The 70388-nt window shown below is 39.8% G+C and overlaps 3 protein-coding genes across 13 annotated transcripts; all 3 read left to right on the top strand.

Moving 5' to 3' along the window:
• The first annotated feature begins 3118 nt into the window (after positions 1-3118).
• Positions 3119-17843, top strand: BIVM (basic, immunoglobulin-like variable motif containing). 5 transcript variants are annotated; one of them, XR_006018471.1, is made up of 12 exons: positions 3119-3220; positions 4305-4907; positions 5838-5964; positions 6852-6947; positions 7040-7144; positions 8912-9006; positions 10187-10319; positions 12581-12652; positions 13520-13603; positions 15283-15379; positions 15837-15994; positions 16339-16466. XR_006018471.1 is itself a non-coding variant. In XM_042042694.1 (11 exons), the coding sequence occupies exons 2-11, from the start codon at positions 4418-4420 to the stop codon at positions 16627-16629; spliced, it is 1590 nt and encodes a 529-aa protein (XP_041898628.1). In that variant the 5' UTR covers positions 3119-3220; positions 4305-4417; the 3' UTR covers positions 16630-17843. The 5 variants fall into 5 exon arrangements, 4 of the variants coding, with proteins under 4 accessions (XP_041898628.1, XP_041898659.1, XP_041898649.1 ...); XM_042042694.1 differs by lacking the exon at positions 15837-15994 and having other exon boundaries at positions 16339-17843; XM_042042725.1 differs by lacking the exon at positions 16339-16466 and having other exon boundaries at positions 15837-15998.
• A 1382-nt stretch (positions 17844-19225) lies between these two features.
• Positions 19226-34329, top strand: LOC121671281 (DNA repair protein complementing XP-G cells-like). 3 transcript variants are annotated; one of them, XM_042042672.1, is made up of 16 exons: positions 19226-19356; positions 19518-19618; positions 20239-20414; positions 20921-21036; positions 21134-21226; positions 22029-22089; positions 23007-23150; positions 24009-24216; positions 24478-25626; positions 26005-26237; positions 26608-26727; positions 28208-28421; positions 30242-30386; positions 31208-31408; positions 32266-32350; positions 33663-34329. In XM_042042672.1, the coding sequence occupies exons 2-16, from the start codon at positions 19531-19533 to the stop codon at positions 34215-34217; spliced, it is 3588 nt and encodes a 1195-aa protein (XP_041898606.1). In that variant the 5' UTR covers positions 19226-19356; positions 19518-19530; the 3' UTR covers positions 34218-34329. The 3 variants fall into 3 exon arrangements, with proteins under 3 accessions (XP_041898606.1, XP_041898596.1, XP_041898617.1); XM_042042662.1 differs by having other exon boundaries at positions 19501-19618; XM_042042683.1 differs by lacking the exons at positions 19226-19356; positions 19518-19618; positions 20921-21036 and having other exon boundaries at positions 20327-20414.
• Positions 34330-34375: 46 nt separating this feature from the next.
• On the top strand, positions 34376-54166 carry LOC121671315 (protein-lysine methyltransferase METTL21E-like). Of its 5 annotated transcripts, none has more exons than XM_042042789.1 (5): positions 36157-36258; positions 37896-38005; positions 46941-47098; positions 49535-49652; positions 50549-54166. In XM_042042789.1, exons 2-5 carry the CDS (start codon positions 37936-37938, stop codon positions 50971-50973), a joined length of 771 nt encoding a protein of 256 aa, XP_041898723.1. In that variant the 5' UTR covers positions 36157-36258; positions 37896-37935; the 3' UTR covers positions 50974-54166. The 5 variants fall into 5 exon arrangements, with proteins under 5 accessions (XP_041898689.1, XP_041898723.1, XP_041898705.1 ...); XM_042042771.1 differs by having other exon boundaries at positions 36171-36258; positions 37921-38005; XM_042042761.1 differs by having other exon boundaries at positions 36171-36258; positions 37900-38005.
• The last annotated feature ends 16222 nt before the right edge of the window (positions 54167-70388 follow it).

Below are 70388 nucleotides of genomic sequence, written 5' to 3'. Positions count from 1 at the left end.
TAGGTTGGAAAAGACCTCTAAGAGTATTGGGTCCAACTGTTAACCTAGCACTGCCGACTCCACCATGTCCGTGAGCACCACATCTACACATCTTTTAAATGCTTCCAGGAATGGTGACTCAACCACTTCCCTGGGCAGCCTGTTCCACTGCTTCACAACTCTTTCAGCGGAGAAAGTTTTCCCAATATCCAATCTAAACCCTTCCCTGGTGCAACTTCAGGCCATTTCCTCTCATCACTTACTACTTGAAAAACCAACACCCACCTCACTACAACCTCCTTTCAGGTAGGTTGTACAAACACATACCCCAATGCTTTTCTTTGTCAACATTTAGCTACAGAAACCTCACAAAAATTAAGGCCTCTTCATGGCAGAACTTATATCCCAAAAGATACTTTCAACTTTGCTCCTTATTGCTTCTCTCTTGTTAAAGCAAACAATATAGAAAATTGAAAATCATCAGCAAGGACTCATGAATTTCAAAGGTATTTTGTATTTTACATTTTGAAATACTGCAAATATGCTTAGAGAAAAGCACACAAAAATCACTTGCTTGGAGAAAATTGCAAGCTGAGAAATGACAACTTGGATCAATGAAGAGAGTCTTTTCTAACCAACAACCTCATTACAAAATGCCTTAAATATTACCCAGCTCCAGCTTTTAAATACATAGTTTTTGCCCTGTTATGTTCTCATGGACATGACTTTTCAGGACATTCAGCAGTTAGAAGACTTATATTTTCTAGTCTAAAAATTCACACAGACTCTATTGTATATCCATGACCCGTTAGCTCCTCTCCTTTCCCCATCTTTACTCTCCTGATGTGTTTTACAGGCAGAAATCACACTCCTCATCTTATACTTTGCTGTATGAGAGAAGCCAGTCTCCTCTAGTGGAAGAGAACTTTAAAGATGTTTTTATTTAAAAAGAAATTTGATAGCTGTAGAATTCACAGATCATCCTTCCTCCTCTCAGCAGGATGGCAATGACATGTTAAAAAAAGCACAGCAGTGATGAAGTAAAGGTGACACACTTCTACCCTCCTGATGTTCTCTCCTCCAGCTTTTTTCCCCCACATAAGTGCAGCTCAGGGAATCTGTGCAGAGATTTGGCACTACTTGTCAGCACCCAAACAAGTTTTAAGATAAATCATGCAACCTAATTTTAGTCTTGGCTGGCAAAGCCAACATCGCTGCTATCCTAATGGCTATAATTTGGCTCAGACAAAAACGCTTTGGAGGCAGAATTATTTAATTACATCAAAGGCTGTTGGCTGACTAAGGCTCAACAGGCTTCCAGCTGGCAAAGGCATAAGGGATGCTCTCCATTACAAGGGGCAGGTTGCCTCAGGATGAAACCACATAAACTACTGAATGTGATCTAGGTTCTCTCATGTCCAGGGGATTGCAAACATGGCTGTATCCACAATTGCTCAAGCACTTTGGCAATGTAGCTCAGCCTAACCACTGAGAACTATCAAATAACACTAACAATTGAGGAGATATTAGATTCTTTTTTTTTTCCCATTAATTGCAGCACTTCTCACAGAAAGTATTGCTGGGAATAGAGGCTCTGTGGACTGAGGGCACAGTGTCATAATTGCCAGGAGTGAATCCTCTATCTTGAGGACATCATATAACTTTTTGATATTTTACTTAAAATTTGATAACGACTTTGTTATAAAACCAATCATTTAATGAAAAAAATCTGAATATTTAAAAATTAATCAATTTTACATATTTGTGGCAGTATCAGAGCAGCTCCAGTTGTATCTTCAGTGTCACTGTGTTTGTTGACTGCAGTGAAGGATGAGATTAGAAATATTGTCAGCAGTTCCAGACACTGTTACCTGAAATTAAAATTTTGTTCCTTCATACAGTTTTACAGAAGCATTGTTGTTACACGTTCTTACTACTGTCAGGGGAACCAAGAGAACCCTGGTGCAAATAAAACGTCCAGACATCGGTCCCTTGTTCCCCAGGAGAACCCAATGCTGACTGTTACGCTCCTACACTTTCCCCAAGCTCAGCGGGAAGACATAGCCAAGTTAGAAGTGCGATTCCAAAGCTGAGCCAAGAGTGGTGTTGAGCCTGGCCTACCCTATCCCGCTTTAACCTAACAGCAGCTCGGGGCAGCAGGGACTGGAGCCGGGGGCATCCCCTGGGCAGCCCTGTGCCACGTTGAGCCCTTTGGGGCAGGCAGATGCCCACACCCCGAGGGGACACGGTGAGGGCACGGGTGACCCCGAGCTGCCCAGGGAGCAGTTCCAGTGGGCAGCAGTGCCGGAGCTGGGAGCTTTCACTCAGCACCTGTAGCGCTCCGGCTGGTGGTGGCGATGGGCCATTTGTATCAAAATTTCATTAGCCAACAATGCTTTTGCTTTTCCACAGAACCACTGAACGCGTCAGGTTGGAAGGGACCACAGTGGGTCAACTGGTCCAAGCTCCCTGGCCAAGCAGGGTCATCCCAGAGCACACTGCACAGGATTGCATCCAGACGGTTCTTCAGTATCTCCAGTGAGGGAGACTCCACAACCTCTCTGGGCAATCTGTTCCAGTGCTCGGTCACCCACACATTAAAGAAATTCATCCTCATATTCAGGTCGAACTTCCTGTGCATCAGTCTCTGCCCGTTGCCTCTCGTCCTATTGCCGGGCACCACCGAGCAGAGCCTGGCTCCATCCTCTTGACTCTCTCCCTTCAATACTTATAGATATTGACGAGGCCCCCTCTCAGACACCTCTTTTCGAGGCTGAGCAGGCCCATCTCCCTCAGCCTATCTGTTTCTCACTTTTCCGCGCCCAGTGCCCGGCACCTCCCGCCGCCACCATCCCCGACCTGCTCCTCCCCTCCCTCCCCCGCTCGCCCGCGGGGCAACAGCGGGCGAGACCATGAGGACGCACGGGGGGGGAGGGCGACTGAAGAGGCGCCACTGACGGCGCTGAGGCGCAGTCACGGCCCAGCTGGGAGGCGCTCGGTACCGGTTCCTCCGAGGCACCGTGAGGACCCTCAGCGGGAGCGCGGCCGCCGCCGCCGAGCAGCCACGCGCCTCCCCCCCGTCCCCGTGCGGCGGCGGGAGTTGGTGCGGGCCGGCGGCGGAGGAGGCGGGGGGCGGCGGGGGCGCGCAGGTGAGCGCGCGGCTGTGTCTGCTTCCGGCGCGCCCGCGTCCCCGCTCCGCCGCGGCCGGGGAGGCGACGCCGGCGGGCCCCGCTCCGCGCAGGTAACACGGGTCGGGGACAGCCCCGCCGCCCTCGCTGCCCCCGCCGCCCTCGCCGCCGCCGCCCCTCGCAGGCGCCCAGGAGGGGAGCGAGCCCACGGTCCCGGGGGGCCCCCTTCCCCCAAGCCGCGGCTGTTCACTCTGGAACCGACTGGCGGCAGCGCGGGGGGAGGGGCGGGTGATTGGATGTGTCCCTGCGCTCCGCCAGCGGAACCCGGCCGGCCGTGGGAGGCCAGAGGCGCTCCCGGGGCGCTGCAGGTGCGGGGCAGCGACCCGAAGCCGGTGTCGCAGGAGGCGGCTGTGGAGCGGAATTCCTGCCTCCCTCGCGCCAGGTTCCCATCTGCGGCGCGTGTCTGTAGACGTGCGAGCTGCTGAGATGACAGATAGCACACACGCTGTCAGCTTGCCCTTTAAAAACGATCGTTCAAAGCAAGCCAGCCAGCCGTCTAAATGTGTTTTTGGTAATTCTTAGCTGCCATAAACAAAACCTGCTTTTCTTTCTCACGTCTTGAAGAATAAGAGGCGCATAAAAATAAAAGGGAACCGTTAACAGCTATAGGAGGAAAACACTGGAACAGATTGAGGGTAGTGTTGTCAATTTACAATCGATAGAGGCTATAGTTACTGTAATATTGTGCTTGAACTTCACTTGCAGCAGAAGTTTGCAGGATTCAGCAGAATTAAGTGACCTTAAAATGCTGTATGATGATTTATTAATTTGTATAAATTATTCTGTACTCCACATTAGCAGTGTATTGTGACTGTAAGGGATAGAAAAGATCAACCACAACCATGTAAATATGGAAAGCTTGTAATTTTTTTATTTTATTTTTTATTCGTGTGCTGGTTTATAAGTGTAATTGCTCATTATGTCATCATGATATCACTGCAGTGTATGCTGTTGGCACCTCAAAAATGATAAAAAGTGCTGATTGTGAGGTTCTAGAGATGCTTAGGGAAAGACACCATGTGTGTTGTGGTATTTTGAACGGTATTTCAGCTTTTATTGGCTATGAGTTCAAAGATAAGCCTTGTGTATATTTTATGTCGAATGAGACACCTATACTAACTTACCATTTTCTTTCAGGTACCTCATTGATACCTTGCAGAGGCAATGGAGGCAATGATGAAAACCCTGTTGTAATTAAAACATAAAGAAAAAGTATTCCTAACTGTGCAATACTCTTTTAGTATCATTCAATGCCTACTATTTCAGAAGATGAAAAAGAAAATGGTTCTGGAAATAATGGAAACACTGAAAACAGACCTGGGAAAGAATCCCCAGAAGCTTCTCTTCATGATCCCGTGAAGCCATACTGCATGTCAGATGCCTCCACTGCATCCCTGGTGTCTAGGGAAGATGGGCATTATCCATGGGGATGTCCTGTGACTCATACAAGAGAGAAGTTTTATACCATCTGCTCAGACTATGCTTTTTTAAACAGAGTAACATCTATTTGTAAAAGTCCAAGTGCTTCAGTTAGTGCCTGCCTATCAAGCAGTGCTGCCTTAAATGTTGGAAATAATACGTCTAACTTGCTCAGCGTTCAAACTGGTGCTTCAGAGATAATCTACAGTGAAGATGCTAACTTGGAAAGCCTGCCTGGCAATCTTGGAAAGCTTCCACTGGCATGGGAAATAGACAAATCAGAGTTCAATGGCGTGAGCTCAAATCTGAAGAACAAAGCAGGTGAGGTGGTGAAGTTTTGATGTGAAAGGAAAAAGCTTCATGTTTACAGCTTGTCTGTGAAGGGGGTTGGCCAGCACATGTCCCGTGAGGATGTGCTATAGAAGAGCCTGTACTTCATTTCAAGGAACCTGCTTATCAGGACAGAAGAGAGTGAGAGAGAAGGAGAGAAAGTCGAGTGTAACTGCCAGGGGAAGTGGATCCAAAACAAGGCTGGCTTCTGCTTAACTGTATAGTATTTGGGATGGTTTCTGCTGTTGCGCCCCCAGCCCTCCCCCTGTGTTATCGGTGTGACTTTTTTCTTTTGTTTTAGTAGAACCTAGTATGTTATACCTCTGGATGTATGGCTTCAAAATGGGACAAAAATACTTCTGCTTGAGCACGTGGCCCAACTCTCCATTTTCTGCTGTCACAGTGGCTTATAAAAAGGAAAAGACCTTGGGTGTATATTATTATTAATGGATTTGCATATAAGTTTTCATCAGAAACTGTAGCTGTTTGCAAGGCTGGCAGTGAAAAACAAGCATTTCATTATGTTCCCTGTGTACTTAATGTTAGGAGATGAGAGGTCCATGTTGGTCTGAGAGTCTATTTCTGGGATGGGTGATTTAACGCATTAGAATAATCAGATTGACTTACCTCTCTAAACAGTTGGGCAGGTCATCATTAATTCCATTTATGATCTAAACACCGTGTTGTTTACAGAGCTAATGGCAGCTTTACAAACCTGTTGACAGTTTAGAGCTTTCTCCTGTATTTGAGCTTTCTCCTTTCAATTCATATTTAGTACCAGTTTACACTGTGTCTCTATTTGAGCTGTGTGCTCAAATAGAGTGTCTCTATTTGAGCTGTATGCTACTACTAAGAGTATTTAGGAAGAAAGCTATGAATGGCAACCTAGGCATCCTTTTGATTCTGAAATTTGTTTTGCAGGCAGCATGAAGAAACAAGGGACAAAGAAAAAATCCGTGGAGAAAAAGAGCAAACAATACAGGGAGTGTCCTCAGCGTTCAGCTCTTGAAGATGTGAAGGAGAGAAAAGTGTTGGACCTTCGGAGATGGTAGTATTTATAAATTGCATTTAAAATTACCCATGTAGTTTCTCAGTAAACACTGTTGCTAGTTACCCGATTTCCAACTTCTTAGTAGTGTCTTTTTAATTTTTTTAGTAGAAAGGGGATATGTTAAGCATACACACTGTCTGATGCATTCTACAAGAAAAATTAGAGCTTCTCTTCCATCTGTTGGAGTTCTTAAAATATTTTTCCTTCTAAATTTTCCTTTTACTTTCAGTAAAGGGAAAAACTTATGTGGAGATTCATTTCAAAAAGAAATACAAGTTCAGTAGCATGGTCAGGGAAAAAGTAACCTTAAATGTACCACTGATACGTTTTACTCCCAATTTTAATTGATCAGAATCTGTCGTTTCTATAGGACCATTATTGTAATAATATAGTTCACTGAATTCACTTAGTTTAATGCATCTGTCCAGTTCTTACTTTATGTCTGTGACATCAGAAAGTTGGAGTTAACCTAGGGAATCTCTGACCCAGAATGATGTTCATTAGTAAATTGGTAGAGATGCAGTTTGCCACAAGTTCACATGTTAGAAGAGACTGGATAAATCCATATGTTATATTAGTACAGAGTCATATTTTCTGACAGTCGTTTGTACAGAACTCCCATGGGGCTGTTAGAAATTTGACTGATTTATATGAAATAGGGTAGTAGCATCTAACAAAGAAATTGGTTAACATAGTTGCTTAATTTTTTTTTTAGGGATAGAGTTGTTTCGGTTTTTTTGTTTGCTTTTTTTTTAATACAGGTGACATAAAAACATTTAATATAATGTGGCACTTTAGTGACATGGCACACAAAAAAGTAGTTGAGGTTTATCATATAAGAGTCAGTAATGTGTTACTAATGTGTTTGGGGTTTTTTGTTTAAGGTATTGTGTTAGCCGACCTCAATACAAGACCTCCTGTGGAATTTCATCCTTAGTGTCTTGCTGGAATTTCTTATATAGTACACTGGGAGCCGGAAGGTAAAGTCACACACAGAGTGCTTTGCTTTGCCTCTAGAGCTTCAAAAATATGTTTCTAATTACGATACTTCTTTGTTGTTTTTTTTTTTAAGTTTACCACCCATCACTCAAGAAGAGGCTTTGCATATACTGGGCTTTCAGCCCCCATTTGAGGAGATTAGGTTTGGTCCCTTCACTGGAAATACAACTCTAATGAGGTATGTTTGGTTCTTTTGATGCAGCTAGGAGATAGAACCTTTAAAAATACAGTAGTAGTTCATTTATTTAAAAACAAAGTGGCCAACATGTTAATCCCCTTAAGTTTTAGAATAATGAAGCATACCTGAGTACTCTGACAATGAAACTTCCCAAAGAGTTGTTTGCACTGGCCATTTTATATGGTGTGATGTTGTTACACAGGTCAGGTCAGTGTGAAAGTCTATTTGAATTTTGGTTCAGTTTGTGTGGTGGTTGTATAATACTCTAATGAGTCCAGCCTTCTGGTTAGCAAACTTTCTCTTTATACTTACGTTCCCGTTTTTGAAAATGCATGTTAAATACTTGCTAGTGTCACTGAAACAGCCTGAAAAGACAATTGATACATTATTAGCTTTAAGTAAAATGTAATTTAAGAATTGAAAATGAGATAGTGCTGCACCTTTGCTCCAATGGAGCTGTTCAGGAACAAAAACATGGGGCTGGAGTCACAGAACGCTTTGAAATTTTTTGTCACTTCTTCTCTGCTGTTTCCTGATATTTATAGGTTGGACCTAAATTCTTAGTACTTTTTTTTTTTTTTTTGGGGTATTAAATTAATAAGACATTCTAGGATTAAACAGAGCCAAGGAGCATATTGTACTAGAGTGCTGAACATTTTGACAGGGCTTTGTTGTGTTACACTTTGGTAAGATTAAAAAATTTTGCATTATTCTTGCTTCATGAGTTGCATTTGATTTAGTTAATTTTTTTTAGGGCAATATATAGTGTTTGGCTGATCAGGATGGTGCTGGATATGAAAATGTGGCAGCAGTCTCTTCTGCATCCAGCATACTGGCTGGATTGTTGGAAAGTGTTGTGAAAATTTCCTTACCTGCTTTAGGAAATTCAGATCCAGGATTTGTACCTCTTCAGGAATATGTCAGGGTGTAGCAACTCTTATAGACCAAGCTGATACAATGTTCTGTCTCTTTATGTCAACAGTGTATACAGACAAAAATTTAACTTGTAATTCTTCTTCAATTTCCCATGTGAGTGTCCTGTGTGTTGCAGAGAAGTTACTCATCTTTTTCTTTTTTTTTTTTCCTGCCTCGTCCAGTAATTTTGAAGTACTTGGCAGATTCGAAACAGGATGGCTGGGAGCCAGCCCTATTGCCCAACATAGCTTTGTGATTGAGGTATTATCTTCAAACATGTGAATTTAAATCTTCTAATGTGGAAAAATTGCAGGCCTGTCCTTGCTTAGTGTTGCGGTGAGGAGATGCAGTCTGAGGCTCCTGTAATGCTCAGGCTTTGTGAAGTTTAGGGGAGAGAAACCCAACAGGATAAGCAGAAAGTCTCACTTGAAGGGTGCCTTCTGGTGTCTTAGATTTCATTTATGTACCTTACAAATCACGATTGAAGTTTGGCACCTCAGAATTTGTGTGTCTTTCTAAAGGCTGAGTAATTGAACATTAGAGGTGACTGGACTCAGTACAATAGGACCAACATTTCACATCCAGATTTTTGGTTATTATGGATCTACATCAAATCTGGAAAAGCAGAATGAAGGAAAAGGCTCTATGTATTTATTTTACTGTCTAGGATATTTAAAGTTTCATTTGTATTGGGTGCCATAGTCATCTACAATCTAAATACTAGTGAGGTAGGTACTTAGTAGCACACCAAGACTTTTTTTCCTAAACTGTCAAGCATAAGGAAAGTGTGAGGAAATAACATTGTATTTAATAACTCTTGAGTTACTACAATCTTTAAGCTTATTGTTTCAGGTGGTTTAGGCAAATAAATGATCACTTCCATATCAAGGGATGCTCATATGTTCTATATAAACCTCATGGGAAGAACAAGACAGCTGGAGAAACTGGTACGTAGCTAATCCTAAAGCATTCATCTTATAGTGTATAAATTGAAAAATCCTGCAGTGTGTAGCATTTGACAGGACAAAGTCTGTAAGTAGTACTTCCATTCTGAGATAAGGTATTGAATAGCTCCAAGTTGGTTGACTTTTTTGCTTTTACTTTTTCTCTTATCTAGCTAAAATTTTCATTTGTACTTTTATTATGATAAAATACATTTTGTGCTATATATTCTGCTGCCACAGAATTGGAATTTTAAGGTATCCATGAAAACACTGCATTTCCAGTTCTGCATTCGTGTGTGGGAAGATTTGTTTGCTGTCATCCACTGGGAGAGCAAAAAGTATTAGTCCTTACTAAGTGTTTTATGCTTTTTAAAAGCCCAGTTTTAAAGGTAATGAACTCATCTGTTGTGCTTGACTTTAGCTAACATCTCTCTCTGAAGTTAGGTGATTATTCTCAATTAGCTTATGAAGTTGCATTTTTGTCTACTTTTTAGGCATGCTATTTAAAAAAATTTTCTTTCATGCACAGTTTACTATCCTTTGGTATAGTCTGGGTAATTACCTTCTAACTGAAGGTTTTTTTAAAAGCACAAAACCATGCTGAAAAGTTTTAGAGATTATGAAAATGGAAATATTTTTTTTCTTGGTATCCCACTTGAAAATTGTCGTGTTTCAGTGCCTCTTCTAGTCTTCTCCTGAAACTGAGCACTGTGGTCACATTATAAACCATTGCATGCCCATATGTGTTCCTGAGACTAGGAAGCTGCAAGAAGCTCATGATACCAAAATGTTTGGGTGTTTTCAGTGGTTTCAGCAGTATCATCAATGTGCGCCCCATCTGACTTGGGGCAGTGGGACTACATTCTGTTGCAGCGTGTATTTCCTTGGTTAAGAGATACTTTTGGTTCTTGTAAATTTGATTTTGATCTAAACACAAAGCATACTTTATATTGTGTTTCCCTGGCACAGACTGTGCAGCAGATAGTATTTAATTTCCTGTCTGGTACAAAAGAGTAATAATAAGTTCAAAATCAAAAGTGTACTTTGTGCATGCCTGTCAGGTCATGTCCTCCCATTCAAAAAGCAGTATAACTACTTTGTTGTGAAATAGGTCTTTTTTTCTGCTGAATATGTTACATAGGATCCAAAGCACCCTGGCCTGTAACCTGACCTTTCTTTGTAGCTGCAGGGGCCCTTTCGAAGCTAACACGTGGACTGAAAGACGAATCAATGGCCTATATCTACCATTGCCAAAACCATTATTTTTGCCCAATTGGATTTGAAGCAACCCCAGTAAAAGCTAGTAAAGCCTATAGGTAAGATACTGTGTTTATGCTTATTTTAGTGGAAGACACATACAGAAAAATTTACTTCAAATTGATACCATTTTTCTCCATAAATAACATTTCAGTTTGTGTCATATAGGCATTTGTCTGAGCTAGAAAAACACTACAGTGTGATTTGAAAGGACTGATTTAAAATGAAACATAACAGACTACACTGAAAGAACTTAAAAGAGAAACTGTAAGTGGTATTAAGAAATTGTTTGTTTAAAGGCCTTCTAGCCAGATGGAGAGAAGGTGGTTATTTTATTGAAGGACAAGTGAAAGTAACTACTCTGAAAAATAAAAACGTGTGGGCTGAAAAAAGGCCAGGTGGGGTTTTTTTAAGGCTAAACAATAAAAAGCTAAGTAATTATGGGGAGAGTCTTTCTAGAGAACTTGGAAGGGAAAACAAAAGAAATGTGTGTATGTTGCAATTTTCCTTTATAAACTAGAAGCAAAAAGTCTACAGTGATATTAATCCCTCATGAGGTGAATGTGATGAAATTTACACTTAGAAACCAGTGCTTGTGTGTGGCAAGAGCAGGGGTTGTGTGGGTATTGCAGGATGGTGATTATGTACTTTTTTTGCATTAATGTTGACTAATAATGGTGATGGTAAACTCCAACTACTGGAGTATAAGGCATAGAAAAGTAAAGATATCTGAATAATTTGTTACCAGGAATTGGCAGGGGATAGGGGAAGAAAAGCTAGGAGAGAACTTTGGACTTTGACAGTAGGTTTGGCTTTTTTAAACAATGCTTGACATGCTGGACTACTTCTATAAGCTTAATATGCCAATTTTAGAATAAAAATACAGTTACCTGTATCATAATTTCAGATTTGTCAGGGTGAGGCTACTAGGATAATATAATGCAATAGTAGATATAGTTTTGAATTAAATACTGGTTTTAAAAAGGATAATAGCATTAATAGTCATACTGAGTTTAGGGGGAGTCTTGCATTAAACGCACAAATTTTAACTTTGAAAATATTAATTCTTGAGATGATATGTGTTAGCTTTTGTAAGGTATTTACGTTGCTGCTCGATGTAGAGTGCTATACGTAGTAGAGTACTCTATGCACTCTCTTGTGGAGAGTAGTTTGTTTTATCTCATTCACTGAATCATATTAAGCTGTTTTTCCTCTCTCGAAGTAGTTGCAAACATGGTATGTATTAAAGGATTCTGTTGGACTTTCTCAAGGTTCAACCATTGGTCTGTATTTATGAGCATTATCATAGAGCATAAGTAGTCAATCCCCGAGGAAATTAGCAGATACCAATAGTGGGGAACGTCAAACAATGAAAAGCATAGGCCACTCGTATAAAGTGAACTGGCTATTTGCTTGCTGAGCAGTCTGAGTTTGGCTGTGTTGAAGAGGTAGGGTCACATCAAGGAATGGAGAATGCTAGCTCTACTTTTGGAGTTCAAAATGGTCATTGATTGGAGGTGATAAAGCATAATCATCTGAATCTAATTTGTCCCCAGTGTGAGGCTTATGATAGGGTTAATGAAAGCTTTTAATATATGAACAAAAGGATATAGTTTCTTATTGAGACGAGTTCACTGACTTGCCAGGTTTGTGAGGAGAGTGTAAGAAATATGCCCCAGATAGAAATCCAACACATTAGCCTACTTGAATTTACCGAAATGTTAATCACGCACTTACTCAATCAATTAGTAAGAATCTGCCCTGGAAGACCAAAATTAAAAAAAAAAAGTTCACTAGGTCAAAAATGCAATCTGAGAAATAGTATGGTCCAGTGTGTGGAAATGTAACATGCCTGATAATTAATTTAAATTTATATTGTTTAGTAATGAGTCAGAACAACACTTTCATTCTTTACCCATGGCTGAAATGGATTCTTAGTCACTAGTGATGTTATTTTTAAGTCAATATTAGCTTTTTTTCTTAACAACAGTTCTCTTCTAACAATGAAACATGAAATAACAACTTCAAGGAGCTTTTATAGCCTTACTTTAGGCTGGAGGTCAGACCAGGTGAGCATCCTGTTTTCTTTGTATTTCTGACTCTGCTGAGGAAAAAAAAAGTTTTGTTGCAGAAGCACTACCCATAGATCCTGGAGCAGTTCCTGTTTACCAGTTTTTGCACTCTAGTTACAAAGGAAAGTTTTTATTTAAAAATCAAGCTAATAAACATTTTAGGTCCCAAAAGGAGTGGGTAGGTAGGTTGCTAGGCTGAGCTTAGAGACAGTTCTTAGGTCACCCACAGACTTCCTGTATGATCTTAGGTTGCTGGATTTGGACTCGGGAGACCTGGGTTCAGTTCCCAGTTCAACCACAGACTTCCAGTGTGACTTTAGGTAAGTCAATTAATCTATCCTGTGTCTTGGTTTCCCATCTTTGCACTGATGGAATACATTGTTATTTTACAGGGAATTTTTTTTTAAGTAAACAAATTGTTCCAGGAAATAAGGCCATATGTTGTCTAATACCATAGGCAGAAAAGTCTCAGGTTTTGTCACAGTTGAAATTGATGCAGTTTTTCATAAGATAATTATACACAGGAAGTCACAGAGCATTTCTGTGTGTCTCATCAGTCTGTCCTAATACCTGTCACAAATTTTCCCTGACAAGGTTACCGCAAGCTTTGAGCTTCTTGGAAGTTGATTGCAAACTAGGATTAGTTCAAAGGTTTGGATCTTTAATATCTGGTATTGGATGCTTAGAAGGAAGCATTTGAAGTTGCCAGTTTTTGTTCTTACAGGTTACCCTACAACTCTTAGTAACAACTGCCAGCCAAGGTATAGGTTAAAAATAGTGGAAAGAACTCTTTCATGACTGCTAGGCATCACAGATGGGGAGGAAGCTGTTTGTACCACATTTGTGTGGCTTTCCACAACTCTTATTTCTGTTGTTTCCTATATATTTATATTTACATTGTGTACCAGACTGTCTTTCATCCAAGTAAAACTGCTTTTAGTGAAAATCTGTTTTCCTTCCAATTAATGTGCAATAGCATCCCCAAGGTTTGCTTTCAGGCCTTGTGGAACAAAAGGTTCCCTGTATGCAATTGTGAGCACTATAGCACAGGAGCTGGTTTTTAGTTTGGCTGAGGAAACAATTTTAAATGTTAAAAAATCCTAAAAAGGACAACAGACTGTTAATATCTCTTTTTCTTTTTAGTATGCACAATAAATCTTACTAGGATTGTATCTTCTGTTGAACAGAGGTCGTGTCTTGCAGCAAGAAGTAGAATATTGGATCTTAATTGGAGAGCCGAGCCGAAAGCATCCAACAATACACTGTAAAAGGTATGTTACTTCGTAAGAATGCAGCAGCTTCCACTGCACCTTTCCCAAAACTTGGCACTTCAAAACAAACCACACTAACAGCACTGAGGGCTGAACTCTGCCTCACCAACACAGGCTCTCTGTGACCCAATGTTTTCTTTCAAATCAGTTTGGAGTTCTCTACTCAGAGTCACCAACGGACTTTTTAGTTCTTTTTAATGACTATGTACATGTGTATATATGTATGTATCTGACATAAACAGATGCTGCTTTAGTGAGAAGCTTTGTGTTTTGACCTCAAGGCTGGCTCTGCAGTTTTGTATCACCTGTCAGAACATATGTGGGCTCCTGAAAGCCAAAGCCCGTATCTTTTGTTTGAGTGTGACAGAGCTCACGTTAGTCAGGAGGAAAAGGCACCTCAGCCATCTACGGTCGTGCCAGTTGTGACTTACAGACTGCATGGCCCTTTGAGGAGTTTACAGTGGAGCTGAGGACATCCACAGGCTGTGTCTGGGCTATGCACAGGATATTCTGTTGCTGCTGACATCTAGCTCAGGTACAGGTACAGCCTGTACTTTGTTGTTTTATTTGCTTATCTGTGCATTTAAACAGTACATTTATGATGAGGTTTGACTCATACAAAGTTGATGTCTAAACTACACATACAGACTAGGAGAGCTAGAGGATGCTATGTAGAAATATCATGGCTTAGTTATATTTAATTTTTTTTTGTCAGTGATGTGACAACTGCAAATACCTGGGTATTTGAGACTACAAGATTAAGTGCAACAAAATTAAAAGCACATTATGCATGTGGTTACTGAGAAATGGCATACTGTAGATCCCAAAGGGAGAACTTTGTCCTGTGGTATATTAGCTACAAATGGCACAGGAAAAGGTTTCTGAATATATAATAAAACCCTTTGTAACACTAATTTTGATTGTGGAGACATTCTTCCTCCTGCTGCACTCCTAATGAGAGCTGGCAGAGAGAGTTCTGTGCATAAGGAAAGAGGGCAAAGGTTGGAGTAGAAATGCATTTTCTGAACTTGGAGGGTGGTGTTAGAGAGAAACAAGTAGTTAGACACTGATAGAAATAAAAAGGTGATGTGCAGGTTTAAAGGGGTCTGGAATATGAAAGTGCTTGTTTCAGTTGGGCTGGAAGGAATTATGAATCTTTGAAAAGCTGAGTGAATGGGGAGTGATTGAATTGATAGTTTAGAATTAAATAAAATGGAGGAGTTAGTTATGATGAGAGCTGTCTGGTAAAAGCACATTTAGTGTGCGAAAAAAACCAAGGAATTGAACAAAATAATACAAAAGGGTAGGTGAGGTTTAAATAAAGAAAAGGCTAATGTTTCTCCTTGCCTAAACCACACTTTATTTCTTTCTTTCCCAAACTGATGAATTGGTAAGCGTAAGGAATGTAACTAATGACTCATGGTGCTCTTACTCACTTTGGAAGGCGTTTCCCAAGAGCAGGAATAATTACTGTGAATGCTTTGATTAAAAGTGACACTTTTATATCTAGCTTGATGTCTCTTAATATTGAGGCTTTCATAACTTCACACATTCATTTATCTTTAAATCACTGGTAAGACTATTTAAAGCTACAGATCTGTATTTGCGTGTATGTGTATGTGAGTCTTTCTGCTGCTGAGGTTTTATGTCAGCTGAGTAGTAATGATTTTATTCTGTAGGTGGACAGATATTGTCACTGACCTAAACACTCAAAATCCAGAATATCTAGATATTCGACATCTAGAGAGAGGATTGCAACATCGAAAAACAAAGAAGGTAAGGTAAACTCACTGAGATGGGAGGAAACTCATGGTAGGTTTTTGCAAACTTACTCATACTTTAGCAGTGTAAGATAACTTCACTGAAGAAATTTGTTCTGTTATGAAGTGTTGCTGAAGACAAAAGTATAATGTGAGTTCTTGCATAACAAAGTCATTTAGATTTACTTGCTGGACAAGATATAAAACATCAGTAGCTTGGTATATGCTAGGATGAACCACAATATCTGTGTATACAGAATGTATTTGGTCACAGTATTTAACTTTGTTGCTTTAAAATGTAGCTGCAGCAAGTATAGAAGTGTTCTGTGGACAAATTACAGACCATTTGGGGTGTGACCTTCTAATGACATTTTAGTGGGAAAGAAGTACAATCAAGTAGGATTGGGCATAAAAGAATGCGTGTCTCCCTTGTGTGGAGTTACTGTCAATGCATGTGGCTTTCTTTCCTATAGATAGGGCTGTATCTCATGGGTGGAGGATGTATTTGTGATTTGAAGATGGAAAGTCTGTGAGAAATAATAGACTGAAGAGATGATTTCAGGTGTGAAGACCCTGTGGAAGACTGTGTCAGCAAGATCAGGATGGACCAGAACAGATTATTTCTGAGAAGGTAGCTAGAAAGTAAAAAAAGACTAGCAGAAGATAAGAAGATACTGGCCCATGAAAGATAAAATAGGTAGCTTAAAAAGATCAAAAAGGTGAAAAAGAAAGCAGTAATTGAATCTGGGAAACAATCAGAACTGATTGATGCAAGTTGTATATTTGTGTATATGGGATTGTGTTGTTTTGTTGTTTGTTGTTTTTTTTCCTGGTTTGTGTATTGTGGCACTTTTTGTTTGTTTTCTTTTTGAAAGTATTGTGTTACTTGCCAAAATGTTGATATCAAATATCTATGTACGTTAGAAATGTGCCTGTAGTATGCATTTAACAAAGAACCTTTTTTACTTCGATTAGGTTGGAGGAAATCTTCATTGCATCATTGCCTTTCAGAGACTTAACTGGCAAAGATTTGGTCCTTGGAATTTTCCATTTGGCAATGTTAGACAGAATAAACAATCCCAAACACAAGGACAAGGAATTTCCAAATCTGAGAGTGAAGACAATATATCTAAGAAACAGCATGGACGACTGGGTCGATCTTTCAGTGCTAGCTTTCATCAAGAATCCATGTGGAAGAAATCTAATCTTCGGGAGAGGAGGAACAGTGGGTATCAGAGTTATAATGATTATGATGGAAATGATTAAAATTAACTTTAGATGATAGAGTTGATATATTAAAGTTAGTTTTAATCAAAACTTATTAGGGATTTATTAGTCCTAGAACACATAAGAATAGAAATTATGGTATAAGATACAGCTTCATAATTATTAAATAAATACGTTGATGTGGTTGCAATGGACGAGATCTGATGTATAAAGTGACAAATAAGCACAGATTGTTGTAATTTTGCAAAGGTGAATATGATAGCAAAATCTATCATTTCTTTTGAAATAATTGTACTATGGCCTGATCTGTGAAAACAAAAGAACAGATTGAAATCAGTCAATGTAATAAACAGACTTCATTGAAAATATTTATTGTCCAAAAGCATGAAAAATTATGGTATGACTTTATAAAAAAGGGTTATTCTGCAAATGGTGTAAGGATAAAAGTAAACATTGCCTTTGTTTCTAGCACTTCATTTTAGTAAGGCTGCCCATATCCAGTGCAAATGAAAAAAAAAATCACATTTGTTAGAAAACTTGTTGGATTTACAAAGAGAACGTACATTCTCTGTTTAATTCCCACTAGACTTCTGTCAGTTGGATAATCATATCTTGTCAAGAAGGTCTCCGTTTCTTTTCCCTTATCTGGTTGCCTGTTTTTGACTCTGAGGAGTCACCTGTTCGATGATGGAACTTCTCTATTACTTTTGCTCTGTGGGTAGAGTGGCTGAATTCTTACCCTGGAGCCTCCTGAGAGCATGGACTGACTTAACACAAGCTTATGAAATTCGGTATTAAAAAGCTGCATTTACCATTAGCCAAGTGAGCTAGCTGAACACTGTGTTCTGTTGGCAGTTCTTTTCCTTGTTCAGTCTTAAAACCTCTGTCCTTTCTCTGCTGCTCTTTTCATATTGTGTGAAGGGGATGCAAGTGCTGAAAGCTGCTGGCAGCCCCGATGATATACCTCTCAGCCAGAACAATTCAAGCTTTTTCAGGTGTCCCAGGTGAAGTCTTCTTTTTTTTTTTTTTTTTTTTTTTTTCTTTCCCTGGTTAATCTAGTTGTTTGCCCAAACACATCTCAACAGTTGTATTGTTCTGTGTACAAATGTTCATACCTGCTCAAGGATTAATTTTTTCTGACATAAAAAGATTTGTCATGGAATGCAGGGGTTTTGTAGGTTGCTGCTTTTGTTAACCAAAAATGGGAGACTTTTAGACTTTTGTTCGTTCAATAAAATTTGTTTTCTATCTTGTTTGCTTTTCATTTTTCATGGAAATGATGGCCCTGCATTTAGTGAAGGTCTTCAGCAAAGTAGGTAAGTGACTGATCAGAGTTGCACTGCTACTTAGCAAAGTAGGTAGGATCTCTTGGGTCATGAAAAGTGGTGCTCTGTGCAGCCCCTGGGACTATTAATGTTTAATTTATCGAAGTCTGCCAGCCTCATGACTGAACAAAACCCATAGGTTTTGAAACTTTATTTTCCAGATCAACTGTTTTCAGACCCTGTTTTTGCAGGCTGAGGTTGGGCTGAGGACTCAGCTTTATTTAGAGTACTTAAGCTGTGTTCTTCAGGGGATTTAGGACTTAACGTAGCCAGAGTTACATGTGTGTCTCATAACTTTTGCTTAATAGTGATAGTTGCACTGAGGAACAGGGTCTCTCCTCTGATGGTAGCTGGCTGCTCTGCTTAAGTAGGTTGTGATGAAATTCTGGCTGTACAGTTATTTTGCTCTTGGGTTGGAGACTATCACACTTCATCCACGGAGTACGTAGTACGTATTCTTCAGCACTAGCAGGAGCCAGGTGCGTGTCCTTGGGGTTGTGCTGCAGGGAGCTTTCCCTAGGGATTCCCAGGTCGTGGGGTGCATGCAGTGAGGGGCACTGGGGCTATGGTTGGGCCAGAACAAAGAGAGCACAGGCTGCAGGGGCAGTCATGTTCGGGGGTGGAAAACATAGGACTGCTTTTGTTCTGCATTGTGGGCTTTTGTCCTGGGACAGGAGACTTTTTTCATTCTCCAGCCAGAGAATGGTGATAGAGCCGGTACAGGGTCTAGAGCACACATCCTATGAGGAGCGGCTGAGGGAGCTGGGGTTCTTTAGCCTGGAGAAGAGGAGGCTCAGGAGTGACCTTATCGCTCTCTACAACCGCCTGACAGGAGGGTGTAGCCAGGTGGGGGTCGGCCTCTTCTCCCAGGTAAAAAGTGACAGGATGAGAGGAGCTCAAGCTCCACCAGGCGAGGTGTAGGCTGGACATAAGGGAATTTCTTCACAGAAAGGGTGATTAGATATTGGAAGGGACTGCCCAGGGACGGGGTGCAGTCACCGTCCCTGGAGTGTTTAAGGAAAAACTGGACGTGGGACTTAGATCATGGTCTAGTTGACAAAGCGACGTTCAGTCACAGGTTGGACTCGATGATCTCAGAGAGAGCTTTTCCAACATAATTGATTATGTTATTCTCTGCTGTTTGGCGCTAGGCTCTCCTTCGGGCAGCCGAGGAGCCCACCGGCCTCAGGAAGCGCGGTGCTCCCGAAGCTGGAGAACGGGCGCTGGGAGCCGGCCGGCCCCGGTGTGCGGGGCGGGCTGTGGGCGGCCGCTCCCGGGCCGGGCCCCGCGTCGGCTCCGCCCCGCGCACGGCGGCTCCCGGCGGCCCGCGGGGCTGCGCCGGATGGGGCCTGCGCTCGGGGCGCGGAGAGGCCGCGGATGGTGGGGTCTCCTTTCCGCGTCCCTTCCGCGTCCCTGCGCCAGGATCTGCTCCCCGCCGCAGGTCCGGGACCGCGACCCCCGCCTGTTCTTGCCCCTGGCCCTGCCCCTGGCTATCCCAGCCCGAGCAGCTGCCTCGTTATTTCTGTTTGAATTAATGAAGCGGGCCGTGTAGTCTTTGGGCTATTCCTTCTTTTGTGCCTCATAGGTTTTCTCTCAAAGCAGCTAAGAAAGGACAATGGGAGTTCAAGGACTTTGGAAGCTGCTCGAATGCACCGGGAGACCCATAAACCCAGAAACACTGGAAGGGAAAATTCTTGCTGTTGGTATCCTTTAAAAGTAAAGCTGGGGAACCGAAGTTGCAAGGGAGATTATTTTAACTATTTCCCTTATTTAAAAGTGATTATCTTTTTATTATTTTTATTACCTTTAAATTGCCAACGTTCTGGTAAGTGGGCGTTTTACTTCATAATATGTGAAATACTAAGCTCTTTTATTTTAATCTTTTAAAAAATAAGACTTTTTTTAACAGGTTCATTATACAAGCGTTGGACTATAGAATTTTGCACTTTATAAATAAATGTGCTGCTCTCAGTAGGACTACAAGATGAAAAAGTTTTATACTTAACACATCAGCTTTCCTATCCTGTATTCTTGGTTAAATTCTGGAAAGACGTGTAAGGAAGTTACCCTTCATTTACCTGTAAAAACAACTGGGGAGGTATTTGCTGCACTTTTGCTTCCACTGTGCTTTTTGTGCAGGGAAATAGGGGCAATGATTTGTTCTTTTTCTAAGTTCATAGCTATTTCGATAATCTCGGTTTTGATAAGACAAGCCCGGAGCCGTGGGCAAAAGCCACTCAGTCAAATCTGTGCACTTTATAGGAAATCCCAATGTGGTATATGTGTAAGAGAACACATTTTTTCCTCTCAGTGGTTCTTTAAGATATCAGTATTTGGTTGAACCAAGCAATAAAGGGAGCCAGAGATCGTAGCGGTATTTCTGTACGGAATGCTCACCTCCTCACTCTGTTCCATCGACTCTGCAAGTTGCTGTTTTTCCGGATTCGACCTGTCTTTGTTTTTGATGGAGAAGCACCTCTTCTGAAGAGACAAACCTTGGTAAGTACCTTTTTGAGTCACTGCAATACAAAAGAGGATGTAGGTCTGCTGATAGTAAGTAGCCATTTTCAATGTCCTCTTCCTGTTGTTCTGCTTATGCTTCTGAGCTGTGGGGATGGAGGATTGAAGTCCACTGCTGCGGAGGTGTCCTTTGCAGTTCCAGCCTGGGTTAGCTCTTGGAAGATGCAGCAGCTCTCTTTTGATACAGGCAGGTTTGATTTGCACAGGAGCCAAGTTGCAGAGAAATAGATGATGATGCAAGCCTGGCTTGTGCTCCGGAATGGACCTGAACTCAGCTCTGCAGACGCTTGTACCCAGAAGCTGAAAGCTATTCCTGAGTCCCACAGAGGAAACAGACATAGAAGTTCTGAAGGCTCTGTCCCCCTTGGTGTAGGATGAGTTAGGAGTAGCTCCTAGGCTCAGCACACAGAATTTTAACAGGGATTCACTGGATGTGCATCTTCAGCATCCAGCAAAATATTGTTGGTGTAATCTTATTTTCATAGGCTAAGCGAAGACAAAGAAAGGAAATTGCCATCAATGATTCCAGGAAAACTACAGAGAAACTCTTGAAAACACTTTTGAAGAGACACGTTATCAAAACTGCTCTTACAGGCAAAAGGCAAGAATAAAAATTATTTTTCCCTTGTTTATAAGTGATAGTAAGTCTTTTTGATGTTGTTAACTGCTGTTTTGTTTTTTTCTTTTTTTTCCCTAAGCAATGAAGCTTTTCCCAGTATTACACAAGTTCGAAGAGAAGGAATTGATGATATGTATGTATTGCCTGCTTTAGAGAATGAAGAGAAGAACAGGTAGGTAGAATTAAGAAAAATAGATTAAATGGCTTTTAATAAACTTGGATAAAAGTATAAACCATATTTTTTGATGCAGATGAAAGGCCTTTGACCTATGAGACACTGTAATATATATATAAAGTATATTTCTTTAATTTATATTTTATTTCAGTTTCTTTTTGGATACAGAAGCCTTCTAGTTATTTATGGGAAAGTAACAGAAGAGGCTTTCAGCCCACAGATTAAATTTCTACACTGGATTCATGTATAAGGATGAAAGTTCTACCTCAGTCTCTGTGGCCATGTCCATACAACTAAATGGGACTGACTGATTGTTCAAGCTTGGGTGGCTGCTGCCTGTGTGGCAGCTTGGTTCTGTTTTGTGTTGACATGTTCAGCAGAGGCAGGCTTTGTCTGTACTTGTCACACCTGTGACATCTTCTTAAATAACACCCAGTGAGAACGTGAAGCTGCCCTGTGGGTCACTCTGCGCATCTGTGCTTTTATAAACTTCAAATGCTGACCAATTAAGAATTGTGTCATAATCTAAACAGCAGCAGTTGTCCCAATCGAGTTTTAAGTGACATAAGTTTGCCTTCTTACTCTCTGTTCAGATCTTTTTGACCTGTGCATGTATTTGTATGTGTGTTTGTGTGTGTGTATATATATATATATGTATATATGTATATATATATGTTTGATGATGTGAATTTTTGTACTTAACCAGCAAAGGGATGACTAATGTCTTTTTGCTTAAAATAGAAACTCTATTTCCCTGGGTGAATATCTACACCTTTTGTTTTCTCTTTGTGTTTTTTAGCTCAGAGGAGGAGGAAGAAAAAGAATGGCAAATGAGAATGAGCCAAAAAATGATGTTGCAAGTATGTGCAACCTAGTTGCCTTGTTACTGTGAGCTATCTTCTCATTCATATGCTATGCTTAAAAGACAAACAAAGCGCTTAAAAAATCCAGTTGTTTGGAGATATAGGTCTTACTATAGCATTACTTACAAGCAAACAAGTACTCTAAGAATTCCTATTAATGAGGAAATATAAATGTAATTTCTCCACTGGAATACAGCAGAATAGAAAATTCTTCTGGTACTCTTTTTTTTTTTTTCTTTTTACTACTTCCTCTGAACATGTGGAGAAGACATTGGTTTTTTGTAACAATGCAGGTGAAATGCATGCATTTGTGCACATGTGTATGCAAGTAAAAGACAGCATATTAAACAAAATTCCTGTGCTTCTCCAGGTACGAACTGATGTTGAAGAACGTCAGTACTTTAGTTTTCACAGATAAATTCTGTATTTGCTTCTGATGTGCTGATCTGATAGGAAGAGGAGAAGAGAAATATATAACCTAAGAAGACATAATAAGTAATAAAATTATCTCTGCTTTCATCAATAGAAAAAAAAAAAAACCCAGAAAAAATTCTTGGAAAGACTGTTTGTCTTTGAAGTCGTTCTCATTCAGGAGAACCTCTTAGAAGGATAAAATCAGAGTAGCTGAGGCTATATGACCTGCTTCTGTGATTTATGCTAAGTATCTTTTTGTAAAAAGGATAAAACCAAGTTTCTCTGTATATTGTACATCAGTAATGAGCTACTTAACATTATTTTATTACATAGTAGTTACTTTTTTTTTTCTTGTTTTCCTCACTATATGGGAAGCAGCAACAAAGTTCTTTTGGTTTTTTTTTTTGTCTTGTTTGGAATGATGCTCTAAATATTGTAGTATTTTTGTTGTGCTGTGCAACAATACATAAAATATGTATTGTTGTTTTCTATTTTTATAGGAACAGTTATGTGAAAATCCTTATTCTATAGATATTGAATCAGAAGATTTCCACAAACTGCCTCCAGAAATAAAACATGAGATCTTGACTGACATTAAAGAACTTACGAAGCGAAGAAGAACATTGTTTGAAGCAATGCCAGAGGTAATACTTAAAACAGCTTTCAAGACATCAGAATGGAGCTGTTGCCATTAATGCAGATGAAGAAAGAGTACTACATCTGGAAAGCTTTACGCCCTGGACTGTTTAATAAAAGATGTTACCTTCAGGAGAAAAAAACCCCAATGAGATAATGACTCTTAACAGCCTTATCTCTTGATTTGCACTAAAATTAGCAGAGCTAATTCCATTTGGCAAAAATGTTAAAAATCATGCTGTGTTTCATGCCTCATCAGCATGATGCCCAAGGTTGCAGAACATGCTACTGGTGTGGATGAACCAGACAGAATGAACACGGCTTCGATTCCAAACCCTGAGGTTGTTAGAGGAGCTGGGAGCTGGGAAAAGGCTTTTGTAACTTAGGCAGATGTGTTAAGCTGTTCAGAGAGAAGTGGGGAATCCTATAGTGCCACTTCTACAATGAGATCTTGAAAGTCCAATATATATCAGATCAAATGATGGCTTGTGTCCAAGTGTAAGCTAAGAATCATCATTTTAAAGTGATCCACGTAAGGATTCTCTTTTAATTGCCTTTTTTTTAAGGTGGGGGTGAGGTCTGATAACCAGCTAAGTTTTATTGGTCACAAAATCGAGGTCTCCTGTTTAGCCAGCACTCAGAGCTACGGGTACCTTTTAGAATTGTTGTGTGTTGCCAGTGTAGTATTGCTGTTACTTTGGAGTGCAGCAGCCAGTGAAAGACAAATGTTAGCTGTTTAAAGGAGCTCTTCAAACAATTCCCACACTCTTCCAGAGCGTGGGAATTCAACTTGCTTAAAAGGGGTGTTTTATTTCAATTGACTTGTTTGTTTTGTTTTGTTTTTTGTTTTGTTTTGTTTTTTTGAGGACTCCAATGACTTTTCCCAGTACCAGCTTAGGGGTTTGCTTAAAAAAAGCAACCTCAATCGGTGCATAGAAAATGTACAAAAAGAAATGAATCAACAGCACTCGGGTGAAATCCAAACACAATATGAAAATGAAGGTGGTTTTGTGAAAGAAGTGGAATCAAGAAGGGTGGTCTCTGAAGAGACTTCTCACTATATTCTGATAAAGGGTATGTCAGGTCTTAATTTTGTAAAACCTGTTGTTTGGAGTGTACACTCAGCAACTGGTAGTTTTAAGAAAAACCTCAATATTGTTTGTTGGTGCATGTAGCCAGTACTTTGTATGAAATGTGCATTACTGTTATACATCATTAACTGTGATCTGTAAATCTACAGAAAAGTGGTTTATTAATCTTTATATAGTGATGTTCATTATGTAAAATGGAATGTTATTTTAAAGGAGTATTTTTCAACACAAAACTTTCTTTCAGGTATTCAAGCAAAAGAAGCTATGAGTAGAGACTTGGAAACTACTGCAGGACCCTCATCAAAAATGCATGAATTGACTAAATTAAATAAAATCAATGAATCTCCTGCTAATGCAAAGCTGGCTGCATCTGACAAGATGCAGACAGAGAAAGATGACAGTGTGGTGGCAGCACCCCCCTCTCCTCGGACTTTGCTTGCTATCCAGGCAGCTATGGTAGAAAGCAGCTCAGAAGAAGAACTGGATGCAGGGCAATTGAACATGGACCAATTTGTATCAGAGGAAGGCAGTGTGTCCCCAAGAACACTGCGGGCAATTCAGCAAGCTCTGAGTGAAGATGATAAAAGGGAGGAAGTTTTTACTGCTACAACTGATGGAGTGCTGTCAGAAAGACCAGAAGTGAAGGATTTTCTGCTTAGTAGCTCAGATGAGGAAGAGCAGACTGCTGAAGTTAAAGAGGGAAAAAACATTCCTACAGCTACAATTCATTCATCAATCCAAGTGACTATGCAAGATGCTGAATTTAAACAGAAGGGTCAGGAGTTGGAAAAACGTCATGTTACACCCAAAGACACTGGTATATCCAGAGATGAAAATTATTCTGCTATTGAAAATACTAGAAAAGGCAAAGAACTTATAGACAAAGAAGAAAATGATTCAGAAAATCATATTGCACCCAAGGACACCAGTATGTCTATAGCTGAAACTTATATTGACAATACTATAAAAGACACAGAAGATGTAGACAAGGAAGAAAATGGTTCTGAGAATCATATTTCACCAAAGGATACCAGTGTGTCCAGAACTGAAAATTGTTCTTATATTGACAATACTAGAAAAGGCAATGAAGACTTAGACAAATTAAAAAATGGTTCCAAAATGGACTTAAAGTCTCCGGGAGATAAGGATATGAATTTGTGTGTGCAGAAGCCAAGCTGTTCCCCTGTGCAAACTGGTATAGAGGCTTTGATTCATGCTGAAACAACAGAGCTTTCTAAAAATGAGGAAAACTTGAAAATGTCTGAAAATACACAGGAAGTAATTTCCCAAACAGCGGAAAATGTATCTGGGAATATTAGTTTATTTCCAGGAGCAAGGGATCATGAGGAGGAAAGAGAAGGGATGTCACAGTCCGAAGACAGTGATTCTGGTGGTATGTGCTTTTTAATTGTGTAAAAAGATGAGAAAATAGGACCATATTGTATTTGTAGTCATTTGAATGTAACCTTTTCTCCTTGTAAGAAATGCTCTAAAATACATCTACTCCCAGATATGTAGGAGGCAGGAAGAAAAGCTGAGCTATGTTTTTTCCCTTGGTGTCACATGTTATTATTGAAACCTGAGTATAGAATATGGAGAGTCAGGAAAGCATGTTGTGTACATTGACCTTAACAGGTGTATTAACATAAACATTAAGTCAGCCACTTGGTTTATGTAATTTCACAATCCTTATATTTATGTACTGCATATAGAAGAAAAAAGTCACTGCCCAAGTTAAAAATGTGTACAAATCTCTATTTTCCTTTGATAGGAAGCTTTATTGAAGTGGATGCTGAAATCAGTAATGAGGCTGAATTTCCTACTAAATATGGTGAAAAACTGGGTGATGAAACGGCACTTCCAGAAGTGGAGACAGACAGACCTGATGTTGTCACACAGGACTTGCTGAAGGAGTCTGATGAAGTGCAGTTGGGAAACATTCAGAATGTTGAAAGAGAAGCTGATGGTAAAGATGCAGTGGATGAGTGGCAAGACATCAGTTTGGTAACTCCTTGTTTCTTGTATTGAGCTTGTAATGGAGTGCTTTGTCTCCAACTAGTTGTTAAGGAAAACTATTGGGCAGCTGCTTACTGTTTCATTTCTTTCTCACATATGTATCTAATTGTATGGGAACTGATCTTTCTTTAAAGATCTCTCTCGCTAAAATCAAAGGAAAATTTCAAGGTTTTAGCGCATTGATGACTAGAGCCATCTCTAGTCTTAGAATTTGCTCCATTAGAGAAGCTAACAACTTCCTAATATGAATTAATGGAACATATACTACTAGAATAACTGTAGTTGGAGACTTAGTGTTTTACTTTACTAAGTATACCTGAATTATTGAAATAATAAAAATCTTGGTTTATATTTTCAGGAAGAACTAGAAGAATTAGAACAGGACCTTTCTGCTGAGCAGAATACGCTTCAGTCTCAAAAACAGCAGCAGGAACGTGTTGCTGCTTCTGTAACAGGACAGATGTTCTTGGAAAGCCAGGTAGTATTTGTTGAGTCATTTTGATTTGTTTGCTTCCTCCACCCCAGTCATTTACTCAAAAGCTCAGTTATAAGGCACCTTTTCTTCCTCTTAAGAGCTTGTTTTCTTCAGTTTGCTTGATTTAAAATACTGAAAGAGTAGAGGTAATCTTCAAGTCCAATAATTTTAAGTAAGTGTTATAACATTATAAAATAATAATGTAGTTATGGATAAGTCAGTGTATCTTTTAAGCACCAATTTTGAAGCTTGGGCCAATTTGATCTTTGCCTGTTTTTGTGAAAGGTGCAAAATGAACAAAAAATATTAGGAAGCTATATTCAGCAGCAAATAATTGATGCAGTTTGTGTGTTAGGTAAACTGATTTCTCCTAGGGATTAAAAGGTAAAAAATTACAAGAAGTCTGTATAGTTTTATGCCCTGAGTAAGCAATTAGAAGGACTCTTACCAGTAATGCCTGAATAAGCCTCTTAGTTTTGTGTCAGTGTTTCAAGGTTTAATACAATGTGTTTGTGTTAACCTACCCAAAATATAGTAGACTAGTGATAGTGTCTGTGATGTAATAAACTTACACTAACAAATTAATTCTGAGAAATATGTAAATGCTTTTATTTTTTTTTCCTAATGGGACAGTTTTAGTTTTAAAATGATATTTTAATCTTGGTTAAATATTTGCACATGCTTGTTTCTCCAGGTGATTTTTTTAAAGGCCAGTAGATTGCTGTTGCAATATTACATGCCATATAATTGTAGGCACACCATTATAATTGTCTTTTGATCTTGTGCTTTTATTCTTAATTACAGTAAAAATTTAAAGTCTTGAGACTGATTCTGTCAAGCCTCAAAAGCCGTCTGAGTGAAGAATGTAATCCAGGCTTGTGTAACTAGCACAAGTCTGTAAACCTAGTGCGTGTGGGATATTTAACTGGGGTTATGTAATGTATCCCATAAAAGCAAAAATGCATCAAAATAGAGGCATATCAAAACACTATCCAAGGAATGATTAGTCTTCCCAGTTTCCTGCTTGATATGAGTGTTTCTCATATGCTTTTGTACTACTTTCTTAGATAAAGTGATGACCAAATCCTTTTTTAAACATCAATATTTTTATTTTACTTTTTTTATTTAATCTGCATCTTTCTTTCATGGAGCCCACATAATTGTAATGCATGGAGTTTTCTCCTTGCTGTGGAAAACAATACTTAAGTGTGCTTGTGTAATTAAGATGGCAGATTCTCAAACTGTGTGGTAAAAGTGTCCTTAAGTGGTGCTTGACTTATGTGGCACTGTCTGCCTGAGAGGAGTTGAGTGGGGATTCCCCCTTGACTTAACTGAGCTTGGCACTTTTTACCGGAAGTTTAATATTTGTTGTCAAATATTAAATAACTCCCAAGTGTGAGTCTAGCAGTTTTGAGTCAAGCAGAAGTATATTAGAAGTTAATTCTTTAGATGAATTATTAACTGTTTTCCTTCCATCCTACAGGAGCTCCTCCGTCTGTTTGGCATTCCATATATTGAAGCTCCGATGGAGGCAGAGGCACAGTGTGCCATACTGGACCTTACTGATCAGACCTCTGGGACAATCACTGATGACAGTGATGTTTGGTTGTTTGGTGCACGACATGTTTATAAAAATTTCTTCAGTCAGAACAAATATGTAGAATATTATCAATATGTTGACTTTCAGAACCAGCTAGGTAAGCCTGAGGTATTGATTTGTTAAACACATTCTTTAATAAGACAGCTCCATCATCTGTCTCTTTGAAATTGTATTCTCTACAGAATTTTGTGTCTGTTATTACAATGTCTGTTCTTTGGAGAGTCTCTGAAGCCATTCAGTTAGGTTGCTGTTTTATTGCCAGATGGCTCCCCTGAATCTGCAGACACCTGCATTTAATATACTGAGTTAGCGTGATGATCATCAAAGCTGGAGATACGAACTATTATACCAGTTTCTGGGTGTATGTTAGCATGACTTTTCTTATGTGGTGGGAAAATTATATTCTGGTGTCATCAGATTCTTAGTCTTCTGGAGATGGAAGTTAGTTTTGGACGTACTGAGATGTAATATATTAAAAGAGGATTTGGAATGTGTGTAAAACATTTTTCATATAGTTGACACTGACAGATTTTTTTCTTCCTTCAGATTACTCTTGAACTAGTGTAATCAAATTGTTGCCAATTTTGTTGAACTACTAAGCTTCTGTGTCACATAGAGTACTAGGCAAAATATGAGCTAATTTATACTTGTTATTATGTCTTGAGCAGAACTCTCTTAAAATCAGTTTTTACATTTTCAATTTGAGGGGCTGTAGACTTGGAAATAGTATTTTAATGTCTTTAGCATGAAAAATTTCTTAACATTTTTATGTGGCGAAAAATGTAGCTTTGGTTTCTTCCAGAAAATTGAATGAAATATTTTTCCCCTACTTAATTATGCTACTGTAGCTTAATTGGAAAGGATTGCTGTAAAAGCATGTCTGTGATTTTTAACTGGTTTTAATGTGATAAGCCAAATCTTTTATTTGTTTATTGGGAGAAAATAGTCATCGTCAGTCTTTACATCACATTGCTCTGCAGTTTTGTGCTTCTCCTTCTTTCCCATGCACTGCAGAAATTCTTCTATCTGGACAGCTGATGGATATCATGACTAGTGTGATGGTGGTCTTGCTTTGTGTTAGACTCACATCTCTCCTTTGCTGTGTCGAATTTTAAAAAAAAAAAATTTTCAAATTTAAACTCTTGAATCTGACTAAAAATCAATCTGGTTGCCCCAGACCTTATAGCCTATCAAATAGAAGTGGTCTGCTGAGTTCTTCCTTCTTTAGGGCTGTTTCACCGGCTCTTCTCTACTAATAGTACCAGCACAGAGCAAAAGGCTCCCAGTTGGGAAACACTTCTAGGAAGCAGAGGCATTGATATTATGGACTAGAATTCAACCAGAATGTTCTTATTTGATTCTGGCATTACTGAATTCAGGTCAGCATTAGATGAGAACAGGACAGTAACTGGATTAAATAAATGTAAAAAAAAAAAATCTCTTAACAACCCCGAATTTTGAAATTACAGAATCACAGAATTATTCAGATTGGAAAAGACCTCTGAGATCATCAAGTCCAATGTTTGTCTGATCACCACCTTGTCAGCTAGACCATGGCACTGAGTGCCACATCTGGTTGTTTCTTGAACACTTCCAGGGATGGTGACTCTTAACACCTCAATGCACAGTCCATTCTAATGTATAACAACCATTTCCATTGAAAAATTCCTCCTGATGTCCAATGAAACATTTTCATTTTGGCAAGATGTATTTGCCAAGGTAGCACAATTATTGGTACTTGAGCTAGCAGGGGCATATTGATACTGCTCCAGAATATAATTTAGCAAATTCTGATATTGAATTAAATATAATTTTACGGAGTTAATGCCTTTGTGTTCCTCTCAGTTTTTGCCTTTCAGATAATATTTTTCAGTTTGTAAGATAATAGATGCTGGATTGACACACTTTCTTTTTCAGGGTTAGATAGAAGCAAGCTAATTAATTTGGCGTACTTGCTTGGAAGTGACTACACTGAGGGCATCCCAAATGTTGGCTTTGTAACAGCGATGGAGATTTTGAATGAATTTCCTGGGCATGGCTTGGAACCTCTCTTAAAATTCGCGTATGTTTTGTCGTGTTTTGCTTTTTTCTATCTCCATATTGTGATTATTAGTGAATATGCTTCTCTGATACTTAAGCATGCAGCAAAACGTACGACCATCATTGAGTATCATTAATGGGACTAAGTAGCTCTAAAATGTGACTCCATTGTATCACTATTTGGAATGACAGGCAGATAAGGTGACAAGTTGATATATCAATCACAGTAAGACAAATGAAGACAGCAGAACAGCTGTAAAATTGTGCATCTGTCTCAGAGTTCATTGGAGACTTGGATCCATAGTGGAGCAGAGGTTCACTCTCCCTGGCTTGCTGAGAGATTGCTGTAGCTTGCTCATAGAGAAAGGGGACTTGAGTGAGGAATGGATGACCTGGAAAGCAACAGGCAGGTAAGGGTGTGGGCAAGAACAAGATTTGAAGAGGGCCAAGGCAGCTGTAGTGGCAATGGCAAGGATGGTTAGAAGTCTTTTTTTTTCCCCTTTCTTTTCCTTGCATACCAAAAAACCTCCAAAAATGATAATTGTGTGTGGAAGAACCTCTGCAAGTGAGGCTGAAGTAGGGGCCTTCTGTTTAGCAGCTTATGGGGAATCCAGGTGATGTTTGCTACTGTGGCTTACAATGGCTGTATTTAATGTGTGTGTTTTGTCTTTTCTACTTTCAAGATTATTTTTCCCTATGGCCATCTTTCATTGGGAAATTTTGTACCTCATCTCTTGTAGTAAGTGAAGTACGGAGACTAAGGCTATTGAAATTAGCATGGTGGCTCTTGATATTTCCGATTTTATTTTATGAGGCCAATTAATAATTTTCTCTGTTTTTCAGTGAGTGGTGGAATGAGGCTCAGAAGAATAAGAAACTGAGGCCTAATCCACGTGATACCAAGGTCAAGAGGAAGCTGCGAGAGCTAGAGCTTTATTCAGGTTTCCCAAATCCAGCAGTGGCAGAAGCATACCTGAAGCCTGTGGTAGATGAGTCAAGGGGTTCGTTCACCTGGGGAAAGCCCGATGTAGAGCAGATCAGGGAATATCCTTTTACTTGTTAGGTAAAAGTACTCAAAGTTCATAAGGAGTTGGTAATGGAGTGTCAAGTTCTTAACATCTCTTTGCTGTAAGGGGCCCCAAGCCCTGTCTGCATGTGCTCCCCTAAAATGATAGCAGCTCTGGAACGGAAGGGAATGCAGCTATGCGTGTGTGGCACTCAGGGCTGCTCTGCCCTCCTGAGAGAGTGGGCTGCCTCACTTTGCATGCATGGAGAACCTTGTAGCTGAACTGACTAGTTTGTTGTGATATTTCTGTAACTGCCCTGTGCCTGTTTCTCAGCTTAGAGTGGGATTGTTTGCACACTCCCTATGCATGTTTGCCATTTCTCACAAGTAAGTGTTAAAGCCTAGACAGAAATGGTGTTTCAGTCTGCACTTTATCCCTAGTTATTCCTTGCATTTCTTCCAATAATGTCTGCTTTTTGCTTCTGTTGCAGTCTGAGCTGCAGCTGACTGTTGAAAAGTAGATGGCAATGAATGCAGAGCTAAGTGTTTTAAACAGTAAATGAAACTTCCAGTGGGTGCGAATATAAAAATAAGGTTTGTTTATAGGCAATACCATTTAGCCAAAAAAAGTTCTATCTTCACTGAGACATACTTTTAGAAATGTTGATATTTCTAAAATATCAAAAGAGAAAAAGTTCTGCAACTAATGGAGATGTAGTAGCGTGATTGTGATATGTTGTTTTAACTGAGAGTCTTTAGACTGATTTTGAAGTAGAAAAAGCTTTGTAGTGGAGCAACTTTCTTCCAGACATTGTTTATGTAAGGGATTTTTCATTTTATGTGTTTACAAAATACCAGTAATAGCCATTTTATAAAGTTCCTTAACTTCCTGCACATTCTGCAAGGATCACTTTGGCTGGACTAGGACAAAGATAGATGGAATCCTTTTGCCTGTGATGAAACAGCTGAACTTGCAGCAGGTAAAGTAAAAACCTACCTGTAGTTTAAGGGTAACTGGAAAATTGTGAGAGAAGTGTTTTAAAAAGAACAGCAAGGCTTTGAAGTAAAATCTTTCTCAGAAGCTGGGCTTTGGTTTTTAATCTTTTTATGTATTTGTTTTTTTAAAAGTCACTAAGCTTGCTTCTCTAGAATTCATTTCTGTATGATTTGAGTGTGCTGTGAGGTACTCTGCATAATTTCAATTGTTGGTTTCAAGTTTTCTTACCTATCAAGCACCTATCTCAAGTCCAGGCTGCTGTTTGTTCTGGACATAGTGGAAGCTACAGGTACCTCAAGCAAATTCAGTACTTCTAGAAGACTGTGCTGTCTCTAAAAAATATTTATAAAAGTGCCCCTGAAATCTTGGTGAAGTGATACTGCCCATTTCATGCTGTACACATCCTTCGAGGAGGAGTGCAGACTGAACTGTTGAGCCCATTAATAATGTTACTCTAATTTCCAAATAAATGTTCTGTCAACTTTAATTACACTTGAAAGTGAATAGTGATGCCTGCTGTGATATCAAAGTCGGTTGTAAAGTTGGTCCCCACTATCAGATTCTTTTCTCCTTTTGCCATACAAAAGATAGATACCTTGTCTAAACCAGTGTTCTAGGTTCTCTGTATCGCTAAAAGGAGCAAAAGCCCTGTCATTAAATACATATACTTTCAGGTTGACTGGAATATCCTTTGGAAGTGTCTGTCTTTCTTAGACAATTTTGGGGATAAGGTAGACAAGTGGCTTAGCCTATACAAAAAGCCTAGCTGTGGCTGAATAGCAGAAATCCACGTGGTGTGACGACTACTGCTTCTGCTCTTCAGTCTTTATCCTGTAGCAGCATGTGGTGCAATGAACTTGAGTCAAAAGCCTGCCTGTTCTTGCACTTGCAGGCACAAATGGGAAGTGCACTTAGAGCATTTACTTAGTAAACATTCTGCTTTAACAGCTGGAAGCTAAGGATGTGTTTGTAAGGACATACTTAAGAGCACTACAGAGATTCTCTGTATTAGGGTTGACAATAGCAACATATGTCTAATCACCAGCAGCACAATATTTATGAAATCTCTCTCGAGTTTGCTAATTATTAATTTCTGTAAAGGTTCTTGTTGCCTAATTTATTATAAAGTATGAATATTGCTATAGTGATGCATCTTACTGTTCACATTTATGTGCATATGTATTAATTTCATTAGTCCTTTGTCCTGCTTCAGTTTTGGATGCTTTATAGCATAGCTTACAACTGAATTCCCATCACAAAAATATCCAAATGTGTTTCTGTTTTATTTTTGATAGACTCAGCTTCGAATTGATTCATTCTTCAGACTAGAACAGCATGAAAAACAAGCTATTAAAAGTCAGAGACTGCGCAGAGCTGTGACTTGTCTGAAGAGAAAGGAAAAAGAAGCAGATGATGAAATTCAGGAAACAGCCACTGCTGTTACAGAGGTGGAACTTACACAGCCTGGGAAAAGGAAAGGGGAAGGTACCGCAGGCAGTGCAAATCAAGCTGTGGCAACAAAAGTACAGAGTGGAAAGAGAAGAAAACATTCAGATTCCAGAAAAGAATTTTTGTATGGAGGTGGTTTTGTTGGAAATTTGCATCTTTCAGAAACTTCTAGTGACTCCTCAGTGGAGGAATCCAAGGGCAGAGATTTAGGCAAGAGCAAAAGGAGGAAAAACATGTCTGCAACAGAGACAGAAGACCTCAAAGAGAAAAAGGGGTGCAGTAGCTCAAGTGGTGAGGATGAAGACCTGGGAAATGTAGTCATGGTGACTGCCAAACCTGTGTTTGAAGGCAGAAAAAAGAGATTGCGGAGCAAGAAAGGAATAAGAAATAAAATGTCCTAAAGAAAAAAAAATTAAAAAAGAGAAACTGTGTGTGCTTTTTCTGACTTGAGCTTTGTAAATATTCTAATGAATTATTTATAAAATGTAATAAATTATCCCTATTTTTAATGCATTTTGTCACACATTTTCTGTCCAGAACTTAAATAGAAGCAATTCTAAACAATGAAAACACTATTTTTAGCACATTTACTCAGAAAGACCGAGATTGCACTTGATAGAAGTTTCCAGGCTTCAGATTTTAAATTGAGCCAAAGCATGTTGTCCATTTATTTGCATTCTAATTGACTTGATAGAGCTGTTAAAATCACCTGCAATCTGTTCCTTCCCTAAATTCAAATTTAAATGAAATTCTGAAACTTAATTGGGTTATTTCTAGGTGGTGTGAGAAGTAAAATAAGTTCAGTTTTTTTACTTTTCTTCTTTCCTTCTGAGGAAAGAAGACTAAGCCTGTTTCGAAATTTTTGTGACCAAAGTAATGTTTTTTTATTGAAGAGAGATGATGCAAACCCTCAAAAAATCTCAAGGAAAAACATACAGTACAGTAAGTCCTTCTATAATCTGATGTTCAGCAATTGTTTGTGTTCTGCATGTAAAACACGTTTCTAGATTTGGAGTTACATGACTGTGTCCAAAGACATTTGTTTACAGAGGTGATGTTCAGAGGTATCTCCTGGTTGCAGCACTCACATTGGATTAATTTGCGAGTGACAGTGTGAAGCTCAGACTTCTCACACGCCTCACTTCTCTGAATATCGAATTTATTTCTGGCTCCTGTGGTTTAAGGAGGAAAAGCACGTAATTCTACCTGTCTTACTTGTGTGTTTGTACGTTACATTTTAGTCCTTCATGCCTTTTTTTTTCCTTCTCATTTGATATTTCTGCTGCATTTCTCATTGTTTCATTATTTGAAATACAAGTCCATACATTAAATTTTTGTGTGAGACCTTATCCTCCCTCTAATGGGTGCATGGCTGAGGTGAACTGGATGGGATTTGGCCCTTACAATTGCAGGGAGTCTAATATTTCATGTACAGATGATACTGGGTGAAAATCATCCCTTTTGATACTACTCTTCTAAAAGATTATAACATTTTAAGCAAATTCTCAATCTGTCCAACCAGTTTACAGCACTATTTTGTAAATCACTTGTTAACATTACTGAATTGTACTTTAAAAGTGTGTATCAGGTCCTGGTGAGTTGTTTATAAATGTAGATGAGCTCCCTTTAATTTCTTCTGCTGACTATGGTACAGAGACCCTCATGTCTCTGTAGGGCTTGTTTAGTATTTTTGCACAATAATTTATTATTTTTTGGTAACACCCAGAAACCCCAGTTGAGGTTGAAGTCTAATTTTTCTAAAAAATGGTTAAAGTCAGAGATGGCTCCTGTCGTGAATTGATTACAGTCTAAAAAAGAGAAGTCTTAGATACCTGTATTTGTTCCCACGACAGTGTTTGCGATCTCTTGAACAAATGGACATCTTGGGTATGGAGAAGGGGTATGTTTATATTTATTCAGGGTGACAGCTGTGTTGTGGGGTTAGGATTTTGGGGGTTGTGTACCTCGTGACAGTTCTGCATTGCAATGTGAGCATGTATTTCTATAATGATGCTGCAAAAGCACCGCTGCCTCTTGGTACATTTTTCTCTTGGAAGACCCTTTTGGCTCCTAAGAATGACTTTGAGCTCTTTGGTTACTTTTTAGTAACAGTGAGAGGTTGCTAACAGCCTGCCACTAACCCTGTGTTTGTAAACAGTACTCCCAGGTTGGTTACTTGGTTGGTTGTAGCTCCCTTGAGTGGGTACCTCCTGCTGTTACACAATTGCTCCCTTACATAAGGGCCGGTGAGTGGTTCCCTGTCTCTGCTCGTGCTGCAGCTGTCGGGATTTATTACTGCTCCCGGTGTGGGGATGTTGGCAATGTGTGACACAGGCTTCGGGACACGCGTTTGCCTGCGGCTGTCTGGGGGGGAAGCCACCAGCAAGAAAAGGACTGTGCTGCTGTTGGAGCACCATCTCTGGAAAGCTGTGAGAGATTCAGGTAACATTGACCAAAATGCCGTGACTGCCAGTGGCGTTTCACTTGTCTCTGTCCCTTACTCTAAATTATTTTGTATCATTTGCTTTAAACAGCGTAACTGAGCTGTTCTGCTCTGTTTAGTAGCTTGTAGCACTCCTGAATGCCTAGTAGTTCAGTGTACCTCAGGATATTTTTAGAACAACATAAAAAATGTAGACGACCACAAAATACAAAGGCTTTGTCCTGTAGGGTGATTTTACCTTTTATTTTGTCTTCTGATGGGAAGAAAATTTGTCTTTTTGGTTTTTTTTATACTGCTGAGGTAGACAACAAGCTGATGAATGTGTGTAGCGTTTTCTGCTTAATAACCCCGTAGTTTCTTATGCTACTTGTTATTCTGAAGTTGCATACAAAGACTGAATCCCACAGAGTATCTTTTGTGTTGCCTATCTAATGATGTTGCTATTGCTAAGTTCATATATAGACATAAATATAATGGCAATATTTTTGTTCTGTGTGCTGTGGTGACATGTAGAAAGCCCCCAAGTTATTTTCACCTTCAAACAAGATAATGGCTGCTGGTATTGTAGTAGCAAAGTTAAACATTAAATCTGTGTGTCTTGTAGTGAGAAGTCAAGAGAGTAAGGTGCATCCTCTCAAACAGGAGAGGGCTGTTCCATACCGTCCTCTTTATCCTGAAGTTTTGAGAGAAAAACCTGCCTAAGACTTTGCCCTGTGAGGATGATTTGATATTCAGAATATATTTTTACTTTGATTGCCCTTTCTTTTTTACTTTTTTTTTTTTTTTTTGGTCCCGCTATAGAGAGATACTCTTTTAGTCATTGCCTTATTTAATTGCAACCCTGTTGGGTGTTTAGACATCTGGAGATTAACTGTATGCTGCCTGTAACCATCCTGGCAAAAATCAGTCAAATTTCCACATTAGAGTGAACATCTAAAAATGATATCAAAGTAACAAAAATAATCAAAACACTGGTTTATTTCTTTTTGCTGTGAGCTCTTTTTGCTGTTCTTTCTGATTGTAAAATATCAAGAACTGGAGACTGTTGGTTGTCTGTCTGCTTTTCTGCAGACAGCTGAAAATTGTATTGTTCTCTGTCCCACCTTTCCTACTACTTTTTTCTCCAGTATGTTCTTTGTCTGTTCATATAGGCACATATACTTTCTGTTCAGCATATTATTTGTGAATCCTGCTCCCTTACTCTCATGTTCAGCTTTTAGGTTTCCTTGCCTTCCAAGCCAATCAATTCAAACAAGATTAGATCCTATTGGTGCAATTTTCCTTCTCTTTCAGGAATTTGTTTCTACCTTTCCTTTAAATCCTTTATAAGCCTACCCAACCTGATTTTAATTGACTATAAGTTTAAAATTTCATAAAATAGTTCTAAACATTTATCAAAGCTTTTGTTTGTTTGTTTGTTTGTTTGGTTTGGTTTTTAAAAAATCTGTTCTTTTTCCTCTGTGACAGTGTAACAGTTGAACTAGTTTGCTGCTTCTTGTACTTTTATGCCTTGAATATTGATACTTATGTGTCTTCATGTCTTTATTATCAATAGAAGTAAATTGTGGCATAATACAAGGAATTTTTTTTTAATGAAGCTTGTGTGTGAAAGAAGATATAAAGCAGTTTTATTCAGACAGGCTTGTGTTTCTCTGTCCCAGGGTTTGTGGCATAGTATGGATTTGACATCATCACAGCGTAATCAGCTACAAAATCAATGGGTCAGAGAATTGGAAAGACAAGAAGGTAAAATGTTTCTTGTTTCATTATGTTTCCTTGTTACACTTAAGAATATTGTGAAGTATAAGGAACAAAGTGTCTTGCTGACAATGAGCTTGTGATTAATTTTTTTTCTGAAGAACCGTGTTTATGGCATTTGTACAGAAAATGCAAAACAAAGTGCAGTTGTATTGTGCTATCAATGCACGTGGTATATTATTGTGTTATACCTGCATGCTCTTGTCCTGGCAGTTTCCTGCTGGTGCCTGGCATCTGTCCTCCAGTTTCTTGCCTGTGTCTAGTTCCAGAGAATGAGGCTGTGACTATGCTCAAGCTGTTCAGAGAGGTTTGTTTACCGGCTGTCAGTTAGGAGAATTGGTTATTACAAGCTTGGTTTCTGTCTAGACAGCCTCAGACCCTACCTTCAAATACCTCCAGGGGCTGTTGGCAGTGTTTCCTCTTAAGTACTTTCATGGCTGCACATCTTTGAAGATTCTAAAGCTTCATAAGTAGTCCCCTCTTTAGTGGTCACCAGGAGTAGGCAAGGTATTAGACAAATGCATATGTTTTGGGATGGGATCTAGTTATGTTCTACAGCTGAAGGCAAAAGCAGGAAATTTAAAAAAAATTTTATTTTTCATAATATTTTTGTTTAAAATCTCAGCTGAACTGTGGTCTGTGTAGAGTCAGGTAGTTCTCTTCCATGTCTATAAACATTAGTCTAAGATGATAAGGAGACATGAATGGAAAATTGGATGTCTTTACAGTTTTATCTGACACCAGACTTTGGCATCTTAAATTCCATGCCAAGTCCTGGAGGTGGAAGGGTGCTGAACCTGATGCATGGAGATTTGCCTGCTCAATTATTTTGAGCCTGTGCCTTCCTTGTTCTCATCCTTTTCCTCTACTGCTTTCCCCATTCCTATTTTATTATTTCACCTCCCCAGTCTCAGTATCTATTTCTCAGGGTTCTTATTCCAGTTCAGTTTGTTTGCAACTTTCAGTCATAGGATCATAGACTCACAAGATGGTTTGGGTTGGAAAGGACCTTAAAGACCATCTAGTTCTAGCCCCCCTGCCATGGGCAGGAGCACCTTTCACTAAAACAGGTTGCTCAAAGCCCCATCCAACCTGGTCTTGAATACTTCCAGGGATGGAGCATCCACAACTTCTCCCAAGCAATCTGTTCCAGTGTTGCACCACCCTCATGGTCTGAGAGCTTTATATTTGGTGCCTTCCCCTTTGCTTATTAACTTACTTGTAATACATTCTCCGGTTTAAAACTCCTTAGTTTTGTTCATGATTCCCATTACTACTGGTTCTCAGCTTACAGGTTGGTCCTCACCCACTCTGATCATTCCTTTTGTGCCTTTAAACAATCAGCTCTCCACACCTGCATTGTTAGATGTCTCTTTTCTTTCCTCTCATAATTTCTCGTATTAACTTTAACTCTCCTTGGTTAAATGTTTCTGAGACCAGATGCTACCACTCCTGTCCTAATTTCTTGGGATACTAAATTGCTTTACCCCAGTTGCATTATGTAAATTCACCCCAGAATAATTTTATCTCTGAGACAAAAGGAGAAGAACAAGTTTGCAAGGTGTACTTGTCCTTGACAGTCCATCGTCTCACTTCACTTGGCCATGGCTCAGTTTTTAATCCATAAATATCTGAGAAAATGCTGACCTAGTAACCTTCACGTAACTCCTGACATTTTAGAAGGGACACACTCCTACTTTCCCTGCCTGGCAGATGTCCTAATTGATGGCAATTCCTGCCATCATTTCAAGCATCTTGGTGGAGTCCAGAAAGGTGCCTTACACAGGACATACTTGGAATGGAGCCAAGTGAAAAGCATCCTAACCCTGTAACTTACAATTTAAGTTAATTCAGCTGGGGAGAGGGAGTGACATAGCATCTCATTCATATTTTCTGAGTTACTTCTAAAGATTCTTCTTATCTCTCTCATTCTCTTCCCCACTGACACTTTTTCACTGACTTCAAAGACTGTTATAAAATGTGAAAAACATTCTGTGACCTGAGTATGGACCCCAAGCCTGCCTCTTCACAACTGAGTGCCCAATTTGTAGTTGGACTTTTCCTTGCTTGTTATCCTTCTAGCATGATTCTTGCAGTCCTGGTTTCCTGATGGCCCACCTTACTAGTTTAACACTTCTCTGTTCTCTTTCTCTTCCCTCAGTAAGGAGACACACTTTTGCTTAAGACCTTGCTAAACTCAGGTGAAAACTTCTTGTGTATAGATAGAACAGAATTTGGAGTCAACACTCAATTTATCAAAGCATACATTAACTTTGTAGAGAAGTCTGTAACTTATTCTTCTGTCTCAGCCATGTGCCCATCTTCTCCATTTTCACTTCTTTAGCATTTTCAGTAGCTGCATTTCGACAATAAATTATATATCTCAACTGCCACATGAGAAGAGTGGTATGATTGCATGGGTTGGTGTTGTTAGGTTACTTTCAGGTCCTTTATGTAGAGGAATATTTTAGAAATCCAGAATTATTGGTAGGTGAAAACTGACAGCATTTTCTTGAGTTTATTCCTATCTGTCAGGAAATTAGCTGCCTTTTATAATGTATGTTGGATCACCTAATTTAAGAACACAGTCTGCTTTGTAGTCAAAGGGAAATAATTTAGTTATTTTTAGAGATTAAATAGCTTCTGAGCCTAGACTTGGAGATATTTTCAATGACAGACAAACATGACGAAGTAACAAGGGAAGAACTTGGCAAACTTGAATTCGTTATGTGTTCATGAGATAAAATGATTACAGTACTTCTATTTTCAGCCATTTAATGGTTTTTAGATGACCTGTGACTTGGATAGGGCTGGGATAGCAGTGGTGCAAATTTGAAATTGAAAACGTGCCTCTCAAGCCTGGGTAAATACATAGACTGGATACTGTGAACAAACGCTTCTCCTGTTCCTGTGTCCTCGTGCTCTGGGCTAAGTGCATCTTGTCTCTTGGCTGACAAGAGGCTGCCTGTGGGTGGCAGTTTTGTATTTCTGCATTTCAAAGTATAAAGTTTCAAGAATTTCAGTACCCTGACATGGTATCTCAGACTAATCAATATAATACACCCCTTCATTGCCATCACTTCAGCAGGTTGAGCTTGTAACGAATGTACTGGAATGCCTACACTTACATGATGATCGTTTTTGTAGGTAGGGATGAAGTAAGGAAAAATTAGCTGTGCAGTTTAGACATACTGGAATGGTACTTTGCTTTATATTCTTAGAAATGTGTAGGTTACATCTGACTTCTGTGAAGTCAAGGGCATGACTAACTTCCCCTCCTAACCCTGTCCTTTAAGGGCCCTTAGGCTGAAATGGAATAAAATAGAAATAAATGGAATGAAATAAAGATAATAAAGTGATACTGCTTGAAATTTAAGGACTACTTTGTGCTTCAGGATTGTGTATGTTTCCATGGAGCCGTCTGTAATGCTTGCAGGACTAGGACTCTGATCCTGACATGTCAGTAGCTCAGTAAAAATTCTGAGACTCCAGAGTCCCTTATTATTGTGACCTTTATGTAGTTTTAGGATAAACTTGGTCTGAGCCATTGGAAATATCCATATGGGATACCTTTGGATGATTTCTGTCAGTGGAGTAGTGTAACTCTTCTCCAGTCATCTCTTACAGAGCTAGTTGCCGGTTTGTTCCCTTACTGCTCATTTTGCAGGTATCCTCTTGACTTTGGGATATATAGATAGCTATTACAGATATTTGTAATATAAGAAATATGTATTATATATATTATGTCCACATAATATAAATAAAATACATCTTAAGTATTTAATTTGGATGACTCCACTCCCATGTGTCCTGAGTGGGGGGTGATCTGAAGCGTCCTGGATATTATATGAATTCTTGGAATCTCTTGGAAACTCTCTTGCATTACTCAATCAGTAATATCAGAACAGGTAGTCCTCCTGTGAGGAGGCAATTGCTGAGAAGTCATAGAGGAACCATCTTCACGGCTGTTTATGCATGGTATTGAAATATTTGTAACGACAAGTCTAAATGGTAAATTTAAAATCTAAACTCTATAGGTGAAAGTATACTGCTTCTGAAGAAGGGAGAACATGTTGCTGTAGGGCTGGACTTTGTCAGGTCAAATTCATGCTGAAGTCTTGGATTTCATTCCTTTTGCCAGTTGGAGAAAATCCATCAAAGCAGGAGAGAAGCAGAAGATGACTGGATCTTATTTCCTTATGACATTGGTCTGTGACGCCATTTGACCTCAAGAGATTAAGGACAGTCAGGCCAACACTAGAAAGAGACTAATATGGTTTTTTTCTTCCCTGTAGGCTGTTCCAATGAATCAATGGGTGAAACTATTGTTTCTGAATTAATGTTTCTTCTAATCCACTATCAAATTACTTGGAGTATGTTTTGTTACTCTCTGTGTTATTTGTGAATGAGTCTGAAAATGGAGATGTTGACTGCTAGTGTATCACAGCTTTCAGGTGGAAAGGCCCTTTTACCTTTTTAGCTACGTTTTAATTCAGGTATCTAGATAGTGGTAACATTTTTTAAAATATAATTTTGATTTAACCCCTTTTTTGCTGCTTTTTATGCATTTTAAATGCTTTTTATGCATTTTAAATGCTGTTTTACAATGCCTGTCTCTGCTGCTTTTCCATTCAGTGGAGAATACAATATTGTAGGCGGTATCACTAGTGATGCAGTGAGAGATTTAACATATGCTTTTAATTGATGGGAGATACCCAAGTGAATTTTAAATTTACCATTTCTGATGCAGCTGTATACTTATAGGCAGGATTTTATGTGACAAGTGATGTAAATAGCTGATCATGTAGCTCGTTTCTAAACATGTAATATTTCTACTCATTCTAAGTAAAAAGTGTGCAGATAAAGATTGCCCTCAGTGTTATATAAAAAGATGCTGCAGTTTACAACTTGTTCCATTCTGACCTATTCTGGTCTATTTCCTGTCATTTTACTTCTACCCTTCCCTTCCCTACTTGAAGAACTTCTCCAGCTTTCTCTCAGCAGAACTCACATAATTTTCTTTCTTTAGGTTTTCTTCTAATACATAACATTTTAACATTTGTTTACCATGACTTGTGAATGTGTCAGCAAAATCCTCTGGTTCCCTACACAAGATTTTGCAGTTTGACACACGTTTCTCTAACTAACCTGCCACTGACTTCACAACTCCAGTCTTCCACATGGTTAGTATGTCTCTTTGGAAAACTTTGTTTGCATTTCAGTTTCTTTGCCTTTGAGAATGATGTTTACACTCATTTGATGTGGTTGATACAGTGCAAGATGTGTCAGCAGTACATGAGCTTTTTCCCTCAGCCCTGATATTAATGTAAAATCAAGGGAGCTCATGGAACATGCTCCAAAGATGTTAGACTTCTATAATAAACAAACCTTATCTAAAATATTCCAAAGAACACTGTAAGTAATTAACCTATTAGACAAAAAGTCTTAAGAAACTTAAAGATATTGTTGAAGAATTTGGGGCATCTATAGAGGGTAACTTTGTGTACACAAGTTCAACACAAAGGAGTTCTATCTGTTTCACTAAGAAAAATGATCTCAATTTCTATATGTTACCTGGACAGGATCAAACTGCCTCATCTTACTGTAAATAAGGTTCCAGAAACTCCAGCGATTTCTGTGTTTGCTCATGCAAAAAGATGAATAGGCTGAAGAAAACAATTCTGTGTGTGTACCACTTCTGCGCTTCTCCACATCACAGAAGGGGAGTGAGGGCAAAGCTATCTTGTCAAACGCAACCTGTGTGTTTGTTTTCTTCTGGCTTTGTGAAGAAGGGAGGAGCCACTCCTGTCAGACTTTTAAGTTCTGATAGTTCAGTATCTGTGCTCCAGGAGTATTGCTGGAAATGCCCATTGTGCACTTCCATTCTTACAAGAATTGAGAGCCAGGTCAGTCAAGCCTCCTCTTCTCTTATCCGACCCTATTCTACTCATGAGTCATCTCTTTTTGTCTTAAAATGTCATTAGAATCCATTCATTGACTCATAATTTCAGAACATTTTTTCTGAACAAGAGAATATGGACTAACACTGAGGTAAACATTTCCAGGAGAATAACCCCCTTTCAGCTTTTTATATCTGTTATCAAGGAACTAGTTTGATCAAAGTACCAGTAGAATTTTCTTGATGTTTTCAGATATTGAAAGAGTTCATCTCACTTGGATTTTACTTACAACAGTTTTTGTGTCACTTGAAAGATTTCCCACTAGTTCTTTATTTTTCTATTCTCACTGCTTTGAGGGCAGTTACAGTAAAATTAACTTCTTTCCTTTTGTGCACTCCCACAAGAAGTTGTTCTGAAAGATAAAAAGCAGCAAACAGAGGAGTGCTTTTTGCTGTGCGAAGGGAAACTTGTATGAAATAAGTGAATCCGACTAAAAGTCTGCACTCCTTATTTTGTCAGCACTCTGTCAGGATCATTAGCATCCTGGTTTTTATAAACTTTCTTCTTCAGGCCTTGTCTAACATATGATAACTCTGATGAAAAAGATATTCTTTTTGATTCTTCACAATACTAGTGTCTTCTTAAAGGGAAATAAAAAAAATTAAAAATGTGTAAGTTTCTCCAGATAAGCCACCTGGAAGACTACCAAAAGGATAAAATGGGCAAAAATTCAAGTGGTGTTATTGATCAGCAGATTCAGGATTCTTCTTTCAGGGGTACAGACAGTTCAGCTCAGGAAGAGTGCAGTGGCCTACAAACTCTGTTAGTGTAGGTGCTATGCAAAGCTGAAGTAGAAAGTTTTCTGATCCTGTAGGGAATAGGTGGGAAATATTTATTGAGTGCTAGAGGGGCAGCTGTAATACTGCAAAGGTTTTATAGATCTTCTGGCAGGAGCTTTATAAGTTAAGGCTTAATAAGTTACCAGGTTCTCAACAAAATTGGATCCAAAACAGATGTCAAGGGAGGAAGAATCAAGAAAAATGGTTGTAATTGAGAGGTAATAGAAAGAATAGCTTTTACTTCCACAGCCAGTAATGATCACAGAACAAGATCAGACTGCTCTAAGCAATCGGAGAAGATTAAAAGCAGGCTATATCTGGTATGCTTGGAAAGAAGGATGATCTATTAAATACACTTATGATATGTGTAATAAGACAGCTTTTTATTATTTCTTTCATAAAAGAAAGATTAATTTTGCCCAGAAGCAGCATTTCCCTGGCACTTAACTCATGTTTGTCAAGAGCTCCCTGATTACAGGCACAGTGATGCATGTGTTTTCTCCCAGCTTAACATTAGAAGCTTGAAGAGGCTGACAAATACTGCTTGTTTCCTAGCATCTTAAAATACCATTGTTTCATTGTTGAGCATTTTATTTTAGTTACCTTTATAAAATTTATAAAAACTGTATTTCTTCCTGTAGTATATGCATGGCATTATTTTTAATTTTGCTGTATCCCATCATTAGGGCCCCCCCCATAAATTCTACAAGTATTGTGGTTGGTTAGTCAGTTTTTGTTGGGTTTTTGTGTCTTAGTGTCAACATACCAAGAGCAAATATTTTTGGTTTTTCTTCCTTGTTCGCATCTATTCTCTAGTTTCCTCTGATGCTGAAAGTTGAGTTACAAGCTTAAAGCACTGGCTAGTGAGCCTGAGCAGCTTCCTGATGTCTTTATGTTTGGTATCATCTTTTTCTTTGTTCAACCCTGCTTTTGCTCCTTGGGCCTTCTATCACAAGGAAGGGAGAGATAACTTTGTCCGTAAGTTATCACAATAAAAATGCTGAGGCATGTGGCAAAATAAATGACAACACTTGGGGTGTTATGTCCTGTGACTGCAATGATTTGAGGGGGAAGAGAATGTGAAGACTCTTCAATAGACCAATGTGTTTTCTGTTGATGAAAGCAAAAATGGTTTCATTTTTAACAGCCATCAGGCCCGCAATTTCCATCCAGATCCCAAATTAATATCTGTGATTTTAATGGGAGCTTCAGGCTTGATACAGAAACTCTTTGCCTGAGGTAGTAACACAGTTATCTAAATCTCTAGAATGCTTTCTAGAAGGTGTAGCTTGTAAACATGTTTTGCTTTTGATGATTTTCCAACAGATCACAGTTGGCAATGAAAGAGAAGTTCCTGTGAAAACTTGGAATGAATCTAGACTTTGCTAAGAAAATGCTCTAGACAATTTCACTTACATATTTTTTTCCTAACATTGTGGTGCAGTTTTGTGTGATGATGGCAAAACTGAAACTAGCTTAGTATTCAGCTAAAAAGGAATGAATCCTCTCCTGTTAGAAGAGTTATCCAGGATTGTGTTAGCTATCATAAATATTCTTTGCTTAGCAACAGGGATGGCATTCAGGATATCAAGCCAACTGGAAAGAATCCCTCTGACAGGGCTCTGTTGGGGTGGGTGGATAAGCTTTCCTGACAACACAAGTGCTTTCACTCCTGTCTGTCATAATTTGTGTTGCTAGGATCTGTTTCTCAAGTTTTGTGACAGACTTATAAATGATACTCTGGCTCCTTTTGTTTACTGTCAAAAAGAACCATAATATGGGGAAAGTGACCAGAAAAGGATATGGGGAATAATGAAAAATCCGGGTGCATACGACCATGAGCGTCTATACTAAGGCAGCTGTTCTTGAAGGGAAAAAGAGGTTTAAAAATTTCCTTTGGGTTGCTGAAATGGAAAGCAATGTATGCTGACATTCCCCTTCTTTACTTTTTATGAACTTGGCTGCTTCAGCAAAACAGGAAGGAAATTATTTAGTTACACGCTGAAAATTTCAATTAGAATTCAGAAGAATTGCTGTGTACCATGCTAACCATTAATGGTGAAATGTATTTTTATTCACAGATGTAATTTATATTCTTGCTTCCAAATCAGCTTTTCAATATGAATTGGTAGTTTCATAATCAGTTCACTCAGCCTGTTTGACCTTTTATACTTTTGCTTCCAGGGGAAAAAGAAGATGAACAGATAGTTGCAGAAATCATGGGGAGGCGTTTTTTTCCTGATCTTATAACTCATAAGACCTGGGAAGGCTTTCACTTTGCCGGCCATGAGATAAGAATTACAGAAGCCACTGATTGTTACGGGGCAGTCGTCTGGCCATCGGTACAATATTTTTGTAGTGTTATTATTTTTTATATTTGGAGTCTTCTAGCACTTTTTAATTTGTTTTGTATAATAAACATATTTTGTTATATGTTGTAAAACCAGGGGAATAATTCTGTGCTTCTCTGTCTCTGTTCTGCAAATCCCAAACCTGAATTTAACCTGGTTTTGTGTGGATTCATGTTTCGCAAATCTTACATGGTGTTTGTTGTTCGTGCCCCAGTCACGCAAGGTGTATGATCTCCTCGCTTGCCAGTAGCTTTTAATCCTATTAGCCAATTACAAGCATACTTTGAAAGAAATATGGCAGTTTTATGATGATTGCACTTCTGTACATTTTATAAATACAGATGGCTGTGTAGCAGGCAGATCCAGGTTGAGGAAACAACTGTGATACGAGCTCACGAGGTGTTAGCACTCATAGAAGCTACTCAACCTACTCATGTAAGAAAAAATTACCTTGTTAATACATAGACATGGGAAAACGTTCAGCTGGAGCTTTCAGTTCCTTAGACAGCCAGAAATCTAGTTGGAGAGAACCACTGTCCTTGGCTCTTGATGTAAGAACCATCAACACATTCACCGCACAAGGAGCCTTCTTCAAGTTTTGAATCTGTACAATGCAGAAAACTTACTGTTTTGAAATGATTAAGACTGAAAGAAATCTCCAGAAAGGTGCCACGATGCATGTTGAAATTTGTGTCCCTATAGGAGAGACCCAGGATGCTCCATTTCTTTCCCAACTGCATCATCCTTCTAGGATCATACTATTTTTTAGAAGTATGACCACAGTTCAGCTGAGGATAGTTGTCCTACTCTTCTGTTTTGAAGTCCAAATGATATTCCTGGTTTTAGGAGACCTGGACCAGTCATCTGTACTATATGTTTTAGTGACCTCAGTGCATGTCTTCATGGAAAGTCTGGCTGACTACCAATTATTCTCACAAAATCATGGACTTCAATGAAAAACATTTTTTTCATCTGGAAGGGCTTAGCTGGTTTTGTTGTGGAAGGAAGACAACCCTTTTTTGATCTCTGTCTCTTAATGTTCTCCCTTCCATTTCCATCTAGATATACTTGAAATCTTCTGAAAATGTCAGCCAAATTTGTCAAGAGTGCAGAAACTTTAAGGAAAGTAAAGTTTCTGCATGTTTCATGGAAAGCAAGGCAGATTTCAAAGTTTCCCTGATTTAACCCTCAGAAACTTTGATTATGTCAACCATTTTCTACAACAGAATACACCAAAACCCTGAGGGAAGGAATTATAGGAATTAATGTAACTAGGAGGAAATCCTAATATAATGTCAAATATAATGTCAATATAATGTCAAACATCAGACCCAATCTTTAGGAACCTGACTTTAATTATTCCTGGTTCTCACAGACTGATTTCTATATCAAAGTGCTGTTGATTAAGTGATATATGTAAGTTTGCATTACCTTCTCTTCTGTGCTCTGAATTAAGAGGTAGGAAACAAAAGTTTTGTTTGAATTTGTAGCATGTCAACATTGGGTCAGCAGTCCTTCTGTTCCTTTCCTTTTCATTCTTAATTAGTTAAAAGCAAAACTAATTTTTCTTTGCCAGAGCAAGCCATTAATAATCGCCTTTCCAAATGACCATCTGCATTGTGAGAGGATGTGACAACCTTCTATTTTTCAGTGGAGACTATATAATTATCGAAGTCTGGGAAAAATATGGAACAAAATCTGGAAACCATCTTTATCAGAGAAATAAAATTAGCAATTTCTATTTCAATAGTGAGCTAAAACTCACTGGTCAGTGTGAGACAGAGCAGAAAAGCTGAAGAAGATTCTTAATCACAGTTTGTATACACATGTGTAAGGAGTCTGTTGTAGATGCTCTTTGTGGCTATATTTACTATGAAAATCTGCTAAGCTTAACAAGGTAAGCAAATAGAAACTGCAAGCAAACTGAACCAGAAGAAAAGGGGGTAAATCTATTTGTCCCTTTTGAACCCTAACAATAATTAATTACTGTCAGAAATAACTGACTATTAGAAGAACTTAAGAAGGGTGGTTGTGGATTTTCTCTCACAAGTAGTCCTTATATCAAGATGTGTTTGTGAAGGACACCTTTTATCTCAACCAGAAGTAAGTCCAGTTATAAGGAAGAACTGGTGACTGGAATTTCACAGCTCATGTTATATGTTGTGACATATTATCTAATTGCAGTTGTTCCTTCTGGCTGTAATGATTCACAGACCTATATGGAGACCTGTTGTAGCATTTATTTTGTGACCTATAGAGCCCAAAGATCATAGTGAGCTGTGATCCTTTAGGGATTGTGCTTGAATGAATATTGCTCATTTGAACAGACAACAATTTTTTGCATGCTTTTAAATGACGACTCATATTTAGTAAAGGGATTTATTTCATTAATTTGTTCAGTATGTTCATGGATTTCCTCCCCTACAGGCTCTCGTTCTGTGTTATTTTTTGGAAACTAATTCTAAACAATGCAATTTGGTTGACAAAAATGTGATTGAAATTGGAGCCGGAACTGGCTTGGTCTCCATAGTAGCCAGTTTGCTGGGTGAGTATGTGATACTTCTCTTACGCTCTTGGAAACATCTCTCAGATGAATAGTGGAGGACAGAGGACAAGGCTTGGTTCTTCTGAGAGACTGTTGTTTGAAAGCTTCCAAGAGCAAGAAACAGTAAATTCTAAAAGGCTTGTTTGGAAACATGCTCTGTTGGGTTTTTTCTGGGAGTGTATTGATGCAATAAAGGAGGTCCCAGTAGATAGGTTGTCATTTACCGTGTTAAACTGGGGATCAAAATAAGAAATTAGTGGCTTCACAGGATGTCAGTGGCAAGTAGACTGACCCAGATGTAGGTATGACCAGTGCATCCTCTTCCTTTGATCAAATAGCTCTTGGATGCCAGGTCACTTTCTATCCATTTGTGTTTCAGTATTTTCCTTCAGCAACTTGGTTTTTCTGCTGCAGACACTGTTGTGTTTACTCTCATGGCACCCTATTCGTCTTCAAGAGTAATCCAGGTCAGTGGGTTCTGCATTTTAACAGAACTTTAGCTTTCTGTAATCTGAGAAAGCTTCTTCTTGCATGCGAAGGAAAGAACCTGAGGCAATGCTTACATCTCATGCTGACCTCTTGGATTCGGTAATTGGTATTCTTCAGTCCCTAGTAGCCACTGTACTTTTAACCAATGTGAAATCAACATACTGTAAGTATCTCATTCTCCCCACCAGCTGCATTTAGGTGGCAAGCTGTAGAGTAGACCTACTAGGAAGCAATACTTATTTTAAGCACAATGTCTAAGAGTTATTGGGAGCATCTACATTTCTTTATTGCCCTCAGTGAGAGTTACCTGATAAAACCAGTTCCTTGTGCAGTGGCTTTTGTGAATGGGCTTTTACTCAAGTCTTGATGTATATTCAAATATTATGTTTGTTTTCTCTGTGTCACAGGTGCCTTTGTGACTGCCACAGATTTGCCAGAACTACTGGGAAACCTTCAGCACAACGTTCTCCACAATACAAAGCAGAAATGCAAGCACCAGCCTTGTGTTAAAGAATTGTCTTGGGGAATTGATCTGGAAAAGAACTTTCCTAGGTCTTCCTGTCACTTTGACTACATTATGGCTGCTGATGTAGTTTACTACCATCCATTCCTGGATGAACTCCTCCTAACTTTTGATCACTTGTGCAAGAATGATACTGTTATTCTGTGGGCCATGAAATTTAGGTTGGAGAAAGAGAACCAATTTGTGGACAGATTTCAGACGCTGTTTGACTTAGAGATGATTTCTAATTTTCCCAGTTTGAACATAGCCTTGTATAAAGCAATGAGGAAAGGCAGGATGAAAGCCAGACCTTCCAAACTGATGGTCTGAAAGAGAGATACAGGGAGGTGACAATTTCAGCTGTCCTGCTTGTTCTCTGTTCAATAATTTCCATTTTAGTAGCTGCTGACACCTACATGAATGGCATTTCTAGATAGGTAAAACAAATCATCAGATTCCTAGTGCATTCCTATAAATTCCTAAATTCAATTTGCCAACAGTGTTATACACAGAAGAGATATATCTGTGACATTTTCTTGACTTTTATGTGCTAAGCTGACAGCTCTAATAACTTTCACAAGTCTTACCATTCTTGTTATGGCTCATACAATGAACATTTCCAAAAGTTTTCAATTGCAGCTTTGAGCAGTCTCTTACAAGTTCAAACAATTATTTAAAACTTAAGACTATAAATCTTTGTATTTAAAAGTTTTGGTGTCAAATCTGATATTTCCCCATTCTCACTATCATGTTAATCCTTCCTTTGAATACCCTTAATAGGACATTGAATTAGCTGAAAAAAACTCACCACCTGGGAAACACACTGTTATAATAAAGAGATAGAATATATTAGTTGCTCTTAATTTATTGATTATGCTTCCATTTTTTACTTAAATTCAGGGATTCTGCAACAGACAGCTACACACATGGGACAAGCGGGAGTTAAATGTTTTGTTGCTTGAACAAAGGCCTTGTATTAGAAGCATACAGTGTATCACCAGCTGCCCTTCGCAAAGACTTTAAATTCTTGGTCTGGAGGTCTGCTCCTCCAAAAATAGCTGGTTATCTGAACCTGAGGGAATAACAATGGAAAAAGGACAGTGGCCATCCAGAGAGGAGCTTTGCACTGCTGGCTGCTGGTGGCTGGAGGCAGAAAACTAAACCAGCCTGTCATGGTGTGGCTGAGGCATGGATAGGCTTAGATTTATTTATTTATTTATTTATTTTTTTAGTGTGAGCAAACAAAATTCTTTCCTCCTGGCCACTCAGTACTGCATGCTCCTGTTTTCAGTGCTCTATCCAAGAGTGTTCTTTTGGGAACATTAATAAAATTATTTTTTCCACACATCGTATTTTCTGATTCTGTATGTAGTTGATTTTGAGGCCTTCAAATCTCTTTCAAACTAGCGAAGAGAGCTTTACCAACTCTACTGTAGCAGGCAACTGCCCTAGTAATATGGAGGCTCTGGGGACTGGCAGTATTTATCTTTCTAGCTCCTGTTTGTATATTCTCTCAAGGAGTTTTTTATTTTTTATTGTTGATTTCCTGAACATACTATTGCTTTTATCTCTGATTGTGGCAGCTGCATGTTACTTATTTACTCTGGCACAACTGTGGGGAATGTGATGTGGAATGTACTTTTTGTCCCAGCTGAGCATTGGTGCCCAGTGTTAGACATGAAGTGTTGCAGAGAGGAGAGACTGAGCTGCCAAACTTTTCCAGTGGGAACTGGGTATCCCATGTTTGAAAGGAAAGCGGATGAGGATGTGGAAGGAGGGATCTGTTGTTGGAGGGAGGGTTGCAGAGAAAAGGTAGCTACAGGGAGAGGGTAAGATGGAGGAAGAAAAGGAGAATACAGTGAGACTGACTTAATAAATGGTTAGGAACCATAGCACAGGGGTAGACCATTTTTTTTGATACTGATTGTAATGGGGGCATCCTTGGTGAAACACGAAGGGTGACTCTGGGGTAAAATTAAAACAATCAGTAGCATGTCTCAGCCCAGAGGCAAAATGAAAAGAAAGGGAGTCAGCTGTATTTTCTACCTCTCCTGCTAAGAAATCACATGTGAGATTTCGCCTTGTAGGTTATTAGAGAAATATCTAATCCTCATCAGTAAATTTCCTTGACAAAGTTTGTAGACAGAGGTAGCATCCTTTATTGGATCAATCAGTATAGCTAGAAAATTAGACTTTTTACCAGCTGACAAGGAGTATTACCCCTCCTTACAGATGTTATTATGCATATGTCCTTAGATAATTACAGCTGTAGAAAAACATGACTGCAAAATGGAAATACTTGGAATTTTTTTTCCCACATTGTGTAATAGAAATAGTTTAGAGCAAGTGAATTAAGAAACAAACAGGGTTCTCTGCCATTGCTTGATTTCCTCTCCCTGCTTCCTTCTTGACTTGCTTGCAATCATTAAATCTACTGCAGTTGTAACCATAATCCTTGCATTTGAAAGAGCATCTCAGTCTACAAATGTTTCATGGATAAATGGATTGGCACTATAATTGGTGAAATGATCTTGTGAACTCCAAAACAATGAAGGTGAAAGAGGAAGACTACAGCAAAGTGGTTAAGTGGGATCACTTTTAAATAGCTGTCCTGCTGACTAGCCCTCCTGTTTCGGCCACAGACTGACCCCTGCTGAGCTTCTGCTGAAGGCAGCAGGAGATGTGTTTGTCAAATGGAGTCAGGATTCAGCACTTTAGGCCCAACAGCTTGTTAATATGTACTGGAATGTAACATCAGTTCTCTTTCTCACAAGTCTGCCTAGCACTGCTGTGTGAAGCTTCCTGGGAAATGTCTAGTGACTGGCTGCTCTATTGTACAGCCACCTTTTGTCCTCTGGTGTGATGGGCAGGTTATTAGCCATGACCAGTGGACGGTGAGCTTGTATGTGGCATTTGCCTATGGAGTTTATTAATGCTCTTTGAGAATAAGTCTCCCATAAATGTCAAGTATTACTGACCCCTAAAGTCAGTCATAATTTTAATAACCACTTATTCTTTATTCTAATATCTCAGATAAAGGATCAAATTGTCATTCAGTGCATTATAGTGCTAATACACATGGCATTTGTATCTGTAGTTTCTGAAAGGCAGGGGCCAAGAAGGTCAGTTAAAGCTCCACTTCTAAAGAATGCTAGAGAATCTGCCTATGCTGGTAGGCTTTTACAGTCGCTTATAGGGTGTTATGGTAATCAAACTAATTTAAGAGATAAATTGGGGTGTATGGTATAGGTTCAATCCATGCCTTGGGTTTTATGTATTTCAAGCTAAGAGCAGCAGTATATTTTAGTAACTTGATGGTATTTGCTAAGTTTTCTCCAAACAATATGCTTTTCAAGTGCTAATATTTTCAGGAAGGGTTCTTTTTGTATAAAGTGTATGTAGAATTATTACAGTGATTTACTCTGCTGCTTATTTTATAATTGCATCAAGGTTTTTTACAAATCGTTGCCTTTTGCCTCTCAGAATTAAAGAAACAAACAGTTTCAACATTGTAGAGTTTCCATATGGTCGTGTTGTGGTTTTGTCTCTCTCTTGCTGAGTTTCAGTGTTGCAGCTGAGTGATTTGGTTCTGTTTGTGTTACTACACCCACCCACTTGGGCTTTTACCTCTTATAACAACTGTAAGAAAAAGCTGCAGCCGCTGAAAATTTAGAAAAAAAATTCAAATGACAGTACAGATCTCCTGTGCAAATCTCATTTTCATTTAGAAGCAGTAATGGAGCCCCAGCCTAAGATAGGCAACTGCCAAAAATGCCCAAATAACTACCCCTGGCCCAAATTGCAGTTGAATGATGAACAACTTATATTGGCCATTATACAAGCACTAGTCAGTGCTAGGTGAGCAAAAAAGATTAAAGAACACCGCGTGTGTCCTCCTGAATGGATCTTTAAGTCCAGTAACATTGGGTATGTCAGCACAGGTGACTCAGTCATCTGAAGAAATCGTACATTTACCAAACAACCCAGGACCTTGAAACCTAAATGGATTTAGAAGTCACCAATTCAGCTAACACCCTTTGAACTCTGCAGACCTGAATGGTGCAGGACTTTTCCCTATTCAGCCATTTTTACTGCACTGGTAACCTTGAGGTGATCTCGAGATAAGTTCAGTGACATAGAAAGAAGCTGTCAAGATGTCATTGCTCCATGGGTGTGATTAAGAAATTGACATGTTCATTCTTATAATAGGTCTGTGACTTCAGGGTAATGTTGTTACACAGGTGTAAAGCAAAGAGGAAACTGAGCTAAATATCAAGGGATTTTAACCTCACTCACAGGGGAAAGTCCAGTACCAAAGTTCTTTCACAGTAAAAATAACATTTCCTGTGCTCCACCTTGTTTGAATTTGCTTACATTAAGAAAAAAAGTAAATTAATTTTATTATTGCATAAAAACAAATACTTCTGTGCCACTCTAGATAAATTATAAACACCCTAAAAGTATAAGCAGTCAGTAATAGGCCACATTCTCCACCAAGTGTTCTAAACTAAACTGCTAAACCACCACAAGGCCAGAATAATATAACAAATTTTCCTTTTGCATAATTAAGCCATCCAAACATACAATACACAGGCTGTGTTGGATAGCCTAGAATTTCAGAATCATTCGGGTTGGGTTGGCACCTCTGAAGGCTACCTAGTCCTACCTCCTGCTCACATCTGGGCTGTATTCAAAGTCTGAACAGGCTGCTCAGTTTCTCCAGTTGTACATGAAAATCTTGAAGAAAGAAGAATCCACAATACCCCTGTGCAGCCTGTTAATTTCTTTCCCCCCACCTCCACCTCAGATATCCAACTGGAATTTCTCTTGCTGCAGCTAGGCATCTGTCGTCATTTTGCAGTGCACCTGTGGCTTCATCTTCTCAATAGCCCTCTTGTTATGTAGCAAAAGACAGCTATGAGATCCACCACTGAAGCTGATGAAACCTAGTACTCTCAGCCTGTGCTTCCTCCTGCCCCTTTACCCTTTTAGTTCTTCTTCTTCAAACCCTCTTTAGTTTGTTAAGATTTCTATTACTAGTGGCTCCACAAGCTGACACGGTGCTGCGGATGGGGCATCATTATGCCATGTAGAAGGGTAATAATCATAATAATCACTTTGAATGATCTGCTGGCCACACTCTTGCCAGTGCAGTTAACTTGCATCAACTGCAAGGCTACAGCACTGTCTTTGTTCCTGTTCCATCAGGATGTCCAGCTCCTCTTCTGCAGATGCACTCTCTAGGTTGTCAACTCATGTTGGCATGAGTCAAAGCCTGTGCTTTTGCCTCCTGTTACTATGTTGGATTATGTGGATTTTATCAGCCTATTCCTTCAGTCTGCCAAAGCCCCTCTGAGCAGCAACTCTGCCCTTCCCCTGTTTGGTGTCTTGGTAGCGTTTAATTTCAGTTTATATAGTCCATTGTCCATGTCACTGATGGAAACTAATGACATCAGTCCCCGTCATGACCTCACCTGCATCACTCCTACAGTTTGCTTGCTTGGGCTTTTTTTTGTTCACTAGCTTTGAGTCTAAAGGCCCATCCAGTTTTTTAACCACTCCTCCATCTGCATCTCTACAAATGAGCTACAAAGCCTCTATAGGAAAAAAATGTGATAAAGTGGTGGAAGAAAAAGCGCTGTGCTCTGCTAGTCCACAGGAACAGTCATAGAGAGTAATTAGTTTGTTCAGGTCCTTAGCAAATTTGTATTGGTTGTTTGCAAACATATGTTCTTGGAAGTGTCTTCCAGGAGGGTTTCTTGCACAGCCTTCCTGGAGATGGGATGAAGCAGACTGGACTGTGGTCCTCTTGTACTTTTTGAATACGGACTAATATTTGCTTTTTTCCTTGGTGACTGGGAGCTGTCTCTGACTGTCACCTTTTCAAGCTGATAGCAATCTTACAGTGACATCAGCCAGCTTCCTTGGCATCCTCAGGACACTGCCTTGTCCCATGGATTTCTGTGTGCCCAGTGGGCTTAAGTGGACGCCAGCTTAGTTGTCCCCACTCCTACTGCTTTCACCAAACTCTGTCACTAAACAGGGAGATATGGAAATCTTGAGAGCTGGTCTTGCCAGTAAAGACCAAGGAATGGATTAGCTCAGCCTTTGTCACATCTTTTTTTTACCCTACCCCACTCAGCAGTGAAGTCACATTTTCAACTGACTTCCTTTCGCTGTTCATGTGTAAAGCCCTTCACATCCGTACCTTCTAATCCAGCTGAGCCTTAGTTTTCCTAACTCCTGCACTGCCTGTTTGAGCAATGGCTCTTATTCCTCCTTGGTAGCCTATCCATGTTTTCACTTTTTAGGTATTTCTTCTTTTTTCGGTTTTAGCTCACTCAGAATATATTCCTTTTCATGCATATTTTTTTCCAGAGTTTTCTTGACTTTCTGCATGATAGCATAGGCCAAACTTCATTGAGGAAGCTGTTCCTGAAGATTAACCTCTTGACACCTTTACTCTTCAGGGTAGTCTGCAATGAGGTCTCACCTATTCATTTCTTCAAACCTTCTCTCTGGAAATCTAATTCTTTAGAATCTTTTTTAATATCATAGAATCTAAGTCTTTATTCTGCTACTTGCCTTCTTCTCTTTTCTCAGACCCCACAACCCCCATTTCAGGGTTGCTGCAGTCAATACAGCCACAGGCTCTCATTATTTATGAGACCATTATTTATGAGTAGAATATCCAGCAGAGCAATTTCCCTATCTGGTCCAGCATCTGCATCAAAAAATTGATTTTTGACCCCAAAGCACTCCAGAAACCTCTTGAGTTCCTTGAAGTGTTGCAAGTTACCTTTCCAACATATATCTGGGATGGTCAAAGTCCTTGTGAGAACCAGGGACTATGATACTGATGCTTCCTCAGACTGTTTAAAGAAGGCTTGCCCACCAGCTTTTCTCTACCAGATGGTCTATGGCAGATGCCCGTGTTGGTCTCCTCTCTGATTTTACCCGTATGCTGTTGGCTCACCCATTGTCTTACCTATAGCAGGATGCCATTTATCCGAATCTCTTCTCACAGAGTACTAATCCACTCCTGTCTTTGTCTTCTTTTCCTGTCCTTCTTAAAGGCCTGTGGATCACAGCACAGCAGTTTTGCCATTTATCTGAAATACAAGGTGTCGCGGGTTCGGTTTGTTCCCAGGCGGAAACACCAATTTAGTGTAGTGGTTTGGTCCAAAATACTCATTACTGTTTATCTGCTGTGAGATAAGAATTAGGAGAAATGCAAAGCAGGCACCAAACTTGAAAGAATATAAAGAAGTTTATTAACAAACCTAAAAGAGGGAAAAAAAAATTATACCACCTTCAGAACTCTCCTCCTCCCCCCACCTTCCTCCCTTCTCCCACTGACAATGTGAAAAGACAACCCTTAAGATGTTCAGTCTGTTACCACTTCCATAATAACCTTGTTCAGTCCATTTAGAAAGAGAAGTCTCTTATTGCTCATGCTATGAAAACATTATCACAACGAGACAGCCGCCCACTTCCAAATATTGTTCAGTCCATTTAGGAAGAGGAGTCTCTCTGCCTGCGTGTGAGTCCTTTCCCCCGACTTGCAGCTTTTCCCGCAACTGCTTTCGAGGATCCACTCTTGAAGTTTTTTGGGGTACAATTTTAAGGTTGAGCCGTTCAGGAACAAAAACAGAGGCCCTTCTCCTTCCCTGGGAGCAAAGGGTCTTCATCATCTTCATCGTTAGGACTATCTCTGGGAGCATCTCTAGGAACCGACGTTTTCTCCTTTCCCGTTTGGAGCAAAAGTCCTCATCTGGTTCATCTCTTCCTGTCCAAATTTCTCATGAAATTACAGCTGCATCAGCATCTGCCTATCTCAGTGCAGGTGCTTTTGCTTAGGAGTTGAACACTCCACCCCCCATATCTTCATGAAATTACAACAGGATACTCTGATATATCATAGCTTCGCAACAGAATTTCAGCTTTAAGCATCTCCTCTCTCTCTTCCCTCAGGTTTTCAGCTCTTCACAGCAATAAAAGGGTTACTCTCACCTCGGCCTTGCAGCTTTGCAGCTGGAATGTTGAATTTTTCTTATTGCAGTGGAGAGGGGAGAGAGCCGAGCTGCTCCGGCTGCCCACGGCAAGGCAGTGGGGGGGGTTCCATGGCTGGAACAGGTCCATGGCTTCAGGATGGCCGTGGCCCGGCCCGGCCTGGCCCAAGCAGGGCCTGGCCGGGCCCACTGGGCCCCCACACGGGGCCTGCAGCCACCTGTCCCAGCGCCGGAAACGAGAGAGAGCTTGGAGGGGGAGTTTGCCTATTCTTAAATGTGGATCACAGAGGTGGTCACAACTTTAAGTGGCTTAGAGAATTGTCCATATTCAAACTGGCCAGCTGATAGGTTCTATCAGTTCCCAGAGGAAACTGTAAGCACCCCTTAGCAAGGACATCCCTTCCGGGACTATGCTTGCTAACCTATGACACAAGGCTCTACAATACACCAGTGTGACTATGACTATCTCTGGGGCAGAATGGTAATTGGAAATCAAGAGACAAGTAAATCAGGATTACTTAAGAGATGCTGCAGTTTTAGGGGCTATCCAGGCATAAAGTCCAAATGCATTGAAATCCTGAATGCTTATGTCCTAGAAGGTCCATAATTAGGTGAATTTTCTACAGAAATTAATTGATTTTTAGAGGTTATTAACCTCTAGTATGAGATGATTACTTTATCGGATTACCCAGATTATTATCAGATGATTATTATTACAAATTATCTATAGGCCATCTGTCCTCCATGTTATTGACCCTACTCACATTCTTTCAAGCTTGAAAGTACTTCATGTAAACAGAAAATGTTGTTGCTCTTGGGATGTCTGTGGTTATTACACTCCTGTGTGCAGCAATGAGTGTTGCACTCCAAGGGGCTCATCCTTGGCAGCAGAGTAGAAGGGTCATTAAATCTTGGCTGCATTCCCACCAACAGTCAATCAGTACTGTATTAACTGGTAAAAGTGTATGAACACTCTGAGTAACTGTACAGATTTCTTGATGGTAGAAACCCTCTTTGTTCAGAGCACATTGTTTCTCACGATTTTTTCTGCTGTTCTCTCAAAATAAAATTGTCAGCAATGTTCCCCAAGTGGTGAGAACAACCAAATTACATGGTTGTGGTGACCTAACAGTGAAACTCTGGAACATTCTCCCCCTCTAAGATTAGCTCAGTTGGTTAGACCAATGTGCTAACAGTGCCAAGGTTGTGCATTTGATCCCTGTATGGGCCATTCACTTTGAGAGTTGGATTGATGATCCTTTTGGCCTCTTCCGACTCAGAACATTCTGTGATTCTGCTGTTGTGCTGCCATAAACCATAAGAAAGACACATAGCTTCATTCCAGTTTATTGAATCAAATAGTACGGCTTTGCTTTAAAATGGGGAGACACAGATGGAGATAGATGGTAAATCCGAATTAGAATTTCGGAGACTATAAGCAGAAAAAATCACTTTCTTGCCCATTTCTTCATGATATGGATCACAGAATCACAGCATGGGTAAGGCTGGAAGGGACCACAGTGGGTCATCTGGTCCAACTTCCCTGCTCAAGCAGGGATAACTGTTGAAATATTTTTAAGTGCACTCCATAAGCACAGTTTGCCTCTTTCTGGGCTGTACTCCTTCATCAAAGAAGGAAGCTGTTGGAGAGTGTTTTAATCTGAATAAAATGACAAGCCTTACAGTTTCCCAGACTCATCCGGGTGGTCACACCTAATGTCTGGGGACCTCTATTAGGGCTCTGTCTCCTGGAACAGGTGGAACCCAGTGCTCCAAGAGAGGTGCCTGAAAGACTTTGGCTCAGATGAAACAGTGGACACAGACTCTTCAACCTTTGAAATGTGGTTTTCCTAGATGCACAAAAAGCAAATAACTTTCAGTCAAAGTGTGTTTGTTGAAACGGATATGTGCTGTAAACCCACTGTTTTATTCTGCAAATGAACTTTATCAGTAGAGTCCCAGCAAATTATAATCAGGAAAATGCAGTGGGAAAAAAAAAATATTAAACAAGCTGTGCAGGAGGTTGCAGAGATAAGAAATCATATGGAAATTATTTCTGAGCTATGTAAAATAGCTCAGCTTTATTCAATGCTTCTTTGCAGTTTAGTGCCCATTTTCAGTAACCTCCTAGCAGATAGTCCATGTAGCAGCCTTAAGCAACTGAATAATAGATGCAGGAAAAAGTTTTGTAAGACAAATTGTCTGACACAGCCTGTGAAGAGGAATCTGCCTTTTATTTAGTACATAAGGATACCCACTTGTAATCTCAGCAGTACCAGAGGTTGTGATACCTGCGGAAATAAAAAGGATGTCAGAGTATAGAAAGAGGAGGAAAGAATAGATCTGGGATGCTTTTTCATGTGTGTGGCCTCATCCATTTTTTCTGCCTCCTAGAAATTTGATATAAAATGTATATGCGGTTTAGAGAGTTATTGGAGACTCCTTAATGCATCTTCCCACCTGAAAGAGCTTTGTCATTCGTCCTGCAGGGCTAAGCTTAGCCTTGGGTATCTAGTATCTGATCCCATAACTCCTACCTTTCTGGATGCAGAGCAATCCAGATGCAGAACCAAAGCAGAGATTGTCCCCATCTAGCTCCATGATGAGAAAAAACCTTGAACTTCAGTCTTCATCTTCTTGAGTAAGTGCCATAGCCACTAGACAAATGCATAAAATTCTGCACCACTGCTTCCCAGACTGGATCAAGAGACACCTACTCTTTCTTTTAGTGGGAGAAGAGGATACATAATTTATGCAAACTAGATCATTACCACAGTGTTTAAATTCTGTGTAATATAAATGGAGAGATGGAGACACGGATGACAAGTGCATTTGAAGACTTGGCAGAAGTCTTGAGGCATTGCCTCTCTGCTAATTGTTTAAGGAGCCTCAAAAATAATACTGAAGGGACTGGATATATCCTTACAGCTTCAGGCAAGCACCTAATATTTCACTGAGGTAATATCAAAGACAAGCATGCAAATTAAAAACCTTAATGTCACTATTTATTTATTTATTATTGTATCTTACATTTCTCTTAGTCATTAGAAGAATTTACTGAACCAGTTCATTAGATAATTAGTGTTTTCTTCCAAGAGGAACTTTTCTCCAGCTAAGACAGCACTTCAGAGATAAGCCTACGATATTAGAGAGTTCAGTCCGTTGTGGCCCACAAGCCAAATACCAGATGTTCACAAGAGATATAGATTACTTATTAGTATGAAATAGGTCATCATCCCTTGAAGTTGTGTCCATTCCAGAGAGATGCAGACACCATGAAGTTCCCACAGAGACTCAAATTTGCGTACTGCCTGAGCAACAGGTAATCTGGGTCAAAGCAAACACTTCAGTATATCAAGAGCTGTTAAGCCTCTTCTCTCTTTTCTCTTCTCTTTTCTCTTCTCTTCTCTTCTCTTCTCTTCTCTTCTCTTCTCTTCTCTTCTCTTCTCTTCTCTTCTCTTCTCTTCTTTCTCTCTGTCTCTGCTGAAACCCAAACCCTATTTTTCTGTCTCCTTTTACAGGTATTCTTCTTCTGAGGGCTCACTGTAACAGGAGGTAGTACCTCTGTTGGTATGCAGAAGTCTCACTTGACCTTGTCTCAGCATTTGGAGTTCATGCCACCCTTCTGCCGTTTCTTGCAATCCAGGTTGACAGTGGCAGGTGCCTCCTCCTTCAGCCAGAACGTTCTTTCCCAGAAGCTAACAGCCTGTTCTCTCCTGTGAAATGCAATCCCCCCACAAATGTGCTGATGCTCTAAGAAGTTAGGAATCATGCCACCTTTTTTGCATGTTTAGGGCTACTTTGTGCCAAGAAAGATGCACAGCACCACCATAGCCTGAGCCTTCCCTCCCAGTGATCAGGGATCTGTTCGTACAGGAGATCAACACACTGAGCAATGGGTATGTCTGTTGCCAGTGTATTTTCCCAAAGCAAAGAGCACAGCTGTAACTGAGCTGAATGATGAACAGAAAGATTCTGACAGTATTTTAATATAATTGGTTGTAGAGGTGGGTTTTAAATAGCTGGACAACATGACACTTCAGGAAGACCCTGCTTGTATCTGTCTAAAGCTGAAAGTTCTAGAAGTCTTGGCATCTTGAGGCAAAGACGGGACAAGGTACTGTGATAATTCAAAGTGGGTTCTGTCACTGCTTAAGTGACTTTACTGCCTCCCTTTTGGGCATTATGGGCTTCTACTTGGAGCTTTATGATATTATTGGGATGTCTTATTTTGATAACACCTCTGTTTCATTGTCCTTCGGTCTTTTTTTCAACCAAGAACCCCCTCATCTCTTGGGGCATGTGTTTCTGTGAGTCACCGGCACAGTGAATGAACCTGTAGGGAAGCTCTTGACACAAAAAGAAGAAGCACCTATGCCTTTTAAACATGTAACCTCTGTAGGTACTTTAACACTTGTCCTATCAAGGCCTAGAAGATTTTCCTGGGAATCTGGTGTTGAGATGGAGTGACATGAAAACAATGCAAGTAGTTGTGTGGAGGGGAGTGGGAGCCTGTGTATACAGAAGAGAAAAATGGTTGTGCTACCACTGCTGGTGACTGCATGTGTGAATTCCATAACACTACTTGGAAAAGGACCAGTAAGAGTTGCTCTTCCATTATTTGATCTTGTATTAAGCCTGGGGGCTTTTTTCACTTATGCCTAACAACAATCAGGCTACTCATTGTATCAGTATAGCCTCGGAAACCATGGTGGTATTTTAGTAGCCTAGAAACCATAATGAGGAATGTCACTTAAAAAATGAGTGGTGGGCAAGATGGTATCTCCCACCTGAAGCCATGTCTGAGGAGGTTGAGTGTGCTGGTTTGGCAGTCTGTCTGCACGTATGTGGCACTGCGTGGCAGGGGCTAGTGCCAGAATAAGATTTAGCATACTGTGGGCTGTGTAAGGGGCTGCACCATTACATCCCTTCTCCCATGAATGTTCATCAGTCCAGCATGGGACTGAGCAAAGCTGTTGCACACATCTGAAGCTGAAATAGGTAAAGTTGTTGAACCAGAAAGTATTTAATGCTTAGTATATGTGTTTCTGCACTTTTCTTTCACACTTTAGCTGTTCCTTCTTGTAACTTGGAATTTGCTTTTCCATACTTTACAATATTTGATGGGCTTTTTTACTACTTGGGTTCATGTTTGATGAAGAGGCATGAAATTTATCCCACTAAACTCTAAATGAAGAGATGCTGAGAGAAGGATTTATAGATAGATAAACAAACTGTTTAATTAAAAGCATACCAGCTAAAGAAGTGTCTAGATAATGAATACTTTAAACTTCTCTCCTGTTCCTTAATTCGAGATAACGATGATAGTTAGTCTTCAGCTTTGATCTAGAAGTACAGGGATCTAGTTTCTGTCTCCATTTCCAGACCCACCTGTCACACATAGATAATAATCAGGTATACTTTTACCGTTCCTAAAATAAGTCTAGAAGCGGGAAAGGCTTCTTTTGGCCACCGGAGGTCACTGTAGCTCTAGAGAAAAAACAAGCCACCGACAAAAGAAACCACCCCCTTCCCCCCCCCCCGCCAAAAACAAAACCCCAAACCCCTAAAAAACATTAATTAACAACTGACCAAGGAAGGCTTTAAAGATTGAGTGTTCTGGGACTTTCTTTATTGTGTTTACAGTGTGAAAACTGTGGGATATAAAACAACAAAAAACCCCTCCACTGAAATATATGACATATTTTTGCACATTTTTTTTTCCAAATTGTGCATGTTTGGGATGTATTTTGAGCAAATAGTGTAGGAGTCCACTTCCCACGTGCTCCTCTACATGCTGTGAAGATTTCAAGTGCTCAGTGTGAGAGAGAAGGCACTAGGCTAATGCTCATCCTCTCATCTTTACATAGGGAAGGATTTTTTCTACCACAAATTTTTTCCAGCCTCATGTGACTGTTATCTGAAGCATCTGCACCACTTAGCTGGCCACCTCTTGAGGAGATCTATACCCTGAGGATACAGGAAACAAGGTTTCTCAAAATTTCGCCTTTGTCCTTCTTTGCCTCTCCAGACAGTAAAAGTGCAACATCTGCCTCCCAGCAGGCAGATGACATGCTCAGCCACAGCAAGCCCTGGTGCACCAGGGCCTGAAACCAGCTCTCATTACTCCTGGTTACTGATGCATATGCAAGCACTGGAACTGGCACTGTAATGAGCACTGAGCTGCCTTCACTGAAACTTGTTACCTGCTGCATGTGTAGCAGCAACACCAAAAAAGACTGCAAAATCTATGTGAAAAGGTGGTTAGACTTTATGGCTTTTATCCTGCCCGGAGGTCTGTGCTGCTGCAGCACTCCTGCCATCAGCTGTCGAGCCACCCAGTTTAAAGCCAGCTAAGGAAGGATGAAATTTTGGCAATAATATACAAAATGGTTTCCTGCAGCAGAGCATTTTAGCATATGCTCAGGCATAACTATGTCCCTGACTTCAAATAGTGTATAAGAATATGGTTGAAGAATGTAAAAACTTTTAAAAAGACTCAGAATTTGTTAAGTTCTTGTACCAGAATGGTTTCCTGTCACTTGTACTCTAATAGGTGCAGCTTGGAGATCTGTCACTGGAAGATATAGATCTTGGCCCAAAAAAGCCTCTGGCTAAAGGCAGTCAATCAACAGTTAATATGAAAAATACAAGTGAGGGAAAATACAGAGAGACTAAAGATCTGCTCCATTAGATTGACGTCTACTAAAAGCACTGAAACCGAGGTTCATCCTGTGCAAGGTACAAGCCTCAGTTTCCTTTTACAATTTAGCTCTGAGGGGATTCCTCCTCTCTGCCTCCCTTCAATTGTGCAGAAGAAAACATGAGTAAATGAGGGTTGGCACCTCCCAACCCACCTTTAGGTGACAGTCATGCCCTGTGGTGAGTAAGATGAGCTGTGCTATCAGCAACATGAGAGACATGGCTCGGAGCAATCTGCCTGTTTCCCCAGGAAGGCTTCATTTTAAGCGAGACAAGCTGGCAAATGAATGACAGAAAAGGTCAGAAATGTGCATTTCAAAGAGAAGCTGTGGTCACTCACATCTCTTTCTTTGAGGTGGTAACAAGCCAATTTAATAGAAAATTCATGCATGCTTAAATGTTGGTTGTTTATTATGTGTATTGATGTCTGATACTCAGTGCAAATAACCTTCAAACACATGTCTGGACACATGATGCAAAGTGTGGCTAATAGGCTCCCAAGAAAAAGTTTGGTGGATTGAGATAAAAGATGACCAAATAATGGAGTGGAATCCCCTGGATTCATCTGTCTGCATAAATACTTACACTGCACTCAGTCTGCATGTCATGCCTGTGACCGGCTCGTGCAGAGGACAGCTGCCCTGCAAGGTGTGTGGGGTAGGGGTGGAGAATGCAACATTGCAGCCGCTGGCTTTATGTCTGTGTCTCAATAAAAGGGCAACAAATTTGGAAAGGGCTTTAGACTGGTGTTTCCATTTCAGACCAGTGTTGCCTTATTTTCTGGTGACAGAAAGTCCAAAAAGCCTCTTTGTTTCGTGTTAGAAATGCTCAAAATAATTATGAATGGGGCTTTCACTAGTGCCCACTAAGCTCTCTTTTAGGAGTATTGGCACTTAGATAAGGCTGGTGCTATGTCTAGAGTTGTTTGGTGTCTTCATGGACTTGCACAGCACCTCTCACTCCTCTGAGGAGATGTTAGGAGGTTAATATCAACATATTTGACTTTGCTATGTGCGTAAATGTAATCGGTACGTCATTTGGATTGAGTCCCGAGCTAGAGTTTGAAGGAGGATAGAGGAATGCTATTCCAGAACAGCTCATTGCATGTGTGCCATGCACAAAAGGTATATAAGGTAAAAATGCCAGTGAAGACATGTGGAGAAGGTGGTAAAATAGGGGAGTAGGTTCACAGCTGGTCTTGTGGTTGGGCATTGGTACCATAGGAAGTACAACTGCTTCGACACTTAAATCCTTTCCTGTCACAAACTTGTCTCACAGGATTGTAGACAGAAGGGAGAGGCTGGTACAAAGGACACCATGTGAGCCTCAAGGTATGTGCTCTACTGCTTCCATCTGGCAGAAATTTGAGACATTTAGAATGCTGACTTTGGATTTTCATCTGATTTACTAGCCTTCCGGGCTTATTTCTTTGAAAGTCAAGTGTGGGAAAAGGTCTTACTTGAGGTCAATTTTCCCTGTACTGTGTGAGTGTGTGCTTGAGTCACAGAGAGAAGCAGAGAGCAGTAGTACCAGTTTTGCTCAGAGAGGCCTGATGAAGGCTGCCAGGAAAAAGGGCTGAATGCAGAGTGTGAGCTGAGTCTGGATGCTGTTCCTGTAGAATAAGGGACAGGGAAGTCTCCAGGTGCAGCAGTGATCCCTTGAAGAGGAAGGAATGTATCTGGATGGGTCTGGAGGTATGCACAGAAGGGAGAGTTTCAAGGGCAGGTGCTGCTGGTGCTCCTACTCATTACTGAGAAACTTCATTCTTTTTCAGAGTGAAAACAGAAATTATATATAATAATATTTAATCAATTTTTAACACCTCACCAAACAACTCCATTGCTTTCCAAATGTTTTGTGTTTACATCCTTTTTCTACCATTCAATTTGAATATCAGAAAGGAAGAAGTGCTTCAGAGGAAGAGAAGGTAGTTTCTAAGGGATTTGCAACAAGAATTTCACAGTAGGAGAACTCAAAGGGAAATTTTTTAGAAAAGTTAACATTTGATCCTAACCTCCAATCCAATTTGGAAAATCAGCTCCTTAGCTCCTGATTAAAAACTGTGGCTGACAACTGTACAAAAAGCAGTCATGCTTTAAACAGGAGACCTGGCATCTGAAAGACATTATCCATCAGTCTGTCCTTAACACCACATCAACATCTTTGGGAGAAGCAGGACCAAACACAGGGTGACGTACTTGAAGCTCAACTTCTCTAATTATCTGTAACTGCCTGAGTGATGTTGGGCAAGCCTCTGCCCTCCTGCCACTGTTTTCTTGTCAGTCAAATACGGTTTTCCTGCTGAGTGCTACGAAGTCTGCCTTTTCTCAGGCACTCCGATGTTTCCAGTCTGTTTACTAGTTCCTCCCTGTTTTTCTAGGGCTGTTGCTTGACCTGTTACCATACATTTGACAGGGATATCAGGCAGCCATGGGATAAGCTGCCTTCCCCTCCCAGATCTCCCTAAGGAGCCTATAATGCAGGTCAGCCTCCATAAGGCTGTGTGGCACCCACCATCTCGTGCTGACCTATGTCCACCACAGTGGCGTATCTGAGAGCAATAACCAAAACCACCGCGTCTGTGAGGTTTCAGCTATCTCTATCAAAATCTATCCTAATGAAATGGTAACTCTCTCATCTACCCAACTTCTAGATGGTGGGGACAAGCAGGTTAAAGCAAGTCTTTTTATGCTTCTGAGCCTGGTTCAGCGCTAAGCTTGTGTTATTGTGGGTCATGAAACATAAGAGAGGGGGGTGGTAGTGATAAGTGCATGTGTCAATCTGTGCCAACAGTTTTACCAAGTCCTTTCTTGGCTCCTTCATGTCAGGTTGCCTTTGGAAGGACAGTTCAGTCTCTTGCTTTCTCTTCTCCCTTAGTAAACACAGTCCTGGTAACCTATTTTGTTATTTCCCTTTTATTCCTCTGAACTTTCCAAGAAAATGTTGTCTCTGCTGGGATGATTTTGAAGTGCAGGCAGGTTGTGCAGGTGTCACTGTTGTGCAAGCTGTGGTCAGAGCCCTGCTCAGTTTCAGGACTCAGGCACATCAGTCATACAGGCTGAATGAAATCTTCTGCTTATCAGAACAGGTGAGCCTTATTTTCTGGCTGCTGCAATGCTCAAAACATTGCTGACAAAGTTAGGAATGCTGTAATGGTATTTGCCAGGACATCTCCATGGTAAAAATGAACCTGTTTCCATGCTTCATGCTCATGCAGAGGTGGAAGCGTTGCCTTCACTGTCTATCACAGCAGCTCTACACAAGACAGGGGAAGAAGAAACTGCCGCTACTCTCTAAGCTAGTCTCCCTTTCTGCCCAGACAGACATGCCGGGACAGAATATCAGCCTTCCTGTTCTCCTCCTTTTCCCTGCCTGCTGGGGCTGTCCTGAGGGTCTTTTCCCCAGCCAGCAAATTCTCTATTGCATTTGTACCTTGCTCTGCTGGAACTCATTTCTGCTGGGAGCTTGGAGATGTGGCCCTCCTATGAGGCAGTTCCTATTTTTAACATTATCCATTTTTTCACATTCCTAATTTTAACATCATAAACTGAAAAAAAGCCACCCCCAAATGAACAGTTTGTCAGGTCTGAGCTATCCACTAGTGAGGATGAATCATACACCCAACCCACTTTGACAAGATTTGACCATGTAGCAGTGGGTGTGACAAAGACTCAGAAAGAAGGCACAGATGGACACATAAATGCAATCGCTCACATGCTTATGCTGTGTGTACCATTGCTTCAGTAGAAGCTCATGTCCCTTCTTTACTTGTTTTGCATGGACAGTGGAGGCATTTTCTCTGATTGCTCGTGATGTTGTGTTCTTGAGTCACTGAGGGTGTGCAATTAACAGGTCTTGTTTCTAGCTGTTGGGATTTTGGTTGCTACATACACAATTTTGGACGTGCTTCAGAAAGGTCCTCTGTTAGAATGAAAATATCACAAAGGAATTTCATCTTTTATTTTTTATTCCTTCTCGAAAACAAACAGCAACCTTTCTGTGTTTGTTAAAAAATTGTTGAGAGGTGTATCCTGAACTGCTCTTTTCAATTCCCCATGGGAATTACTGCAGTAACGCATGATCATACATATCCAGCCAATCTTTCACTACACTTTGTACATGGTGAATAATAATGTCTGACTGTGGGCCACAGTTTAGAGAACATAAAATTGGGCAATTTGCAGTAAAATTTGGATTTAGACACATTACTGCTAGTCTCCATCATTCCCAGTATAACAGACGGTGGAAAAAAGCATTAAAATAATAAATTGTCCACTGAAAAAGCTGTAAATCCAGACTGTGCTATGAATTTAGCACCTCAGAGCTGCCTTAATGAGCCATGGGCTGCCACCTACTGACATGCTGTTCAGTGGGAGACTGAAAGCAAGACAGCAGTAATGTTAGAAATAGTATGGGATTCACTGACAAGCTGCAGAGGTATGAAGAAAGAGGTGAGGAGGCAAATCATTAGTCTGCTAGTGTTTGGAGTAGGAAATAACAGCTGCGGCTCAGGGAGGTGGTGTTGTCATACTGTAACTGCTTAAACACCATGTAACTTTGTGGTAAGTTTTTCTTAGGATTTTTTTGCCACTGTCCTTCACCCTGCAAAATGAGCATGATATTTGGTCAGTGCAGTCATGCCAGAGGGATGGGTACTGCGAAGAAAGGAGGCAGAAAGGCATTCCTTTGACCCAGTACAACTTGAAGGAGTTCAAGCCTGAGTCAATAAGCTCAAAAGCAGAAAAGGAAGGCAACTACTTCTGGGTTTCAGACAAGTCTCAAGATTGTTAGGATTTGATTTAGCACAGCAGAAATCTTCAAATTATCAATACTGTAGCTATCTGAGCCATTGAGGTGCAGAGAACTGCTGAAGAAATTGCAAACTAAGCTGGAAATCAGAGATTTATATATTACTGAGGGAATTATTATTTAACATCACCAGTATTATTACCTTAATAAAAAAATAGCTATATAATATAAAATACAATTCTGTTATTAAGAAGCATTTAGTTTTTAATACTTAGATATTAA

Source organism: Corvus kubaryi, unplaced genomic scaffold (genome assembly GCF_017639235.1).
Source record: "Corvus kubaryi isolate FWS band 111438036 unplaced genomic scaffold, C.kubaryi_AGA036_p1.0 133, whole genome shotgun sequence".
In the NCBI taxonomy this organism is placed as follows: Eukaryota; Metazoa; Chordata; class Aves; order Passeriformes; family Corvidae; genus Corvus; species Corvus kubaryi.
Note: the sequence above shows the minus strand (reverse complement) of the source record. Positions and strands in the feature narration are given on the sequence as shown.

Coding starts and splice junctions, on each gene's coding strand:
- BIVM (XM_042042694.1), top strand. CDS start 4,418: ATGCCTACTATTTCAGAAGATGAAAAAGAAAATGGTTCTGGAAATAAT. Junction 10,320..12,580: donor AAAGCTAGTAAAGCCTATAG/GTAAGATACTGT, acceptor GTATGATCTTAG/GTTGCTGGATTTGGACTCGG. Junction 15,380..16,338: donor AACATCGAAAAACAAAGAAG/GTAAGGTAAACT, acceptor TACTTCGATTAG/GTTGGAGGAAATCTTCATTG.
- LOC121671281 (XM_042042672.1), top strand. CDS start 19,531: ATGGGAGTTCAAGGACTTTGGAAGCTGCTCGAATGCACCGGGAGACCC. Junction 26,238..26,607: donor AGTGGCAAGACATCAGTTTG/GTAACTCCTTGT, acceptor TTATATTTTCAG/GAAGAACTAGAAGAATTAGA. Junction 26,728..28,207: donor AGATGTTCTTGGAAAGCCAG/GTAGTATTTGTT, acceptor TCCATCCTACAG/GAGCTCCTCCGTCTGTTTGG.
- LOC121671315 (XM_042042755.1), top strand. CDS start 36,129: ATGTTGGCAATGTGTGACACAGGCTTCGGGACACGCGTTTGCCTGCGG. Junction 47,099..49,534: donor GGGCAGTCGTCTGGCCATCG/GTACAATATTTT, acceptor CCTCCCCTACAG/GCTCTCGTTCTGTGTTATTT. Junction 49,653..50,548: donor CATAGTAGCCAGTTTGCTGG/GTGAGTATGTGA, acceptor TCTGTGTCACAG/GTGCCTTTGTGACTGCCACA.